Source organism: Lepidochelys kempii, chromosome 14 (assembly GCF_965140265.1).
Source record: "Lepidochelys kempii isolate rLepKem1 chromosome 14, rLepKem1.hap2, whole genome shotgun sequence".
In the NCBI taxonomy this organism is placed as follows: Eukaryota; Metazoa; Chordata; order Testudines; family Cheloniidae; genus Lepidochelys; species Lepidochelys kempii.
In genome coordinates, this window is record NC_133269.1 from 29465922 (window position 1) to 29538010 (window position 72089).

The following is a 72089-nucleotide window of genomic DNA, read 5'->3' on the forward strand; positions in this document are numbered from 1 at the left end:
TATTTGACAGATATATTTAATGTTGTCTAAGGCCTCAATTCAGCAGAGCATTTACATATATCTTCAACTTTAAGCACTGGAGTAAATCCATCCCTATTTAGCAAAGAACTTAAACACATGCTTAAAATTAAGCTCAGGCTCAGTGCTTTGCAGTATAGTGATGGACTTTTGTACTGAAGCTAAACATTTACATAAAGTTAAACATGTGCATAAGTGCTTAGCAGAAATGAGGCGCAAGACATTAGGACCTCCTATGATGTTAGCATCTATTTCATTAGAACATACAGATGGAAAAGACAAGGATCATATTTAGAGACCTATTTTGTTTTCATGTCATGATCCAGCAAAACTTTTTAGCACATGTTGAACTTCAAACATGTAAGTGGTTGCAGTGATTTCAATAGAACTACTCATATATGCTTTGTTGCATTGGGGCCGTATAAAAGTAATGGCAAGCATCTAAGCAACCAGGATGAAAAACACTTTAGGAAATAGTAAGTGAGGATTAAAGGGGCTTTATATGCAATGAAAAGTAGATATGATACTGACAACAAAAAAGCCCTGAATGTTCTCCATTCAATCGGAAAAAGAAAACCTCATTAGTAGCTCCATCCTCATATGCAAAGAAAGCCTTTGATTGGGTGGAGTGGAAATATTTAGTTCATACTTGGAAAATATGCAACCTAGTGTCTCGTACCTTGATTAGAGAAAAGGTATGTGTAAACACCCAAGATTTAATATATTTGGAGTGGATTTGCTTCAGAGGGATTTCCCTCCCTCCCCCATCTAGAGCCAGGGCTGTTCCCTCTTGCCTTCATTATTTGTCATCTCAGTTGCACTTTTCACATAAGCAGAGAGGATGAAAACATTGCAGGATTGAAAACAATGTCAGAGGATATAAAATAATGAAATATGCAGGTTACATATATATATTTCCAACAAATCCAGTTATTTTCCTCCCACATTGAATTAATGTATGCAATTTGTTTGGATAACTCTGGATTTTAAATGAACTATGGGAAGATTAAAGTATTGGGATTTCTATTCCACAGCCTCTTAAAAATTACTTAGAATTGTGCTTTTCATTTAAATAGGCAAACTTTTCTGAAAAGCACCCTGGTGTGTAATATATATCTCAATTAAACCTTATATCACTTTTGAATAATATTATAGGATGCAAGAATTACTAGAAGCCTCTGATTACAAAAAAATGAAATTAACATTTTGAAAATATTCTTGCAAACCTTAATTCTTTTTAAAATATTTCCTATAGTGGTGCCTGAGTCAACCTTCCCAAAGCTGCTACAATTTCCTACAAGGCTGGATTAGTGAATTATTAATATCTAACCAACCTCTACCAACCATATGAGAAAGTGACAATCTTTTAAATTTCTCTGTCCAAAATAAATTTTAGTCTAATATCTATGACTCTACAAACAAAATTCAGTCTGTACTTCATAGTTTATCCAGGCCATCTTCTCTATACAATTTCTCTAATTCTAATCTGTTAGTATAGATGTGGTGAAATTTGTGATTTTATAGCAGAAGTATCTGAACTACCCAATAATAAATTATTTCTGAATTCAAATATTCATCAGTGTTGTATAGTTTTCATTATCGCTTACTGCTGGCAAAGAGAGAGGACATTGATTCAGCAGAATCTCGATTAACACATCATTTGTAAAAGCCAGGGACATTCTAATTTAGAAATAACTTAAAAGCATATGCCACTGTGTTGCTATATGGAATCTCTTTGCTAACTATAGGAAGCATGCATATGATTAAGAGTTAAATTGTGGCATTTAGCCGTTGCCCCAAGTAGGAAAGGGTACAGAACTAAAGTGAGAGAGGGTGCGGAATCTTGGGAAGGCATTGTATATCACCACTGGGAGGAACAATTCCTCCCCAAACACTTCAGTGAGCAGGTGGTCTGCACCTTCCTTCAGTATTGTGCAGTTTGTTCCCAATGGTGTGGCTGGCCCACTCTTCCATAGCCTTACCTACTTATCACTCTGTGGGACCCTATGAGCTCCTGGGATGGACAAAGGGAGTGCTCCTTGCTCTTATGTAAGTGTAGGAACTGTTGTGACAGGCCCTTTATGCAAGCCTTTAATGGAGAGCCTGTCATAACACTTTATGGGACAGACAGTATGTTCCCCCTCCCCAATAAATTAGAATGCTGCAGTATTTAAGACAGGTATTTCTCGCTAAGGTCATCTACAGGATTATCTTTTTTTAAAAAAAGCTAAGCATTTGAAAGATAAAAAATGATGGGATAGTTTGTGCTAGGAGAGTAAAGTTTTCAACGACATCTGGCTCCTATGAATTTACACAGAAAGTGTTATGTTCTAGGTACATAACATTGTTTAGTTGGACTGGGCACTCCCCTCCTATTTACCATTAAGGTCATCAGGAGGGAATCAGAAAATTTTCCTTCCTAGTAGCAGCCGTGTTAGTCTGTATCCGCAAAAAGAAAAAGGAGGACTTGTGGTACCTTAGAGACTAACAAATTTGCCACAAGTCCTCCTTTTCTTTTTCCTTCCTAGTGTTCCAGAGAAAAATTTCTAACTGTTGCGCTGCTGGAGCATGCAATCCTCCAGAAAGAGTGATGGATACAGAATCTATACACACCTAAGATCTCTGAGCTCAATAATTACAAAACTGAGGTAAGATTTGCCTTAGAGAGAGAGGTTTTCGCACACCTCACATGGGGATTTTTGAGTTTCGATATTTTTGCTGTGTGTAGCTAGCTAACTAGAATAGATCAATATTCAACCCTCCCCACATTTACCCAAGAGCTCTATATCCACCTGTCTTTTAGTAGGGTTGTATATTCACTAGAATTTGAAGAGCATCTACATCAACATCCAGATTACATCTCCTCCCTGTGCAATGCAGGGAGAAGGCACAAATAATCTCTCTCCATCTTTAAACATCTGTGAAGGGCAGAACCTGAATCATAGAATATCAGGGTTGGAAGGGACCTCAGGAGGTCATTTAGTCCAACCCCCTGCTCAAAGCAGGACTGATCCCCAACTAAATCATCCCAGCCAGGGCTTTGTCAAGCCTGACCTTAAAAACTTGGAAGGAAGGAGATTCCACCACCTCCCTAGGTAACGCATTCCAGTGTTTCACCACGCTCCTAGTGAAAAAGTTTTTCCTAATATCCAACCTAAACCTCCCCCACTGCAAACTGAGACCATTACTCCTCATTCTGTCATCTGCTACCACTGAGAAAAGTCTAGATCCATCGTCTTTGGAACCCCTTTTCAGGTAGTTGAAAGCAGCTATCAAATCCCCCCTCATTCTTCTCTTCCGCAGACTAAACGATCCCAGTTCTCTCAGGCTCTCCTCATAAGTCATGTGTTCCAGTCCCCTAATTATTTTTGTTGCCCTCTGCTGGACATTTTCCAATTTTTCCACATCCTTCTTGTAGTGTGGGGCCCAAAACTAGACACAGTACTCCAGATGAGGCCTCACCACTGTCGAATGGAGGGGAATTATCACGTCCCTTGATCTGTTGGCAATGCACCTACTTATACATCTCAAAATGCCATTGGCCTTCTTGGCAACAAGGGCACACTATTGACTCATATCCAGCTTCTCATCCACTGTAACCCCTAGGTCCTTTTCTGCAGAATTGCTGCCTAGCCATTTGGTCCCTAGTCCGTAGCGGTGCATGGGATTCTTCCATCCTAAGTGCAGGACTCTGCACTTGTCCTTGTTGAACCTCATCAGATTTCTTTTGTCTCAGTCCTCTAATTTGTCTAGGTCCCTCTGTATCCTATCCCTACCCTCCAGCATATCTATGTCTCCTCCCACTTGAGTGTCATCTGCAAACTTGCTGAGGGTGCAATCTACACCATCCTCCAGATCATTAATGAAGATATTGAACAAAACCGGCCCGAGGACCGACCCTTGGGGCACTCCACTTGATACCGGCTGCCAACTAGACATGGAGCCATTGATCACTACCCGTTGAGCCCGACAATCTAGCCAGCTTTCTATCCACCTTATAGTCCATTCATCCAGCCCATACTTCTTTAACTTGCTGGCAAGAATACTGTGGGAGACTGTGTCAAAAGCTTTGCTAAAGTCAAGGAACAACACGTCCACTGCTTTCCCCTCATCCACAGAGCCAATTATCTTGTCATAAGAAAAGGAGTACTTGTGGCACCTTAGAGACTAACCAATTTATTTGAGCATGAGCTTTCGTGAGCTACAGCTCACTTCATCGAATGCATACCGTGGAAACTGCAGCAGACTTTATATGCACACAGAGATCATGAAACAATACCTCCTCCCACCCCACTGTCCTGCTGGTAATAGCTTATCTAAAGTGATCATCAAGTTGGGCCATTTCCAGCACAAATCCAGGTTTTCTCACCCTCCACCCCCCCACACACAAACTCATTCATGGCCCACCTTGATTACCATGCACATTGTAGGGAGAGTGGTCACTTTGGATGAGCTATTACCAGCAGGATAGTGAGTTTGTGTGTGTGGTTTTTGGAGGGGGGTGAGGGGGTGAGAGAACCTGGATTTGTGCAGGAAATGGCCCACCTTGATTATCATGCACAATGTGTAGAGAGTTGTCACTTTGGATGGGCTATTACCAGCAGGAGAGTGAGTTTGTGTGTGGGGGGGTGGAGGGTGAGAAAACCTGGATTTGTGCTGGAAATGGCCCAACTTGATGATCACTTTAGATAAGCTATTACCAGCAGGAGAGTGGGGTGGGAGGAGGTATTGTTTCATGATCTCTGTGTGTATATAAAGTCTGCTGCAGTTTCCACGGTATGCATCCGATGAAGGGAGCTGTAGCTCATGAAAGCTCATGCTCAAATAAATTGGTTTGTCTCTAAGGTGCCACAAGTCCTCCTTTTCTTTTTGCGAATACAGACTAACACGGCTGTTACTCTGAAACCTATCTTGTCATAGAAGGTAATTAGATTAGTCAGGCATGACTTTCCCTTGGTGAATCCATGCTGACTGTTCCTTATCACTTTCCTCTCCGCTAAGTGCTTCAGAATTGATTCCTTGAGGACCTGCTCTATGATTTTTCCAGGGACTGACATGAGGCTGACTGGCCTGTAGTTTCCAGGATCCTTCTTCTTCCCTTTTTTAAACACGGGCACTACATTAGCCTTTTTCCAGTTGTCCAGGACCTCCCCCGATCGCCACGAGTTTTCAAAGATAATGGCCAATTCTCTGCAATCACATCCGCCAACTCCTTTAGCACTCTCGGATGCAACGCATCTGGCCCCATGGACTTGTGCACGTCCAGTTTTTCTAAATAGTCCCCAACCACTTCTTTCTCCACAGGGGGCTGGTCACCTCCTCCCCATGCTGTGCTGCCCAGTGTAGTGGTCTGGGAGCTGACCTTGTTCGTGAAGACAGAGGCAAAAAAAGCATTGAGTACATTAGCTTTTTCCACATCCTCTGTCACTAGGTTGCCTCCCTCATTCAGTAAGGGGCCCACACTGGTTCTAATACACTTTGCATTTGAGCACTTCCCGATTCCCAAAACACATTATACTGTGCCTTGTAAAGCCACAATCGATCTAAGTGAAAGTCAAACAGTGTTTTGAGTGGCCCACAAAGGTTTATTGGCTAGAGGTAATGGTATGAGTGGAGCAGAGAAAAAATTAAACTGGGCATCTAGAAAATACATTCTAACAATGAGATCTACTAGTCTGTTAGACAGTCTCTACAGGGAGTTGAAGGCCCCCCAATATTTCAGTCATTATCAAACGAGACAAAAAAACTTGCATACATAGTGTAGGGAAAAATCTTATACTGTCGCAGTAGTGGCCAAGATAAACGAATTGGAATTTTCCATATCTACTTTCTGTGCTATTTTGGGTGAAATGAACAATTCGAATCTGTAGCATAAATTTTGGAACTCAAATTCTGCCACTTTTACTTATACGAACTATTCATGGTGCAAAGTACTACGCAAGGAGTAAACATGGTGGAATCAGGCCCTTGATATACAAAGCCCTCAAGATATATCTTTGTCCAGTATGCTGCAAATTGGAAGATATCAAGCCTAAGTATTCTAGTGGTGTTATTGCATATAGATTTCTACTAGAGGGTTTTTTTCCTTCTGCTTTCAGTACTTACTGAATGGCATAAGGAATAATGTAAATGCACACAAACTGGAATAAAAGAGTAGGTAATTCACTTTACTTAATCTAGTAAACAATGTGATATAAATAGAGGAAGAAAAGTCCTATGTACAAATAGCAAAATGTTAAAAGCGTTAAGATAGCAGGAATAATTGTAAGCTATTGAGTGCATTTAAAAAAAAATTATTGATTTGGTATGCCAATTCACAGAAGACATTCAATTTGACATAGCTGGATACATAATGGACATACACACTTTATCTGGCTGCGAACACTGCTCAACTGGGAAAATAAAACTGCCAGTGTCACTTACAATTAAGGTAGCAAAAGAACAACTTAATTGAATACAGAGCAATATACAAGCTTAGTTGTTCAAGACAATTTATTGTTAGAAGTGTAGGTCTGGAGCTGCTTTCGTTTGTGAACACAGCTAACAGGACCCTAGAGAATGCCTGAAACTTTATTGATGAACAACAGCAAATAAAAAGACAACTTCACTGACATGATTCAGCAATATTTCAATGTCTACATGGTGTGCAAAACCATCTCAGTGCTTCAGTCAAAGCAGAAGTCAGCCTCATGATTTAAACACACACAATACAACTCGGAACATTTTTTAATAGTACAGTGGGAACAGGTGCTAGAGCATTATATAACTGAGGTCCGGGGGCCATAACTTTCTTCCTTATGAAACTTCAATGCACACAAATTGCAATCAGTTACAGAAAGAAGTCAGCATTAATTCCCAGTTTAAGAGGCATCAAACAATGATTTACCAGAATTGATTGAATTAAAATGAGAATATCTTAAAAAATAAGGAGGACTTGTGGCACCTTAGAGACTAACCAATTTATTTGAGTATGAGCTTTCGTGAGCTACAGCTCACTTCATCGGATGCACACTGTGGAAACTGCAGCAGACTTTATATATACACAGAGAATATGAAACAATACCTCCTCCCACCCCACTGTCCTGCTGGTAATAGCTTATCTAAAGTGATCATCAGGTTGGGCCATTTCCAGCACAAATCCAGGTTTTCTCACCCTCCACCCCCCCACACAAATTCACTCTCCTGCTGGTGATAGCCCATCCAAAGTGACAACTCTTTACACAATGTGCATGATAATCAAGTTGGGCTATTTCCTGCACAAATCCAGGTTTTCTCACATCCCCCCCACCCCCATACACACACAAACTCACTCTCCTGCTGGTAATAGCTCATCCAGCTCATCTCCTTACAATGTGTATGATAATCAAGGTGGGCCATTTCCAACACAAATCCAGGGTTTAACAAGAACGTCGGGGGGGGGGGGGGATAGGAAAAAACAAGGGGAAATACTATTAATTTAATTTTATTATGATTGATGGCACTGGTAGGGAGGTGGTGGAATCTCCTTCCTTGGAAGTTTTTAAGGTCAGGCTTGACAAAGCCCTGGCTGGGATGATTTAATTGGGGACGGGTCCTGCTTTTGAGCAGGGGGTTGGACTAGATGACCTCCTGAGGTCCCTTCCAACCCTGATATTCTATGATTCTATGGTTGGCTTTGAACTTGCTTAAAATTATAAATATATCAATAAAATACTGTGTTTGATTTTATAAATATACTAATATATAATAAAATACTGTGTTTGATTATACATATGTATAATCAAACAGTATTTTATTATATATATAGTGGCTAGGGAAATTAAAGTTCAGAGTTACATTTGAATCACTGAAAAACATGGATTTTTTGGTTTTTTATTTGGAGAATTTTGGTTTTTTTTTTAAATCACGAAAAACTAGGATCGCTGGTTATAGCATTGTGAGACTGATTCCACAGTTAAGGCTGAATGGATCCTGGCCCTACTCGCGGTGAATAGCACCTTAGCAGGCCCATTGCTGTGACTCTTTGAATAAGTGAGCAAGGGTGGCAGAATCTTGCCCATCGTTTACATGAGTCTCTTTAGGGGAAAGAGAAACCAGGACCAATACTGTGTGAATCTGATTCAGGGCTCCATGTATGATGGTGTTTCCCCCACCCTTCCAGAACTTCTGTAACCTACCTGAAAAGCGAGCTGCAACCTGGAGTCCATGTAATTAACAACAGGACAAGTTTTGCAAAAACTCCACATATTAATAAGATGAATTCAAATGTCAAATAGTCTTGAAATAAACAGGTAAGACATCCAACCAGTTCTCCCTAATTACCCTAATATTTTAGAAGGGCACCTCCCTTTTGCTAAAAAGGTTTTGATTTACATCTTAGAATATATGTAAGGATACCCATTAAATAGAACACACAGATTATGGCCTCTCTACCCAACCAAACTATGTATGGAGAGAAAATATAGGCCAGGATATTGAAAAATCCAGTGCATTTTTCTATTTCTGCTCCCAGCCTACCAGGTAACTTGCATCCAAGATTATTATTATTTTTTTTTTTAAAGCTGGCCCAGGAGCTCAACGAACTGTACATTTTGATTTTTGTAAGTCTTGGAACAAAGACGACAGATAAATGCTGTGCCAATATTTTTAAAAGGTGAAGAGGAGGACCCAGGTAATTACAGACCCATCAGCCTGATGTTGATCCTCAGCAAGATAATGGAGCAGCTGATATGGGACTTGATAAATAAAGAAATAAAAGGAGGATTATGAAACTAACACCAACCAAACTAAGTTTATGGAAAATAGATTGTCCAACTTGATATTATCTTTTCATGGTATTACAAGTCTGTCTGATAAAGTTAACGGTGTTGATGAAATATATATTTTGAGTTCTGTGAGGCATTTGATGTGGCACGGTGCAACATTTGCTTGCTGAATGCTAGTGAATTGCATCTAATGTGGGACGAAACAAAAAAGAATTGGGGAAAATCGTTTTCAGGGTTCTGAGAAATGCTGAAGGTGAGATTAACACTGGTAACCTTTTCTGAGATCTTCCTAGTATCACCTTATAAGCAAAAACAAGGGGAAGACTGATACTCGAGACTAAATGATATAAGAATGAGTGTTTTCTGCTGTTCACAATGAGATTAGATGGCCTCCACTGAAACAGAAGAGGTACTAGCCTACTGGGTTGAAGATCATTAAGGCTTGACAGGTGAGCTTTATATTAATTAGGGAGGGAAGGAGAAGATCTGCGTCACTCAAACAGTCTAGCATGTACTTCCAACTTGCACAAGAACAAAAGATAATCATTCTGCAACATGGGATAAGAATAGAAAAAAAGGTTTAATGTATTTGTAATTGCAAATTGTATGAGTGATAAGCAAGAAGAAGATAGAAGCGATATGCAAATAGAGATTGTGACCCAACAGGCATAAGTGAAATCTCATGGGCTAATTCTTACAAATTGAGTGTCAAAAGCTGTATGTTTGCATAGCTGGTGTCACTTTGTCAAAAACAGGTGGCTGGGAAATTATACCCCCTTACCCCTCCCAATGAAAACAAAAAATCAGTGAAAACACTTTTCTGGGGTTGTTTGTTTTTTTTAAAATGTTCTCGGATTTTTTTGGGTTGTCATTGACAACCTGAAGACTAAATTTGTAGTTGATGAAAATATTTTGATTTGGGGATTTTTAATGAAAATCCCAAAAGCTTTCTACAAAAGTGAATTTTTTAACTAAAAATGGGTTTTTTTAAAAGAAAAAAAAAAGACATTTTCTGTCAATCTGTAAAAAAATTCAACCTGATGTGGCAAATACTTTTGACTGTAAGTATGAGAACATTTGTATAAGGGAAGTGATAAAAACTTTGGATAAGTATACAAAGAATGAATTACAAAAGGAAGAACCAGAGTGGACACCTGAGACAAATTCCAAGAAATTGAAATGAGCATGATCAATACCCGCCCTGTGCCCCCCGCAAAAAAAAAAAAAGCCCATTCCTGGATCAACTCTCCAGGAATTGAAAATGGAAAGATTCCGTATTTTTCATGGGGAAATTCACAAACGCAAATATTTGTGGGGTAGCACTTGCACATGTCTGTCCTGCAGAGAAGGACTGTTGATGTGAACTCGGACATAAGAAGAGCCTTGCACTCAGAGGGAGAAGGCTGTACAATGCCAATCATTGTGCAGGACAAATGTAAAAACTTTTAGGTCCTGAACAAGATACCGCTGTATTCAGGAGGAAGAGGAACGCTTTGCACAGAACCAAGAGAAGTTATTTAAATACAGTTAATCATTCTAGACTCCATTATCCAGAGACAAGCACAGGTACATTTCCATATGTGAGCATGTTTTCAGGACCATGGGTTACCTTACAAACCTAGCAAAGCAGACTGCTTGCTGTAGCAGGCAAAACCATGGCTAACTCCAGAACCAGAGCCAAAGAACAGATTTATTTCAGCATAGGCATAAAGTCCCAAACCACAGTGATCAGCTGAGGGTGACCAGCCAGTGAGCTGACCAAGTATTTACAGACAAGGATATATGCAGCAAAGGCAAAGACAAGTCTCAGTATGCTCTTTTATACCCAAGATACTACCAGACTTTTATCAACACCCCTTGCTTCTGACTTGTTACATAATAATGAATGCTCTGTGACCAAATATAAGATTTCACATTACACCCTAAATTATAAAACTTGTTTATCTACTTATTACAATGAAAAGAACTATCAATCTTAATATTTGACAGGGATTTTCTTGGTTTATTTTGATTATATTTGGCTGGGTCACCGTGACATTTCATTGTAACTTCATCCTTGTTCTGTACCGAAATATCAGGGACATTTAAAGAGTTGAACGACAGGATACATAGTAAGCCAAATGGCCATGTTTCACCAAATCACTGTCTCACCTCCTTACACTATATAAGAGGGTCCCTGTTGGAAACTTTCCTGCAAGAAATCTAGCCTGGATTTCATATGGAACCATTCTAGGCTGATAAATCTATGTTTTATTCTTGCACCAGTGTTCAGCTGACCTGACACTCCAACAGGCTGTCATTTGAGGACACTCTGAGTCTCTCATCCCACTCCAGTTCCCACTGGGGCTCTATAGGAGGGGAAAATGATGGTCATTTGGAAGTTTTGGTAACTTAATGTGTTTCTGAGGTTTGGAAAGCGAGGGCTACATTTCCTGTTTGATCCCTGAAAGAGGGGGTAGTCCAAACTCTGTCAGGGAGAGGGCTGATCATGAAATAACTTAGTGGGAGGCATTTAAAATGAGGTCTGATTTTAGAGAAATAATATATATAAACTATGCCTACTCAGTGGGATGATCTGGCCCCAGGCAGGGAGGCTAAACCAACCAGAGATTAAGGAGTCTGCTACAGCCTGGACCAACACAAGTGGGTCTTTTAGCTCAAGCAGAAGAGATTCATGTATTAAGATCCAGTGGACCCATGTTTGATCCCAGCTCCTGACAACCAACTCAGGGGTGCTGGTGACACTTCAGGATGACTTACGGAAATAAGTGTGTATTTTAAAAGTACTTTGCAAAATATCTACAGCACCTGCGTGTAAGCAGTGTCAGGATGAGCTCCACCCTGACATCTGGTGGTGAGGTGTGGCAAGTTGTGGAAAAGAACTTCAGGGGCCGATCTCATTTGCATAGGCACACCCACCACGCCTAGAATGAGACCATAGCTGCCCAAATGGTCACTTTGGCTGCTGTGGGATCCCCAGTGTCTCTGTTATTGGGGCAGGAAGAATAAATTGTTATTACCCTGATTATGGGAACTGTGCTTGGAACTGTACGTGGCCTTTTGTTATGATGGAGGGATTCACCATCAACTAAGTAGCACTCACTAGGCAAGGGTCATGGGTTCCAAAACTGTATGAATGGAGAGAGGCTGGGGACAAGTATTAATACTTGGTGGCATGGGCCCCTTGGTGAGGGCCTTACATGCTGATTGCACTTCCTCCTCTCTCCACTGTGGAATATCAGAGCTAATTTTGATTTCATTAGAAGTCTAGTTATAGGCTGCTGAGCTCACTTTGGGCTGACAGTGCACCAGCACTGGGGCTCCCCTATTATAAGCTGAATTCACCAAAGAGCTGAAATCACTGAGTGTTGTGTTAAGTAGTGGGGGAGCCTGAAGATATATTGTGGAGCAGTTTGCGGGACGGCTGGTGAAGCAGTTCGATGCAGCGCAGTGTGTGGATGGCAGGAGCTGCTTGTGGGCCGTGGAGCTGAGCGAAGGAGTTCGTGGGGCGGCTGGCGGAGCGGAGCGGAGCGGAGCGGAGCGCAGCTGAGCGGAGGAGTTCGTGGGGCGGCTGGCGGAGCGGAGCGGAGCGCAGCTGAGCGAAGGAGTTTGTGGGGCAGCTGGCGGAGCGGGGGGCGGCTGGCGGAGCGGAGCGCAGCTGAGCGAAGGAGTTTGTGGGGCGGCTGGCGGAGCGGAGCGCTGCTATGGAGCTATGGGGCGGTCAGCTTCAGATCACGTAAGGTGCCTCTTACCCCGTCCCATTTCCACCCAGGTTGGGAGGTAAAGCTCTGCAGATAAACTTTCGAACTCTGGGGCTGCCCTGACCAGGGACAGAGACTTTTGGGGCATTGGACTTTTGGGACTTTGGGTGATTTGGGGTTACTGGACTCAAGAACCAAAGGGAAAAGGGCATGCCCCAATTTGCCTGGGGTGGGTTTTTTTTGCTCATGGGTTGTGTTATGAATCCTGTTGGTGGTGTTTCCCCAACATAATGCCACATTGTTTCTCTCTGTTATTAAAAGACTTTTGCTACACTCAGACTATGTGCTTGCGAGAGGGGAAGTATTGCCTCTTGGAGGCGCCCAGCGGGGGTGGTATATATTGGTCCCAGGTCACTGGGTGGGGGCTCGAGCCGGTTTGCATTGTGTTATTGGAATGGAACCCCTAGATATTGAACCCGGCCCTTGTTGCTGCCAACTCTGACGGGCAGAAGGGTTACATGCGTAAGGAGGGAGACAGGCAACACAGTGGTGCAGGAAGAGGAGAGTTTTGACCAAAGACAATAGCAAAACTGGCTCTTATCAATTACCATGGAATCTTTGGGGTCTGATTATCATTTGCACTAAAGGTTCTTTATACTGTAAAGGAGATACATAAAGTGGGTGTAAGTGTACACTAGTATAAATGAGAATTAGGCCCTTTGATGGCTACTCAGAGCAGACTGGACTTTTACTGGGGCATAGGGGGATGCATTTCCCCTCAAGAATAAGTCACATAGAACTCAGTTAATCTCCTTCAGCAGGAAGAATGAAGGGCAACAAAATTAATGAGGGGTATGTAACAGCTTCCCTATAAGGGTAGATTAAAAAGACTGGGATTGTTCAGCTTGGAAAAGAAACAACTAATCACCAGCGATGTGGAGAAAGTGAATAAGGCAGTGTTATTTACACCTTCACATAATACAAGAACTGGGAATCGCCCAATGAAATTAATAGGCTACAGGTTTAAAACAAACAAAAGAAGTACTTCTTCGCACAGTGAACCTGCAGAAGTTATTACCTGGGGATGTTGTGAAGGCCAAAAGTATAATTGGGCTAAAAAAAAAAAGTGTTAAATAAGTTCATGGAGGATAGGTCCATGAATGGCAATTAGCAAAGATGGTCAGTGATGCAACACCATGCTCTGGATGTCCCTAAGCCTCTAATTGCCAGATGCTGGGACTGGACAACAGGGGAAGGATCACTAGATAATTGCCCTGTTCTGTTCATTCCCTCTCAAGCATCTGACATTGGCCACTGTCGGAAGACAGGATACTGGGTTTGATGGACCACTGGTCTGACCCAGTATGGCCGTTCTTAAGTTCTAAGTCTAGAGTTTATCATAAGGTGGGATTTAAGCCAATGGCACCAGGTGTTTCCAACCTGAGGTTTAAATAACTGTAAGCCATCCTCCAACTATGAGATGGCTCCCTTCATGTGGTGGGAATGGAGCACAGAACCTCATTTTTTTGGGCTGCAGTCTAAGAAACAGTCCAATCAATTTTATTACGCACAGCCAATTCACTTCTAGTGTGGGAACCTGCTTGACAACTTTTGGCCTGATGTGAATAAAAATGGCAGCATTATAAAAAAAAAAAACCCTCAAAAAGGCATTTCTTAATAGTAATGCTGAAAGAACTTAGGACACTTAAATATAACTACCCTGTTGGGCACCATTATTAAGAGTGAGATAAAACAGACCTTTAGAAAAAAAAGTAGGACGTAAAAGCGTCTTTATAGGAAATTATTATTACCAAATACACACAGAATGTAACCTAAGAGATTTTGGAACACAAAATCCTATTTATTTTTCTTCTTCAAGGGTTCAAAGAAAGGCACCGGAAGATGGCAATTGAAAAGCTCTCCCCAGGAGTTAAAATAAACAGCACAGCTATTGTTCTGAGGCAGATTATATACTTGAACTGCCTATGACTTTCTTCAAAAGTAAACTCCATTGTGTGTTGTTGTGGAAACTGTTCAGCTTCCGATGGGGCAGAGTGGTAAGGTATCAGGCAGCTGCAGCTTTCAGTATAGCACAATTCCAATTGAAATAAAAGCTGCTTTGTCTTACTTTGATCATTAAAAATTAAGATTAATGCATTCCCTCGCTGATCAGTGACAGACACATTTTGAACATAAATGCAAAAATAAAAATGTTCTACCAGTTTATCCAGAGCACAAAATTAAGACAGGAAGATTCACTGGAGGCTCAGAAATAGAGGTATTTCAAACTTGTTTTAAAAAAATATGTATTTCCCAAATGACATGCTTCTACAAGATTAACGTTGGTATAAAGTGGCTGTGTGTGTATTATTGCTATAATTAATTACCATTAATTAAGTATGGTTTATTTATTTATAATGTGTGTATATATACAGAGTGTAGGTAAAAAGAAAAGGAGGACTTGTGGCACCTTAGAGACTAACCAATTTATTTGAGCATAAGCTTTCGTGAGCTACCGCTCACTTCCACAGTATGCATCCGATGAAGTGAGCTGTAGCTCACGAAAGCTTATGCTCAAATAAATTGGTTAGTCTCTAAGGTGCCACAAGTACTCCTTTTCTTTTTGAAAATACAGACTAACACGGCTGTTACTCTGAAACCTGTCAAAGCGTAGGTAGCAGCTAGTGCTAAGGCTGCATAATGGTTTCAATTATATGCCCCTGTTTTCACAGACTGGTAAGTTATTAAAATAATTTACCTATTCAGAATGTACTTTTCATACTTGGTCTCTGTCCAAACACTATATTTTCTGGAAAGTCTCAGCAAAATCCTTTCATTGTCTTTTTAAATTAGGTGAGGAGGAAAACAAATATACCATCCTCATTTAAAGAAAATGGACTACACCAAATACTTTGAAACCTGAAGCATGGCATTAAGGTGGCTTTTTGGTAGGTTTGGGAAAAAAATGAATGATCAAAGTTATGATAATTTGAAATAGGCATCCTGAGCATACAGAGTATTAAACTGTGTTAGTCCTAGAGGTGTTAGATTACAGCCTCTTGAACCACCAGCTTGATGCCAAGGAGCTATAACCTAACCTATAAAACCTGGCCTATCTGAAAATGCTCTGCATAGGGGTACTCCATTCTGGCACTTAGGCACAACAGACAGGCCCTGAGCCTCCATCCCCTCCTCTGCTGGCCTAGGGAGCTTGTTAGAAGCTGGGAGCGGATGAGCCCATTAAGGAACCTGTATCAGTGGCATAAGTTAGCAGTGCCTGGAAACAGCTCTAAGTGGCTTTGCAGCCAGAGCCCCGACAAGCAGGAACTGGGTCCCTGACACCCACCTCTCTCATACTGAAATATTGCTCAGCCATGGGAGAGAACCAAGCCCATACACTCGCACTGTCAGACAGGTACACTTTTCAGTGTAGGTCAATATCCTGTTTAAGGTATCTGTCCTGCTGTCCATTTCTACGCCCTGCAAGTCCACTTGTGCCTGTACCCTCCAATCAAAAATTGTCTATTTGAATATGTCAGCAGCATGTTACATATTCAATTGTAATTTCCCCAGCTATAGGGCTTTGAACCACAGGAAGCATGGGTGTCTCCAGGACAACTGTTGTTCTACACCTATGGTGGGACAAAAGTAAAATCTTTATGTTAATTTTTAGATCTGTCAGCCACCTTTGACCTCAAGGTTTAGTTGAATCAGCTACATTCCCTATTAGGGGCAGATAGGTTCAGTTTTAAGGGGGTTCCACTTTTCCCTTTCAGACAGGTCCCAGAAGATGGAATTATTCATCAGTCCAAAGGGCACTCGTGTGTGGAGTTCTGTAGGGGGCCTCTTCTGTCCCCATCTTATTGTCTGCTGGGGGGGAACTACAACTTGGATAGTAATACCATCAGAACGTTTGGTACACAACTCTCTCTTCTTACATTAAACATGAGTGACAGTGTCTCTGATTTCCTTGTACTTGTCTGAGAATGAATTGAATGAAGCTCAGTCTGGACATAATTGAGGGAATGCTGGTGGTGAATGCTCTAGTTAAAGCTGAGATGTTGTTTCCCATCTATCGGCTTCTTCTCTTCTTCCCCCGCCCCAAATGTAGCAATCCGCATCTCATCCATAGAATATTGGTCCCAATTTAGCTTTCTAACTAAAAATAAATAAAGGGACAAAAACTGAGTGGTTCCAGTTGCAACATCCTCATTAACATTGCATTATATTTTCCCCTTGAACAGCCTCAGAGAGCACAATCAGTAGGGCTGGTCACAGGACAAGGTACCACTCAACCTGAGAAAAGCCAGTACAAACTGGGCCTGTGTTACTAACATATCTGTTTAGCTATGATGTTTCTATGCAGCTGCATGGATGATATCCTCCATGGACGTCCTCTCCTTATTGATTCTTCTTGATGAAGCCAAGATGTGGGTCAGAAAGTAACATTACTGTCACTGCCTCCTGAGACAAAGATGTATTAAGGGACAGAAATGTCCTCTTCTTGCCAACAAATAAGCAAACAACAAAATAAAACTTTAACCATGGAAATAATTGAATTGAAACAGAATAATTGAAACAGAAGATGTTTGAGGTGAAGTGCGTGGAATGGCTGACTGATATAGTTGGTGCCCATATATCAATAATCAGACTTCCTTCAGATTAACATTCATGTAAAAAAAAAAAAAGCCAAACATAAAATGGCTTTGTCCAGCCTAAACTTAAATAGAAGTAAAATACTAAGGCCAGCTTGCCTTAACCAAGCTCTCACTGGATTCTCTATGTTTTGAATCTAATTACCCTGTAAGGTATCTACCATCCTGATTTTATAGAGGGGATTTCTTTACTTCTATTTACTCCTATTTCTATTAAAAGTCTTCTTGTAAGAAAACTGAATGCTTTTTCATTGTTCTCAGATCCCTGGGTTTGGGTCTGTGGTCACCTATGAAATTGGTGAGGCTTTTTATCCAACATTTCCCAGGAAAGAGGGGGTGCAAGTGTTGGGAGGATTGTTCATTGTTCTTAAAATCCAAGGGTCGGGGTCTGTAGTCACTTAGGCAAATTGGTGAGGCTTTTTACCAAACCTTGTCCAGGAAGTGGGGTGCAAGGTTTTGGGAAGTATTTGGGGGGAAAGATGTTTCCAAACAGCTCTTCCCCAGTAACCAGTATTTGTTTGGTGGTGGTAGCAGCCAATCCAAGGACAAAGGGTGGAATATTTTGTACCTTGGGGAAGTTTTGACCTAAGCTGGTAAAGATAAGCTTAGGAGGTTTTCATGCAGGTCCCCACATCTGTACCCTAGCATTCAGAGTGGGTGAGGAACCTTGACACAGCCTAATTTCAATTACTGGAAAGATAGTGGAACAAGTTATTAAGAAATCAATTTATAAGCACCTGGAGGATAATAGAGTGATAAGGAATAGCTAGCATTGATTTGTCAAGAACAAATCATGCCAACCCAACTCAATTTCTTTCTTGGACAGAGTTACTGGCCTAGAGGAAAGGGGGAAGCTTTAGACATGATACATCTTGATTTTAGTAAAGTTTTTGATACAGTCCCACATGACATTCTCATAAACAAACTCGGACAATGTGGTCTAGATGAAATTATTAAAAAGTGGCTGTATAACTGGTTGAAAGACTGTACTCAAAGAGTAGTTACCAACGGTTTGCTGTCAAATTGTGGGGACATATATAGTTTGGTCTGTCCTGGGTCTGGTACTATTCAATATTTTCATTAATCACTTTGGATAATAGAGTGGAGAGTATGCTTATAAAATTTCCAGATTACACCAAGTTGAAAGGTGTTGCAAGCATTTAGGAGGACAGGATTAGAATACAAAATGACTTTGGAGAATTGGTCTGAAAATGAACAAGATGAAATTCAATAAAGACAAGTGCAAAGTAGTTCACTTAGAAAGGAAAAATCAGATGCACTACTACAAAATGAGGAATATCTGGCAAGGCAGTGGTACAGCTAATAAGGGTCTGGGAGTTATAGTGGATCACAAATTGAATATGAGTTAGCAATGTGATGCAGTTGTGAAAAAGGTTAATAATCTGGGATGTATTAACAGGAGCGTCATATGCAAGTGATATGTCCGGTTCTCACACTGTAAGAAAGATGTGGACAAACCGAAGAGAGTCAGAGGAAAACAACAAAAATGATAAAAGGTTTAGAAAATCTGAGCTATGAGGAAAGGTAAAAAAAAACTGGGCACGTTTAGTCTTGAGAAAAGACAACTGAGGGGGAAATCTCCTTCACTGGAGGTTTTTAAAAACAGGTTAGACAAACACCTGTGAGGAATGGTCTAGGTTTACTTGGTCCTGCCTCAGCACAGGGGGGCTGGACTAGATGACCTCTTGATTGGATAGGTGGAATTTTCTATGGGGTAGTTCTACTGTACTGAAATTGGTCTCAGATCCACAACTTAGTTTTCTTTTACAACTATTCCCTTTGGAAGATAGGTTGTTTATATTTTCTAAAGCATTTGCATGAAAAAATGTCACAAAGTTAAGTGCTAAAAACAAACAAGGAGGGTTTCAAATTCCTAATCTCACAAAATAATAAATGGATTTCAACCTGATGTAGACAAATTCCTGGTAATAACAGTGCCATGGATAGGGATGCAAAAGCACACCAGCCGTTCTGTCGAACATAGAAGATAGTTGCTATTCTCTACAAGAGCCATTAAAATGAAGATTCCCGTTATCAAGCACACACAAAGGATGTGTGCCAGGTGCACAGATTGATGGATTCTAAAGTGAAGCTAAAACTGAAGGTCGTGGATGGCATATAGTAAATTAGATATTAAAACAGATGGTGTATTGCTAGTCCACCTGGATTGAAAAGGGCATTTACTAGAATTATGCAATAATGCTACTCGTTCCTCCCCCCCCCCCCCAAAAAAAGACAAAATTATACTTATTTGAAATTTTCCACATGCTTGGTGTAGGTTATTTGCATTTATGACATTTTGCTTTTCTCTGAAATATTCAGTAGCCTGGCCATTTCTTGTGCAAAAGCATAAAAACAAAAGACAAAGAAAAAACTACTTGAGTGAAATGTCATATTTAAGCAGTATTGTGGGGTTAATTACAAAGAAATAGAAAATATGGACAGTCACATGCACACACAGATAAAACTAAAATTACTGATAGGGTGCAGGGGGGCAAACAGGTAAGGAAGATGACAGGCATAGGAGAGGACCAGGGAGAGGTGGTAGTGATATGAAATAGAATAGAAATATTATAATGGCATTTCATACATCATTGGTCTGATCTTACCTAAGTTGTGTCTTACCTATATTCAAGTTGTGGTCACCTATGTCAAAAAGTATACAGCAAATTGTAGGTCCAGATGTTAAGATTAATCTTTGTTATATTTATATATTAGAATATATATATTTTTTAATATGCACATGCATAATGTGCATAATTATTGTGATCCTGGGTATACATGATACATACAGGAGCAGAAAGCTGGTTAGATGTCTACCTTCCCAGCATGGGTAACATGAATTGTCATAATTGTTGGCACAAATTGTGTGTATTTTTAAATATCCAGGCCTTAAGCATGATCTTGCCCATCAGTATAAGCAATGAAAAGCCAATCCAATTAAAGTTAAAATCCAAGCTCTTATTGGCTGTGTACAATTCCATTCCACTCTCAGAGCCACATTTGAAAAATCTAAGTAAATTTAATTATTCTTTTCCCACTTTGTGGTAAGTGAGGTATTCTGCTGTTTGTAAAAGCATAGTGCAGAAGGAGGTAGTGAGGGTACATCACATTGTAGTACAACATTGCACTACTATAATGTCTTTTATGTGATGAACTCAAAGAGCTTTGTGAGCATGATTCACCTCAGCCTGACTCTCTGATGTCTCCTCTCGGATATCTCATTAGCCATTTAACATGGCAAAAACCAAATTGCTGATCCTTTCCCCAGAACCTCCTCTCTCTCCATTCTTGGTCAGTGATACCATCCACCCGCCTGCGGTGATTCATGACTGTAACCTGGGAAGCAGGGAGGCTCCTTCCTCTCCCTAGTCCACCACATCCCAGCCACCTCCAAGCCCTATAATTTCTTCCTTCCTGGTATCTAAGATCTGACCTTTCTTTCACGACAAGACAGCTGAAATACTTCCCCTATCTCAGTTACGATAACCTCCTCCTCTCTGGTCTTCCATACACAACATCGTTGCTAAAGTAATGTTCCTGCTGCATCAATCTAATCATTTCTTTGACTGCTTCCGTTGGCTCCCCCAGTTTCACTGCATCAACATCCAGTTTCTTCTTGTCACCTTCAAGGCCCTGCATAACTTTGCCCCTTAACTGCACTTGTCTTTCTCTCACCTCTGCTAAAGATGTTACCCTATTTGTCTACTTGTCCCTCAACTATCGCTTTGTTTTCAGCACTCCCTTCCTGAGCTGGTCCTCAAAGCTATGACCCCTTCTCTTTCAAGTTCCTCCTAAACCTGGCTTCTGCTGCAACTCCAACAGAAAGTTAGCCAGCTAAGACTTCTTATTTCTTTTACCAAGAAATCACTCCACTATGTTGTGCCCTTGCTGAGTAAATATATTCTCTTAATGATGTAACCCTTGGCCTTCCTTCCTCAACTGCAACCTCACTCTCATGTTAATATCATCTGTGATGTTAGTTTGTAAGATTTCTGGGGCATGGACCGTGGCTTGTGTGTTGGGAGACACCTAGCACTATTGAATGCTATATGAAATAATTCCCCAGATGAAAAATACCTAAAACCAGAGTTAAGGGTGAGTATTTCTTGGTAATTTAAGAACAAAAACATTACAGGAACATTGTAATTATCTCAAAAATCAAGCTTTAGAAACCTAGCATTTCAGATTTAAGGTAAAACTTAAAAGATATCCAAGGTATGAAAATGCACAGTTAAGGCACTCAGTAACGTTAACTTTGCCTCTCTGCCTATAGTGATGCTATGGAACTACCATACAGTTATAATCAGTACATAATAGTGTTTGTTGTTCCAGATTAGATTAGGCTGACTTTTAAAGACATTAGATTTTTTTCATTTTTGGTTTCCTCTCCAAAACAACTAACCCTCACAACTTTTCCTCTGAGAGAGGTAACTATTGTCTCCATTTCATGGAGGGGCGACACTGAAGTACAGAGATGGTAAATGATTTGCTGAAGGTCACACAGCAAGTCAGTGGCAGGGCTGAAACTAAATCTCAGATCGCCTTACTTCCAGTTGCTCTGAGCAGTAGGTCTCTATAGGATGTAGTTCAACACAGGTCACTGGAAGCAGCCTTACACTTCTGCTAGCAGTAGTGCGACCATACCAATACAGAAGAGCCCATAAAAGAAGAGTAGGGAAAGGGGAAGTGAAGTAAAAAGGGGCTAGATCCTATTTTAATTTTCTTTACCATATATAACCTTCCAAAAGTAGTCTGGTGTTTCTAGGTAGTATAAGACAGTTTGGATAAATGCTTAGTTTAGGTGATAAGAGGTCTAGGGTATAATCTATTTTTTTCTAATTGCTTAAACTCCTACACGGGCCTTTTTTTTTTCTGTGTTGAGCGAAAATGAAGGTTTCCATTTGCCATTAAGAAGATGACATATTAAAATGGAGGTTTGATAAAACATACAAATAATATTAAAAATGAGAAACATTTGAGTGAGTAAAATATAAAAAGAAGGTTACGAGGTGGCATAACCTGTTTTGGCAAATACTTCATTTCAGCATAAAAATGCACACGAAGGAAACTGATTTCGATGCAGTAGATTTGATTTCAACCCATCAGTCCTCAAACACTGTAATTTAAAGTAATACAAACAAAATAATTCATTACTTAAGTCAGAATACTTGGGTGCTGAAAAAATGCCTTTTTAAATTACTTTTCTACAACCTATTTCCTATGAATTATTCATTTAGTTTATGGGAAGACAGTGTTTACCACACATTTCCTGCCAAATTGTGCTTTTCTCTCAATGTTTAAAAACTTCAGGGAGCTCTACATTGCATATAATGGTGCAGTGGGCGGCCTTAAAAAGGAAGCCTTTTCCATACTGCATTTTGTGTTGAACTGCAGGAGAGCTTGTTAAGCTCCATTCAGCAAATGCTATTTGGGATTGTGTAGTAATCGATAGGTTGTGCTCATATGAATATCCCAGTATTGCCGCTGTGTGTGGTGTTGGGTGGGTTATACAGGACCCTAAGATACAAACTAGGATGGTGTTGCCATGCCGACTGGCTCGGATTACTGAGGTGGAGCTAGCTGCTATGTGCTCTTACTACATTTTGGGCATCTACTGAATACAGACAATCTCTGAAATGAAGTATTTTTTCCATGTAACACTGTCTCTTTCAAGTAAGTGTTAAGAATTCCACCAGGCAGATGGGTTTATTTTATACTTCTGAACTGAGAAGTTGTGCAGAAAATGATGAAGGAATGTGCAATGCAAGTAGGGAATAAGCAGATTGGCATGTTTAAGCATTTCCTTGCTTTTCCTTGGCGGGCTGTGTTAGAAGTTGAACGGAGCACAATGAATCAAAAACGCCTTCCGTGCTTCAAATTGCTAACAGAGGGTGCTTAATGCCAACTCATCAGAGGCCCCAAGATCATCCCTCCAAGTGGATTAATAAAACTCACTTGAATCTAAACACAGCATCTTATCTTCCTTTGTTACCTGGGAGTAAGCAGTGCAGACCCCAAATGCATCGGTGCCAATCAGTCATAATCTGAAGTCCAAGAAACAGCTGGAAGTACAGTACATCCAGCTATCCTCCTTCCACCATTTTGCTTATCTGAGTTAAAAAACACAATTGCTGTCTTAGACTGATTGGAGCTTGGTTCTGAGACTATGTCTAAACTGCACACTCTGCTTAGGTCTTTGGGACCAGGGCATGTGGACTCAGTGTTTCCAAGCTCCTGCTTGAGTGTCCACACTGCACTGCAAACCCAGGTTTACAATTCCTGAACCCAGGTCTCACTGCAATGCTAACGCATCCATTCTGCACTATGCAGCCCTTCTGATTTGGATCTGTGGCTTGACCAGCATCCACACCGTAAAATGCCAGGGCTTGGACCTGAGTGAGATTCAGGTTTTAACCCACACCCCCTAGCAGAGTACCAGGACCTGCATGCTTGCTGACCCAAGTCAGACTGATTTCTGTGTGGATGGGAGAAAGGGGTGTCTGGGGTATGGATGCATCAGAGGTGAAGCTGCTGGCACTAGGGTGGTCAGGTGCCTGGCTTTTGACTGGAAAGTCCGGTCAAAAAGGGGACCTGATCTGAAACCCAAAGTCCAGTCACTGCAGGTGGGAGAGGTAGGGAGATGCCAAGTCACCACCTGCACCAGCCCCTACTCAGCCAGGACCACCTCGGATACTGGTAAGTATCCGAGTCTGTGTTTGTTTGCTTGCTGAGGAAGTATCCGAGCGTGTGTTTGCTGGGGGGGCAGTGTGAGAGCCTGAGTGAGTGTCTGATTGGCTGCTAGCCTGCAGGGGGCGGGCAGTAGGGTGTCTGTTTGTTTGCGACAGGGAAGCCTGGCTGTTTAAAAATAGCCAGAGCTTCGCAAACCAGCTGAGCGGCGGAGAACCAGCTGAGCAGCGGGGACAGCAGAGCAGCACACAGCAGGAGTTTGCCTGGGAGTTCGCCTGGAGGGAGCCCAGTGAGGCTTACGTCTTGCAAACTGCTCTGAGGAAGCTCATAGTAGGAAGGTGATATGGAAGGGGGGGGTTCAGCTGTTGTGACCTGCACTGGATGTGCCATGTTTGTCTTTCTTCCACAGGACAGAAGCGACTTTGTCTGTACAAAGTGCAAGCTGGTCTCCATATTGGAAGAGAAGATTGAAGGTCTGGAGCAACAGATAACAACCCTGCGTTGCATACGGGAAACTGAGGATTTCCTGGACGAAACTCAGGATAGGCTTCTAGGGGCACAAAGCTCTACAGATATAGAGCAGGTTGCACAGAGGAGCCAAGAGACCAGTGAAGAAGCTTGGCAACATGTGACCTCCAGAAGAGGTAAGCGGAATGTCCGGGTTCCAGCAACACAGACACAGGTAACTAACCGCTTTCATGTTCTCTCCACAGGTATCGTTGCGGAGAGTGGACCAGATGATATGTCTGGGGCGAGAAAGCAGAAGGAGACTCCGCTGGTTGGAAGGCATGAGATGCGCTGTCCTGAGGTTGGGGGTTCCACGACCACCACCCCCAAGAGGAGAAGGCGGGTGGTGGTGGTCGGGGACTCTCTCCTCCGGGGGACTGAGTCATCTATCTGCCGCCCTGACCGGGAAAACAGAGAAGTCTGCTGCTTGCCAGGGGCTAAGATTCGTGATGTGACGGAGAGACTGCCGAGACTCATCAAGCCCTCGGATCGCTACCCCTTCCTGCTTCTCCACGTGGGCACCAATGATACTGCCAAGAATGACCTTGAGCGGATCACTGCGGACTATGTGGCTCTAGGAAGAAGAATAAAGGAGTTGGAGGCGCAAGTGGTGTTCTCGTCCATCCTCCCCGTGGAAGGAAAAGGCCTAGGTAGGGAGCGTCGAATCGTGGAAGTTAACGAATGGCTACGCAGATGGTGTCGGAGAGAAGGCTTTGGTTTCTTTGACCATGGGATGGTGTTCCATGAAGGAGGAGTGCTGGGTAGAGACGGGCTCCATCTTACGAAGAGAGGGAAGAGCATCTTTGCCAGCAGGCTGGCTAACCTAGTGAGGAGGGCTTTAAACTAGGTTCACCGGGGGAAGGAGACCAAAGCCCTGAGGTAAGTGGGAAAGCGGGATACCGGGAGGAAGCACAGGCAGGAATGTCTGTGAGGGGAGGGCTCCTGCCTCATACTGGCAATGAGGGGCGATCAACAGGTTATCTCAAGTGCTTATATACAAATGCACAAAGCCTTGGAAACAAGCAGGGAGAACTGGAGGTCCTGGTGATGTCAAGGAACTATGACGTGATCGGAATAACAGAGACTTGGTGGGATAACTCATATGACTGGAGTACTGTCATGGATGGATATAAACTGTTCAGGAAGGACAGGCAGGGCAGAAAAGGTGGGGGAGTAGCACTGTATGTAAGGGAGCAGTATGACTGCTCAGAGCTCCGGTACGAAACTGCAGAAAAACCTGAGTGTCTCTGGATTAAGTTTAGAAGTGTGTGCAACAAGAGTGATGTAGTGGTGGGAGTCTGCTATAGACCACCGGACCAGGGGGATGAGGTGGATGAGGCTTTCTTCCGGCAGCTCACGGAAGCTACTAGATCGCATGCCCTGATTCTCATGGGTGACTTTAATTTTCCTGATATCTGCTGGGAGAGCAATACAGCGGTGCATAGACAATCCAGGAAGTTTTTGGAAAGCGTAGGGGACAATTTCCTGGCGCAAGTGCTAGAGGAGCCAACTAGGGGGGGTGCTTTTCTTGACCTGCTGCTCACAAACCGGGTAGAATTAGTGGGGGAAGCAAAAGTGGATGGGAATCTGGGAGGCAGTGACCATGAGTTGGTTGAGTTCAGGATCCTGACGCAGGGAACAAAGGTAAGCAGCAGGATACGGACCCTGGACTTCAGGAAAGCAGACTTCGACTCCCTCAGGGAACGGATGGCCAGGATCCCCTGGGGGACTAACTTGAAGGGGAAAGGAGTCCAGGAGAGCTGGCTGTATTTCAAGGAATCCCTGTTGAGGTTACAGGGACAAACCATCCCAATGAGTCGAAAGAATAGTAAATATGGCAGGCGACCAACTTGGCTTAATGGTGAAATCCTAGCGGATCTTAGACATAAAAAAGAAGCTTACAAGAAGTGGAAGGTTGGACATATGACCAGGGAAGAGTATAAAAATATTGCTCGGGCATGTAGGAATGTTATCAGGAGGGCCAAATCGCACCTGGAGCTGCAGCTAGCCAGAGATGTCAAGAGTAACAAGAAGGGTTTCTTCAGGTATGTTGGCAACAAGAAGAAAGCCAAGGAATGTGTGGGCCCCTTACTGAATGAGGGAGGCAACCTAGTGACAGAGGATGTGGAAAAAGCTAATGTACTCAATGCTTTTTTTGCCTCTGTTTTCACTAACAAGGTCAGCTCCCAGACTGCTGCGCTGGGCATCACAAAATGCGGAAGAGATGGCCAGCCCTCTGTGGAGATAGAGGCGGTTAGGGACTATTTAGAAAAGCTGGACGTGCACAAGTCCATGGGGCCGGACGAGTTGCATCCGAGAGTGCTGAAGGAATTGGCGGCTGTGATTGCAGAGCCACTGGCCATTATCTTTGAAAACTCGTGGCGAACCGGGGAAGTCCCGGATGACTGGAAAAAGGCTAATGTAGTGCCAATCTTTAAAAAAGGGAAGAAGGAAGATCCTGGGAACTACAGGCCAGTCAGCCTCACCTCAGTCCCTGGAAAAATCATGGAGCAGGTCCTCAAAGAATCAATCCTGAAGCACTTGCATGAGAGGAAAGTGATCAGGAACAGCCAGCATGGATTCACCAAGGGAAGGTCATGCCTGACTAATCTAATCGCCTTTTATGATGAGATTACTGGTTCTGTGGATGAAGGGAAAGCAGTGGATGTATTGTTTCTTGACTTTAGCAAAGCTTTTGACACGGTCTCCCATAGTATTCTTGTCAGCAAGTTAAGGAAGTATGGGCTGGATGAATGCACTATAAGGTGGGTAGAAAGCTGGCTAAATTGTCGGGCTCAACGGGTAGTGATCAATGGCTCCATGTCTAGTTGGCAGCCGGTATCAAGTGGAGTGCCCCAAGGGTCGGTCCTGGGGCCGGTTTTATTCAATATCTTCATAAATGATCTGGAGGATGGTGTGGATTGCACTCTCAGCAAATTTGCGGATGATACTAAACTGGGAGGAGTGGTAGATACGCTGGAGGGGAGGGATAGGATACAGAAGGACCTAGACCAATTGGAAGATTGGGCCAAAAGGAATCTGATGAGGTTCAATAAGGATAAGTGCAGGGTCCTGCACTTAGGACGGAAGAACCCAATGCACAGCTACAGACTAGGGACCGAATGGCTAGGCAGCAGTTCTGCAGAAAAGGACCTAGGGGTGACAGTGGACGAGAAGCTGGATATGAGTCAGCAATGTGCCCTTGTTGCCAAGAAGGCCAATGGCATTTTGGGATGTATAAGTAGGGGCATAGCGAGCAGATCGAGGGACGTGATCGTTCCCCTCTATTCGACATTGGTGAGGCCTCATCTGGAGTACTGTGTCCAGTTTTGGGCCGCACACTTCAAGAAGGATGTGGATAAATTGGAGAGAGTCCAGCGAAGGGCAACAAAAATGATTAGGGGACTGGAACACATGAGTTATGAGGAGAGGCTGAGGGAGCTGGGATTGTTTAGCCTGCAGAAGAGAAGAATGAGGGGGGATTTGATAGCTGCTTTCAACTACCTGAAAGGGGGTTCCAAAGAGGATGGCTCTAGACTGTTCTCAATGGTAGCAGATGACAGAACGAGGAGTAATGGTCTCAAGTTGCAGTGGGGGAGGTTTAGATTGGATATTAGGAAAAACTTTTTCACTAAGAGGGTGGTGAAACACTGGAATGCGTTACCTAGGGAGGTGGTAGAATCTCCTTCCTTAGAGGTTTTTAAGGTCAGGCTTGACAAAGCCCTGGCTGGGATGATTTAACTGGGAATTGGTCCTGCTTTGAGCAGGGGGTTGGACTAGATGACCTTCTGGGGTCCCTTCCAACCCTGATATTCTATGATTCTATGATTCTATGATTCTATGACCTCCTACCTGCATCGGGCAGCTGCAGCTCCCAGCCCCCACTCTGCAGGTGAGTCCCTCCCAACCTATGTAGGGAATGACAGAGGGAAGGGGAAAGAGGAGCAAATGGGGGGGAGGGGCCTCAGGGGGCAGGGCAGGGGCGGGGCCTCAGCAGGAAAGAGGCAGGGAGGGGGGGGTTCCAGCACTCCTGCTTGAGTGTCCAGTTTGTAAATATTACGAAGTTGTCAATCCTAGCTGGCACAGGCCTTGGCACAACACTGCCCGCACCTGCACTCGGCATTGGTGCTTGTCTGAGTACCACTGGATGGGTGTGGATTTGGCAGCGCATATTTGCCAGAGCTACCAGGTGTGAGCCAGGAACACAATATGGATAGTGAGTCTGATTCCTTCAGAAAATCCACCCAGCTTTTGGTTTTGTTTGACCCCAAAACATTAGGTTTTTGCTGTTTCTAAGCAAACCATGTCTAAAATAAATCAGACAGTCATTATCATTGCTACAGCTTGCCAAATGTGAAACCTGAAGGCCATCTCAAGGCTCATGTGATCCAAGGAACGTTGGCCTCTGTGGCCAATCCCTGATCAGTTCCTATCGAGGAGGTTCATAACACAGCTATTTGGAGTTCTCTGCACACCTTGACAAAGCATTTCTTGGGCTCATCCTTAGGAGAGGGGGTCAATGCAGTGGTGTAAATAGTGGCATTCATTGGATATAAAGGTGTAAATTGGTCAGAAAACAGTTGCAAATAATAAATGAATGTAACTTGCACTGGTCTGGCTTTCATGAGTTATGTAAAATGAATAATTTACACCCTGCAGGAGGCAGGAAAAAACAACTAACACTTAGCAGGAGGGTGCAAAAGACGGTAGCCAAGGCTTACTTTATCTTTCATCCCCTGTTAGTACCTGTCTTGTTGCTTCTCTCTTTCTGCCCCCTTGATGTTTGATTTTTGAATATCAACGCCAACCAATTGCATAACCAATGCAAGTTTTACCTATTTTCTAACCAGCTTACACTCAGCAGATAATCGTTTGTCAGCATACAACCATCCATTCATGGCAGGATTCAGGAAATAGGAGTAATTCAACTTTTCCTCTCCTGTCATTTTCAATAGGGGATAGGACATAGCTTTATTTTACTCTGTGTTTGTATTGTTTTTGAGGCTCTCTTTCTTTCAGTGAAGACATTAAAACCTCATTGAAAATCATATTATCTCTTTCCATATAAAAGTGAGATATTGACACTATGTGGAAGGTGTGTTTTTACATTCTATTACCTCCTGTTGCTGCTTACAGTACCTCTTGTAATGTTGCATTTTTATTGTTTCAAAGACTTCTCTGGAATATTTTAGTACCCAAGACTGGGTATCTGTTCTGGCAGGATGTCTCTGGACAAGAGACAAATTACTGGTAACTGTTATTTGGAGAATATATACACACCTCAACAGATCGTCACTCACTAACCTGCCTCCAGAGTTGTGTCTGTTTCCTTTAGTCTGATTTTATAATATCTAATATTTTTCTCTTTCCTTCTCCCTCCCTCCCTCCACCCCTCTTCCAACTCCTTCCTTGTGCTCTGTGGTTTCCTCACAATAACTTTTACAACTCCTAAACAGTCATTATTATAAACCAGCCTCTCAAAATTAAATAACTTCTATCCTGGGAGTTGTACTCATGCAGAATGAAAGGGAAAATGTGTTCCACATTTTGTAGTGAGGACTCTCATTTTTCTTGTATTTCATAATCCTTTTCTGTTCTTTTTCACGCTTTTACTCGTCCTTTTCATTCTACTGTCTGTAGTTATCATCACACTTCATTGTGATTAATATAGTCTCAAAACTCTAGTGTTATTGCGTCTGAACACTTGGTAACTTCTTTGATGAGAACATGTCGCTGATTCGTTTGTACACTGGCATACTTTCCTGGCATGAGTTTTTTGTGCTCTCTAGAAAGTTAAAAAACAATGTTGTTTTTAATTTGCAAAAATTGAAAAATAGAGTTCAACTGACTGATTTTAAAAGCATTATTTGAGCTCAGAATAGGCAGCAGTGATCACCATATTCCTAAACCCCAGAGTAACTTTGGGAAATATGAACATCGAGGAAAGATATTTAAGATTAAATGTGAGTGTATAGGGAGGGGCAAGAGAAGGCAGCATGGTACAGGGAAGAGTGTGAAGTATTGGGATTCAAGATTCTCGACTCTGCCACTGGGGTGACCTCGGGCAAGTCACTTCGCTCCTCTGTGCTTCCATCTGGCAGCGGGGGTTTGTCAGCCCTGGCAGGCAGGGAACCCAGGAGAAGGAACCCTGATTTCAAACAACCTCAGGCCTGGCTCACCAGTTTGTAAAAGTTATGCCAATCACACATGCTCTGTGGGTCTGCACTGACGCTGCCAGCTAATAGGACAAGGAGAAGCAAGCATTTAAGATAAAATGGACTATGCAGCATTGTGTTTTTGCTATCTGTGAAGCTCAACAAACATATTACAAATATGGGGCATATAACGTAGTAATCTTAACCTCTTTGCTAAATTGATATTTTGCAAAAGAGCTGGTTTCCACCCCCCCCCCACTTAATCTGGGAAACTATCTGAATAATTATTTCGCATAAAGTACAGACATCTGCAAGTGGTTTAGTTGACTTGCTTTTAATCAATAAACTGTCCAGCTGGGATCTCAATATGTATACTCCTTGAATGGCAAGGAATTATCCCTGGGTGGGGGTTCGTTAGTGGGTTAATAATGTAAGCATTTGTAATTTTGTAAATATAATATAATTTTAGGTGTGTGCCTCATGCCTCAACAGATGCAAAGTATGCTAATATTGGTTGAGCAAAAGTACATTCCAGAATGTGCCATTGCATTCATAGCATGTTTTACTGCAAAAAGAATACAAGTGATTTCTGACTGTTGATAATGAATTTATGGATTGTTAATCCACCAAAAATCTCAATCAAATGGTAGGTAAAATATCATCATACCAAAAGTGTGTAAATAAAAATCAGGGAGTGATTCACTGCTGTGTTAGTTCAGTTTTATGCAGGACTCCATTGAAGTCAGCGGAGTTACTTCAGTGTAAAGCTGGTGTAACTCAGGAATTTAGTTTATACTTTCAGGGATTACTATATAGGGCCAGGTATGCTTCAGCTTGAACAAGCAGCTCCAGTGAGGCAAAGCAGCCAAGCGATCTAGGGAATCTAGCCCACTGTCTGTAACCAGGTAGGGACCACGTGAAAATGCTTCATGTTTGTGAGGCAATTGTAAATGACAATTCTAAAAAATACTTCCCCACCCATTTCTCTCCTCTCCGTTTCCCCCATCTCTTCCTCCTCTCTCTGGTGGTCTCCTCCCTCATATTTTTCTCTCCCTCCTCGCTTCTTTCATCCTGCAGTGGCTTGAGCAGAACTTCAGAATAGCCACCAGTGCCAACCCCACTCCTTTCAACTGAAGAGAGTCAGAGCTCCACAGAACAAGCAACTCAGGCTGCTGGTGCTGGCCCCATCCTGTGCTGGTCAGCACAGCGACAGCAGGGCTTGAAAGAAAATCTGCTGGCATCACTTGGCATTAGCCTGGCTTCAGAGAAAATTCCATCCCTCCGTTGATTGTGTAGCGGAGCTTCAAAGCAGAGTAGGCTTAGTGTTGAGCTACATTTCCTTCGAAGCTTGATCAACTGAGCAGAGCAGAGTGGGACTAACAGCATTTAAGAGGCTTGTATAATTTCATAACCTTTAATAACCTTTACATCTATGCAGTGAACACTAGCATGAGAGAAAGGGGTTAAATCAGAGCAATCTCTACCTAGGGGAGCTTCCCTAGAACTGTGGAGAAGCAAAGAGTAATAATTATTATGAAGACCACCCATGGATCATGCTTTGTGGATCCAAAGGAGATGTTATGGTGATAGGCACTTACATGCTGGAGTTACAGGTGCTACAGACAAATTGTAGAGGAGTTAAAAATAATAATTAATCTTCTATTTCAGGGTGAAATATGGAGGTCCAATGAATTCTGCCCCTTCCTATGCATCACATTGCATAACTGAAAAGGTGCATTTCTCCCTGCAATTCCTAGACCTCTGATGCAGTGAGTATTGGCCTCAGCTGGAAGCAGGGTGATGCACTAGATATAGCAATTTCTGTGTTCCCATGAGATAGTTCTGTTTTGGATTCTACTGCTATTTGATTGCATTCAAAGAAGAATTTGTAGTTGAACTGATATAGAAAGAAAACTGGCATAGAACACACAATAACTCACTCTGTCAAGGATTTGGCATAGCATTCAAGGGAAACCAACTATGATTTACGTCAATACAGAACAGATAATTTCCTATTGATTGACTGCCAGATCCTTGATAAAATAATGAGTTAGGCTCAATGCCAGTCATTCCTGGGCAGTGGCAGGCCAATGTTTCTATTACGCATGCCCTTGACAAGGGTTCTCTCAAAATTTGCAAGTAATTTGAGTTTATAAATTCTCTTTTCAAATACAAACTCAAGTAAACTAAAGTAGAGATTACTTGTACTTGAATTTAATTTTTGTTTTAATATGTGCACTCGTATAAGCGTTTGTGTCCAGTTCTGATAGTGAACATGCACATCAGAGTTTTTATGTTTGTTTTTGATCCAAGTGATTCTGCTTGGTAGGGTTTCCTCAGAGGAGATAGGGGAACATCCCATATTCATTTTAGTTTTCAAAGGAACTTAACTCATGGGGTCAGATTCTGAGAGTCTAGCAGTAAGTGGCACATCTGACTTTGTTCCCAAATCCTTCGTCCCAGTAGCTGGGCTGGATGCTAGCTAGCTCCATGGCAGACTGGGCAGGGCCGGCTCTAAAGTTTTTGCTGCCGCAAGCACTGAAAAAAACTGCTGCCACAGATGGCAAAGGGAAGAAGCTGCCGCCAAATTGCCACTGCAGACGGCGGGACTGAGGAGCTGCTGCCGAATAGCCGCCGCGGCGGAAACTCTGCCGCCCCAAGCACCAGCTTGGAACCCTGGTGCCTGGAGCTGGCCCTGAGACTGGGGCAAAAGAGTTTTCCATACTCAGGCTATGAAGTAGCTGCTGGACCTTTCTATTATTGCAGCTCTGAAAACGCACTAGCCACAGTGGTCCAAAAACACTTCATTCCTCCGAGGGTGGCTGTGAAGAACATGGACATTATATATTCTAATTTTTTGAATGTTTTGTATCTCTGTCTAGCTCTGTGAGTTTGTTGATAATCCTGCAGGAACACAACACTAGTAGATAGAATTCAATTTCCTGGTGTTCAGAGGGCCCATACCAGCAATCCATTCTGTGAAGAGCACCTCCAGTACCCTCTGGAGACATGCGTAAGTGAATTTGGTGCCCTGCTCAAAACCCCAGGAGATCTTAAGTCAGAAACATGAAGCAAAGAGACTTTAGAATGGTTAAAAAGACAACCTGAGACTTAAGAGGGAAGAGATGCCGTCTGGGATGTCCAAGGAGCAGTAGTTACAGGGGAACGCATCTCACCCAGCCCAGTGACGGGGTTAAGTGGAACCTACTTAAACCGTCAAGGAAAGGCTAAGCTAGGTAAAGCGAAATGCATATAGGCTTTTTGTGATTTTTAAACCCTGTTCTCCCATTGCTATGTACCTTTGGATTAATGAACAAATGTGTTTGTTTGGAAGAAGCTTGAATCAGACACTGATGACAAGCTCCCAAAGGGATAGTTATTGAAGGTTCAAAATACATCTGGATGTGTGGAATTATCATGGTTGGGAAACAAGGGGACTGCAGTAAGAAACCCAGTCTAATAGCAGAGTGAACTGCAGAATTCTACCCTGAGAAAAAGACAGGCTTAGATCTGTCACTTGAAGGGGTGTACTCAAGAGATACTGCAAAGGCATCTAAAGCATAGCTCGCCCTCTGAGTGTGACAGTGGGGAACAGAAGGATCCACATAAAAGAGGATCCTCAGGCACACCCTTAGCCCACTGCTTCTTTTCCCTTTTTGTGGATTTGACCCTCTAGGGATTATGCTGTTGACTTCAGTGGGAGCAGGACTCAATCCTAGAGCATCATTAATGGTTGCCTGAATTTCACACGCCAGCAACATAACTGTTTGCAAAACTGTCTGCTCTATACATAAGCTGGTGAAGCACGAACCTGCAAAACCCACATAAAAATCATAGCCAGGACCACTACTTCATTGCCACATAAAACCATGCTGAGAGGCCAGAAAACAGGAAATGTACTCTAATTCACTCACTCCTGCACAGAGACATCGCCTGTTAGGCTTACAACTCTGGGTGCATATATAAACAATGTACAAAAATACAACTGGCCTGGTTCCCATATCAGAACTGTTCTCCCCCCGCTGCCCCACTAGGCCCATAATCCCATTTATGAGAAGCCTGGGATATGAGATAAGCTTTGCACCATGCCCCACAGCTCAATGCATTCAGCCTCTGTTGGACTAAGGAATAGATTAAGTCCCTTCACTGATGGTCCCGCCAATGAAAATTCTCTTTCATCAGCACCCCAGTGCTAAACCTGTGGTGTTGTTATCTCAAAGGCCTCAGCAGATCTCACCTATGGTTGTATCACACAGAATGAGAGGTAGTCTCAAAGCACCAATATTAAAACCATCAGAGATATATAGGTTAAACCCAACAGCTTCCAGCAGATAACCATGAGCATTATTACAAATGCACTTGCTATTGGAGATACCACTAAGGCTCATGCACAGACAATCCAGGAAGTTTTTGGAAAGTGTAGGGGACAATTTCCTGGTGCAAGTGCTGGAGGAACCAACTAGGGGCACAGCTCTTCTTGACCTTATGCTCACAAACCAGGAAGAATTAGTAGGGGAAGCACAAGTGGATGGGAACCTGGGAGGCAGTGACCATGAGATGGTTGAGTTCGGGATCCTGACACAAGGAAGAAAGGAGAGCAGCAGAATACGGACCCTGGACTTCAGAAAAGAAGACTTTGATTCCCTCAGGGAACTGATGGGCAGGATCCCCTGGGAGAATAACATGAAGGAGAAAGGAGTCTAGGAGAGCTGGCTGTATTTTAAAGTATCCTTATTGAGGTTGAAGAACAAACCACCCCGATGTGTAGAAAGAATAGTAAATACGGCAGGTGATCAGCTTGGCTTAACAGTGAAATCCTTGCTGATCTTAAACACAAAAAAAGAAGCTTACAAGAAGTGGAAGTTTGGACAAATGACCAGAGAGGAGTATAAAAATATTGCTCGGGCATGCAGGAGTGAAATCAGGAAGGCTTAATCACACTTGGAGTTGCAGCTAGCAAGAGATGTTAAGAATAACAAGAAGGGTTTCTTCAGGTATGTTAGCAACAAGAAAAAGATCAAGGAAAGTGTGGGCCCCTTACTGAATAAGGAAGGCAACCTAGTGACAGAGGATGTGGAAAAAGCTAATGTACTCAATGCCTTTTTTCCCTCTGTCTTCACGAACAAGGTCAGCAGCCAGATTACTGCACTGGGTAGCACAGCATGGAGAGGAGGTGACAAGCCCTCTGTGGAGAAAGAAGAGGTTCAGGACTATTTAGAAAAGCTGGATGAGCACAAGTCCCTGGGGCCGGATGCACTGCATCTGAGGGTGCTAAAGGAGTTGGCGGATGTGATTGCAGAGAATTGGCCATTATCTTTAAAAACTCATGGTGATTGTGGGAGGTCCCAGATAACTGGAAAAAGGCTAATGTAGTGCCCATCTTTAAAAAAGGGAAGAAGGATGATCTGGGGAACCACAGGCCAGTCAGCCTCACCTCAGTCCCTGGAAAAATCATGGAGCAGGTCCTCGAGGAATCAAATCTGAAGCACTTAGAGGAGAGGAAAGTGATCAGGAACCGTCAACATGGATTCACCAAGGGCAAGTCATGCCTGACTAACCTAATTGCCTTCTATGACGAGATAACTGGTTCTGTGGATGAGGGGACAGCAGGGAACGTGTTATTCCTTGACTTTAACAAAGCTTTTGATACCGTCTTCCCAGTATTCTTGCCAGCAAGTTAAAGAAGTATGGGCTGGATGAATGGACTGTAAGGTGGATAGAAAGCTGGCTAGACCATTTGGCTCAATGGGTAGTGATCAATGGCTCCATGTCTAGCCGGTAGCCGGTATCAAGCAGAGTGCCCCAAGAGTCAATCCTGGGGCCGGTTTTGTTCAATATCTTCGTTAATGATCTGGAGAATGGCATGGATTGTACCCTCAGCAAGTTTGCAGATGACACTAAACTGGGAGGAATGATAGATATTCTAGAGGGTAGGGATAGGATACAGAGGGACCTAGACAAATTAGAGGATTGGGCCAAAAGAAATCTGATGAGAATCAACAAGGACAAGTGCAGAATCCTGCACTTAGGACGGAAGAATCCCATGCACTGCTACAGACTAGGGACCAAGTGGCTAGGCAGCAGTTCTGCAGAAAAGGATCTAGGGGTTACAGTGGATGAGAAGCTGGATAAGAGTCAACAGTGTGCCCTTGTTGCCAGGAAGGCTAACGGCATTTTGGTCTGTATAAGTGGGAGCATTGCCAGCAGATTGAGGGATGTGATCATTCCCCTCTATTTGGCATTGTTGCGGCCTCATCTGGAGTATTGTGTCCAGTTTTGGGCCCCACACTAAAAGGCTATGGAAAAATTGGAAAGAGTCCAGCAGAGGACAACAAAAATGATTAGGGGGCTGGAGCACATGACTTATGAGGCGAGGCTGAGGGAACTGGGATTATTTAGTCTGTGGAAGAGAAGAATGAGGGGGGATTTGACAGGTACTTTCAACTACCTGAAAGGTGGTTCCAAAGAGGATGGATCTAGACTGTTCTCAGTGGTAGCAGATGACAGAACAAGGAGTAATGGTCTCAAGTTGCAGAGGGGGAGGTTTAGGTTGGATGTTAGGAAAACCTTTTTCACTAGGAGCGTGGTGAAGCACTGGAATGGGTTACCTAGGGAGGTGGTGGAATCTCCTTCCTGAGAGTTTTTTAAGGTCAGGCTTGACAAAGCCCTGGCTGGGATGATTTAGTTGGGGATTGGTCCTGCTTCGAGCAGGGGGTTGGACTAGATGACCTCCTGAGGTCCCTTCCAACCCTGATAGTCTATGATTCCAGAAGCAAAACCAACTGGAGTTTTGCAGCAGTCTTCAAGTGCAGCTGCACACAGAGAGAATTGGAATAATCCAATTTGAACATAATGGGCTGCAAACTCTACTTAGGGCTGGCATCTTTTCACCACTCAGGAGTTACAAAGAGGCTGGAAAATGGCTCTGTTGGAGGGGAATTGCCTGTAAGTGAAAATGTGTTGGATCCAGGTCCTGCACCTGCTGATTCATTAGAAAGGGCCATGTCAAAGCAATCCTGCACTGGTATGGGGTCCATTAAGGATGGTGCATCAGTGGTGCAACTAAGAGCTGCCTAGAAGTGGCTCCAACTCTTTTTGGGGCTACAGATGGCCTTGAGATTCAGAGAGCTTGAGCCATCTCCTTGATACCTCCTCCTTCTTCCAGCTTCAGGAGAGAATCCAGCTCAATTACCTCAACTGATGTAGCATATATAGAATACTTCTGAAAACTGCCATTAAAAAGACATGGACATATGTCTGTGTGGTGGTCTTTTTGAGTGTTGCTGTTTTCTTAAGCTCCCTCAGTCTCCTATAAGCTATCAGTTGGCCTCTGTGGCCTCAGGCTTCTAGCTGGCTCACACTGTCCAACCCCTTCTAGGGTACAACAAATTCCAATAGAAAGAGTTCCTTGCCCTTCAGGATTAATTATAACAAAAATGGCTTCTTACCCACCTGCGACTTAACTCCCTTTGTGGAATTAACTCAGCAGGGTTCCTTCCACACTCCTACTCTCATTGGTGACCAGAAACAGATCTAGGCTAGGCTAGGCTAGGCTAGGCTAGGCTCGGCCCGGCCCGGTTCCTTTAGCTGTGGCATAGGGAACATCCCACCTTGCTCCATTGGCTCCAGCCAGGAACCATATTGCTAAACCCAGGCAGCTCCTTTTATTTTGGCCTGCTGAGCCTTGATTGTTTGTAACTGGTCCCCAGCCTTTCTAGCTGCTGGAGGACCAGCTCTCAATGGTTCCTAAAATGGCTGCTCTCTGGATGTCTCTTTAGGCAACGCTGGAAGTTTAACACTTGCTGCTCTTTTCCTCTCAGAGAACTGCTCCGGAGGCTGGGTGCAGCAGAGCAGAGGAGCCTCCAGAAGGGAGCCACAAAGACCTGGTACACCCTGCCCACAGTCTGTTTTTCTTTTTAACATTTTAAATAATTCATAGAGAAGTATTACATTTTTAAAAGTAATGTATGGTTAGTGACATGACAGTCTCTCACACTGTATTCAAGCACATTTCTCTGGTGCATTGTGACTGCTAAAGTGGTCTAGTTTGAAAGCAAAGTAGTTTGGGAAGCGGCCAATTTTCTCCCATAGCAATAGCGTGAACATCTAGCTTATTTCCCCATTGCCAATTCATAGAGGAAGAATTTCTTTCACTAAATGTATGAATGGCCAGCTCATTACAAAGTAGATATTCCATAACTTTGTTCAGGCTGACAGCAAAATCCATTTGAGGGATCCAAGTTATGGCATCAGAGTATGAAAGCATCTGTACCTCCATGAAACTGTTTGATTGGACTGGGAATGAGACTATTTGAAAATCAAGCTACTGTTTTTCTATGCTTTTTAAAAATATATATTTCTAGTACATTTTAATACCGTCTGGATGTAACAGTTCACAGGTCCTCCTGCACTAGATCCACAGCATAGTCTTTTATTTGGACAGGAAGTTGTCCATTAGTCCATGACCTTCCTTTGTCTTACAATGTGTTGTAAATTTAAGGGAAGCTCAGATGAAGTGAGGTTGGTGTTCAGACTGGCGGTTTTCCTAAAAGCATTGAATAAATCAATATGATAAATCACTCTCCTAGTCATCAAGTTTTAGGTTAGGCATGAATTGGACAGTTAAAGTGCTAAAAAAAGAATTCCATTGTTGTTTTGTTTTCCAGTATCACCTAGTCCACAGATAAAGAAGCTGTTTCATTCTCTGTTGCTGATAAGCAGACATTTTGTAAGCTAATCTCTTGATAAAAAAGAGAGGTTTTGTGTATCCATGGAAAAGTGTTCCATGTTTCTCTGTACTGCTTTGTTAATTTTAGAACTTGCTTTATCATAATGTGCATCCTTTGCTGTGATGAACATTATCATACTTGTTTACTTCACCCTATTGTGAATTAATGGGGACATAGTTCCATATCAGTTCTTGTCTTGCTGGGTCTAAGAGAAATGTATTAGAGTAATAAAAGAATGAATGATCAGATTGTAATTTGAGCTTGTTTTGTTTTACTCATGTAACTCGTGTAACCCACTGGTGACTGTGTACTGTATCACAGTTGCCCTTGTGTGCCCAATCAGAAGATAGAAGTCTGTAACAGAAATCTGGCTCTTTAGCTCAAGCTGTAGTTGCTCATGCTTTTAGCTCACGGTAGTTCTCAAAGTATTTACCATTGTGGGCCACATATGCAACTCTCTCTGTGTTAGGTGGGCTGCATCCACACTATATATTACCTGTATGGCCCGGAGGATATCACATGGGCTGCAGCCATGTGTTGATTGGGCTGCAAGCAGCTGGCAGCCCGAGAACCACCTCTAGAGGCTCCTGATTCAATTCCTAGTGTGTTGGCCAAGTTGCCAGGCATCACACTTGTACTCCTTAGTTGCTTGAGGACATACATACAGGGCAGTCCATGTACTCCCCAAACAAACTTGTGAATGGGGTGTATTCTGAAGCTTTAAATAAACTGATAAGGTCGAGAAGGAAAAGGCTTAATGCAGCAGTTCTCATTTACTCCATCTCACTGTTGTTTCAGGATTGTTCCCTATTGTACATTTGCTTACATTTTGGCTGGTTTATTTTTAAATGTTCCAAGACTTTCACCTCATCCTTTAGGCTGGTATTCCACCATCAGCAAGTTTTTCCTGATATTCTGCCTTAATTTTTCTTTGTCAACATCTTCCCCATTATGAACTCCTATAAAATCGAATAGAAAATTTTTACCTCTCTCCAGGTTTGTTTGAATCATCCTATGAAATTTAATATAATTTAATAGAAATTTAATAGCTATGAAATGCTACAGGATGGTTAAATAAATTCTAGATAGATCTTTTTATTAACTTAATTTCTCACCCTCCTGGGGATTATTTTGGGGGTTACCCAGAGATATCTGTCATCAGTCGGAACATGTGGGGCTACAGGGCTTAGAACTACTTGTGTTATACCCTCATGTTATTCACGGTTTGATATTGTTCAGTGTAACCCCTTTAATTGAAGTACCCTGCATCCTAACTAACCTGTATCTTTTGCCGTGTCTCAGCCAGATTGGGAATAAAGGTGCCTTAAAATTTGTGATCCCTGATTGTGAGCGTCATTTTTGGGTCAGTCCATTGAGTGTTAGATGGACATGACTGACACATGGCTCTAACCATTGGAATACCTACAGCAAGGGTCTTCAGGCTTGTCGCATGGTTGCTACAACTGCCCGCATTACTAAATGTCCATCCAATGGTGTTTACATGGGGTCAGGTTCAGGCTTGTCCAAGGTGAGAGTGACGTCTGTTACAATACCCTAAAGGGAAGCCTGATTTAACATGAATGGACTTGATCAAAGTGCAGTGGAGAAAAAGTGAGTAGAGCCCTGCAAATCCACGGGTATCCGCTTTTTATCCATGGACCATTTGAGCATGGATGCGGATACAAATTTTGTATCCGTGCAGGGCTTTGATGGTAAGAGCAGACGGGCAGCTGTGAGCTGCCCTGGGCGGTGCCTGGGGGGCCGGGACAGGGGCCAGCGACTGTTCGGGCCCCATGCCCAGGGCAGGTAGAGGGTCTGCCGCAGCTCCACACAGCTGTCCGCCTGGCTCTTACCATGGCCGGGCCGGAACCGGGTCAGGGAGAGCAGCGCTGGCAGCTGAGGGGAGCCTGGGTCCCTCCACCTGCCCTGGGTCGGGGGCTGGGACACTGGGCGGGGGGCTGCTCAGGATCCACTGCGGCTCCCCACAACTGCCAGGGCGTCTCTCCTTAACCGGGCTCCAGAGGGGAGCGTGTGCCCCGGCGCCTGAGTCCGGCCCCCGGTGTACAGCCCTGAAAATCCCCAGATATCCGCAGATAATTTTTGCAGATCGCGGCTCAGAGGCGGATACACATTTGCGTACCCGCCCAGGGCTCTAAAAGTGAGTAAACTGCTCTTTGCTATAGTACTAGATAGTCACCCACTTGTGCATGTGGATTGCTAATGTTCATCAGGTAGCCTCATGATACAAACAGATAACACAGAGAATTTGGTGTCAGAATTTCATGAGGCTTTTAAGGAAATAGGATGTTCTCCAGGGACCAAAAATAAAGCTGGACTGTAATGCCCAGGCAGTGGTGCCATGCTGCCAGAAAAGTAACTGGAACTAGACAGGTGAAAACAGAAATGATCCAGAAAGTGGAAGAACCTGCCAAGTGAATCTTGTTGCTTATGACTGTAAAGACAAAATAATAATAATAATAAAAGAATGGCGACTTTACCTGTGCTTCCCAAAGCACTGAATGAACAGATTTGCAGGGAACATTATCATTTACCTACAAGACATGAGCGATGTCAGAGGCATAAAGTATTTCAACAGATTGGCTGGTTCTGCTGCATTTTGGCCGTGCATGTTTAACATGTTTTTTTGGGAGATGCTGCTTCATACAAAGCCTTATGGCATGTGGCAGAATAGGTACGTAAGTGGGCATGCCCTACTCTCCATTCTCATGGCTGATGACAGGGAAGAAAATGGGGGAGGGGGAAACACTGAGGAAAAGTTGGAGCTTCTAATGAAGAGGGGCGTGGAGTAAATGTCATCGCTGTTTGGATCAGTTCAAACCACAGTTGCCAACTTTCATGTAGTAAATAAGCACCCCAACTTTCACAATAAGCCAAAAATCAAGCTAATCCCATTTTAAAACAAGGTCAAAACAAGCCATTTTTTAAGAACCCCAACTCTCTATGTGATTAGATCCCCCGAACATGCAGTCTGGGACTGTGGTGGGCCCGCTGTCCACGACTCTCTTCCCCTCCTTGCCGCTGATTGCCAGGAGCTGATTTAAAAAAAAAAAAAAAGTAACAGGCAACAAGCTACAAGCTAAAACCTAGCCAACAAGCAACTCACAAGCCAATTAAGCCAAAAACAAGCCCAATTTCTGTGTTTTTTTCCAGGGGTTTGGCATGTTTGGTTCAAACATTGCTTTACACATTCATCTTTTCTCACCACTTCTGCACGTGAAGGTTTTCATAAGACAATACCATAGTTCCTCTAAGAGAAACAGCCGCTGTCTCCCAAGACAATACAGCAGTATTTTTCAATTTGTACTATATAGGCCCAAATTCTGCTCTCACTTACACTGGTGTAAATTTGGATAGCGATCAATGAGTTATTTTGGATTCACTCCCATATAATGGGGAGCAGAATTTGATTTGATGTGTTACTTTGGGGAATGACTAAGAGGAAGCATGATTTAAAAGTGTTTGTGCAAAAGGGCTTCAACTAAACAGGAAAAATGTTTGTTTGAAAAACAGGAGTGGAAACAACAGGAGACAGGGCCCTCCCATCCCGGGAAAGGGGGACACAGCCCCCCCCCCGCCGGGAAAAGGGGGGAAGGGGGAAACAGGGCCCCCCCAGCCCGAGAAAGGGGGAGAAGAGAGACACAGGGCCCCCCTCCCCAGCCTGGGAAAGGGGGGGAAGGGAAAGGGGGGACAGAGCCCCCCCCAGCCCGTGAAAGGGAAAGGGAGGACACAGGGCCCCCCCAGCCTGGGAAAGGGTAGGAAGGGAGAGGGCGGACACAGGGCCCCCCCAGCCCGGGAAAGCGGGGGAAGGGGGACAGAGGGCACCCCCAGCCCGGGAAAGGGGGGAAAGGGGAAAGAGGGCCCCCAGCCCAGAAAAGGGGGGAAGGGGGAAACAGGGCCCCCCCAGCCCGAGAAAGGGGGAGAAGGGAGACACAGGGCCCCCCTCCCCAGCCCGGGAAAGGGGGGGAAGGGAAAGGGGGGACAGAGGGCCCCCCCAGCCCGTGAAAGGGAGAGGGAGGACACAGGGCCCCCCCAGCCTGGGAAAGGGTAGGAAGGGAGAGGGGGGACACAGGGCCCCCCCCAGCCCGGGAAAGCGGGGGAAGGGGGACAGAGGGCACCCCCAGCCCGGGAAAAGGGGGAAAGGGGAAAGAGGGCCCCCAGCCCAGAAAAGGGGGGAAGGGGTACACAGGGCCCCCCCCAGCCGGGGAAAGGAAGAGCGGGGACACAGCCCCCCCAAGCCCAGGAAAGGGGGGCAAGGGGTACACAGGGCCCCCCCAGCCGGGGAAAGGGAGAGCGGGGACACAGCCTCCCCCAGCCCGGGAATGGGGGGCAGGTAAAGGGGAGACAGAGGGCCCCCCAGCCCGCGAAAGGGGGGGGACGGGGCACACAGAGCCTCCCCCCAGCCAGGGAAAGGGGGGGAAGGGGAACAGGGGGCCCCCCCGCCCAGGAAAAGGGGGGAAGGGAGAGGGGGGACAGAGGGCACCGCCCCAGCCAGGGAAAGGGGGGGAATGGAGAGGGGGGACACAGGGCCCCCCCCAGCCCGGTAAATGGGGGAAGGGGACAGAGGGCCCCCCCAAGCCCCTGAAAGGGGGGAAGGGAAAGGGGGGACAGAGGGCCCCCCCAGCCCAGGAAAGGGGGGAAGGGAGGGGGGATACAGGGCCCCCCATCCCGGGAAACGGGGGCAGGTAAAGGGGAGACAGAGGGCCCCCCCATCCTGGGAAAGGGGGGGAAGGGGCACACAGGGCCCTCCACAGCCTGGGAAAGGGGGGGAAGGGAGATGGGGGACAGAGGCCCCCCCCAGCCCGGGAAAGGGGGGAAAGGGAAAGGGTTGACAGAGGGCCCCCCCAGCCTGGGAAAGGGGAGGAAGGGGGGGACACAGTGCCCCCCCATCCCAGGAAAGGGAGGCAGGTAAAGGGGAGACAGAGGGCCCCCCCTCATCCTGGGAAAGGGGGGGAAGGGGCACACAGGGCCCTCCACAGCCTGGGAAAGGGGGGGAAGGGAGAGGGGGGACACAGCCCCCCCCAGCCCATTAAAGGGGGAGAAGGGAGAAGGGAGGACACAGGGCCCCCGCCCAGCCCGAGAAAGCTGGGAAAGGGAGAGGGGGTCACGGGGCCCCTCCCCAGCCCGGGAAAGCGGGGGAAGGGAGAGGGTTGACAGAGTGCCCCCCCCAGCCTGGGAAAGGGGGGAAGGGAGAGGGGGAACAGAGGACCCCTCCCCTCCAGCCCGGGAAAGACTATTAAAATCTCGTGACCATGAAATTTACCAAACTGGATGGGTGAATTTGGTAGGGCCCTACCCAGGAGACTAAACAGGGGGTACTTCACATTACAGATACACAAATGTGGATCCTCAGTTGCACTGTTTCTATCACGGCCGCTTCTTTCTGGCAGATCCATTTGAGCTCTGCGGCACACGTCTCAGACAGAACCTGGCTGCCGTTTATCCACCCGCAGCTGTTCCCAGCAGCAGAGCCTGAGAAGCTGCAGAGTGAGAGAGAGTCCGTGTCACTGTGGGTCCCTGTAACAAGGAAAGGCCCAGGGGTGAGTCTTTCCTCCCCCTCCCGCTAATGGGAAGCTGGGCTCTGGTGTTGTCCTTCATCTCCAACTTCACTGTGGAGCGTCAGTCGAGAAGACGTCCCAGGCTGTGAGGTGAGTTAGGGCAGTGGCTCTCAACCTTTCCAAACCACTACACCCCTTTCAGGAGTCTGATTTGTCTTGCGTACCCCAAGTTTCTCCTGACTTAAAAACGACTTGCTTCGAAAATCAGACCTAAAAATACAAATGTTGCCACAGCCACTATTGCTGAAAAATTGCTGACTCTCATTTGTACCATACAATTATAAAATAAACCCTTTGGAAATAAGTATTGTACTTACATGTCCGTGTGTGGCGTACAGAACAATATAAACAAGTCAGTGTCTGTCTGAAATTTTAGTTTGCACTGACTTCGCTAGTGCTTTTTATGTAGCCCTTTGGAAAACTAGGCCAGTATCTAGATGAGTTGACCTACTCCTCGGAAGAGCTCTGTGTACCCCAGGGATACCTGTACCCCTGCTTGAGACCCACAGAGTTAGGGGGTCTGGAGCAAGGACCATACGAGGCTGAATCCCATGGGGTGGGTGACCTGGTACTTGTTCACTGGAAGCGCCACCTTGATCTCCTGCATCTCAGCTTTCCTTTAAAAACGAAGTCTGATGGGTGAGAGGAAACCTGCACCGTGTGACCTGGGTAACGGGACAGCTGCAGGGAGCTGAGGACTTGTCCCGATGAACGGTTAGGGCTGGATTCCCAAAGGGACTTAAGAGGCTAATGGCCACTTCAGGCACCTCTGTCTCTTGGAGTGGGAAGTTCCTTGGAGAATTCCACTGGGTGGGAGACTCAGCTGTGAAGTGGGGGGGGGGGGCGGGCAGGAGCATCTCATAAACCCAAGATTGGAATAACTGAAGTAATGTTCCTTTTTCACAGAGCCTCAGCTCTTTGGAACCTCTGCAAATGCTTTAGCCACATGTTTAACTCCATCCGTAGGAGTAGCCTTGGATGGCAGTGGGAGGGCTCAGGTGCGTACGTGTTTGCAGGATGGGTGCTCAGGGCAGTCCCTGACACCAGGGCAAAGTGGATGTGAAGTGCCACTGTCTGGATTTGGGAGCCTGCCTGCACACCGCACTCACTAGGCGCTGGGTGCATGACTGCAAGGCGCTGGGCCGGGGAAAATCAGCCCTGGGTGGTTATTTTGATTAGAAAACCAGAGCCACTTCTGGGGTCTTTCAGCTTCTAATGCCCTTTCTCTTCTGCAGCTGGATTTCAGCGTATGATAAAATCCCTCTCAATGCCAAGTCAGTGCCATAAATCACTGGACTGGGTGCAGGAATCAGTAGGCAACGTTCTCTGGCATGGGTTATGCCAGGGCTCAGTCTAAATTATTCTTCCCAAAACTTTTAAAAGCTGAGCCCCCTCCTCAAGGCAAAGAAACCGATCGTGCCCCTCACCCGCCAGCAATGTGTTAGCGACCCCACCCCCCCATTTTCATGTACTCGTCTTCAAACCCCACTCTTCCCACCATGGCTAGCCCTTCCCCACGCTTCAGGAGACGCTGGAGTACATGATCATAACCTTCCCCTCTAACCTTAAGACCTGAGGGACCCCATCCTGGAGCATCTTAAAAATCACGGTTCCCAGACTCTGGAACAGGGGCTGCTTTGCCGGGCTCACCTTTCTCCCTCCGTCACGTTGGCCGATGGGGATAATGAGCCTGGAGATCTCATTCCCGCTGCTCTGAGTGGTGACCATGTGCACACGACTCAACTCAGCTCTTACTGTATCCCAGGAATGTCTTCATCTTCTGGGATCCTCATGGCAGCAGTGGGATGATTTAACGGACTCCCTTAGTCATGGGGCCTTTCTCTCTCTTTTTTTTCAGAGCCAGCGTCCTGGAATCATCTCATGGTGCGCGGAGTGGTGGGGGTGCAGGTCTCACTCTACCTATGTGGGTTTTGGAAAGGTAGAGGGAAAGTGTTTGCCTACCTGCGACTCGTCTTCAGGAAGCTGCTGACTCATCCCTCCCAGCAGCCTGGAAGTCTGCAGGATTCACAGGAATCTGAGCTCACCGCAGTGTGTGACAGGGACGGGGACTAGGCCCAGGGAATTTGAAACAGGAATCGAGACCCAGCCCTGGAGAATGGGGAAGGAGACCTGCTAATGGTGGACAGACGCTTGACCCAGGAACCCAGAGGAAGGGATCCATTAGGTGGGGACACGGGTGTGGCCCAGGAAACTGGAGTATCATTGCCAATTCTCCAGGATGACCGGGAGTCTGCAGGAATTAAAGATTAATTTTTCATTAAAGATTATGTCGTGATAAAATCTTCAGGAATAGGTCCAATTAAAATTGGCAACCCTAAACTGGAGTGGGGGGGAGGGACCCATTAAATGGAGACAGACTTGGACTGGGAAACCAGCTAGAAGAGCTGATCCCTCCTACGATGCCCCTCAATGGTGGGGACTAAACTGGGCAAAACTTTCATCTAAACCTATTTTAGATTCAGCAGTTTGCTGAATTGTTCACGTCCAGCCCCTCCCCTCAGTTGTTAAAAAGTCAAAGCATTTCGTTTAGACACTTTCCAAACAATCCATTTTGATTTTTCAGTTTGAAACAATTTTTTGTTTAAAAATGTCCTTTAGTTTTTTTTTTAAAAATTCAAAAAGTTACCACCCTGGAAATGTTCCTGGGTCTTTTTGTTTTTGTTTTTTAAAGCTTTTACATTCATCAAAAATTTGGAAAAACGTTACTTTTGTTCAACCTGAAACCAGTTTTTTTCCATCTTTTTTTTTTGGAATTGTCAGCGACCAAAAAATTCTGTTTGCCCAGCTCTAGGGATGGGTGAGGATTTTAGCGGTTATATTGTGGGTCTTTGAGTCTCCTTGTTGCTCAAAGTTTTCTTACTGTAACAAATTGATTTGAGATGAGGGCAAGATGGGCAAAAGCTTCCTAAAAGGGGGAGGGGGGCTGCTGTCACCCAAACTGTGGCCCAGCCCCTGTGCCACCCCTTCTCCTCGAGGTCCGGCCCCCTCAAACCGCCCCTTTCCGAGGCCACCCGAATGCCGCCTTTCTCTCTGAGCTGCCACTTCATGCACCCCCTTGCCCCCAAAACACTGCCCCCCCCGGCTCCCATCTGTCCCCCCTCATCCAGTCGCTCACACTTATGGCCAGTAAAAAGTGGTGGGCCCTGGTCTCCCCTGTTCCGGCTCCCCTGGCTGAGAGTGGGAGAGGATGAAGAACTCCTTGCAAATATAACTCCCCCCCGCCCCCCACCTCAAAAAAGCACAATTTGCCAGCAACAGCAAAACATGCACCTCACCAACCCGGGCCACTCACGCTGTGTTGTGTGTGACATTCCCATCCTAGGGGGTTTATGTCTTTGTGAATGTGAACCCCGCAGGCCTGGGTGTTTCTCTGCGTAATGTGACCTCAGGGCTCCTGATGAGAGCCGTTGTTTGTAAATGTTTCAGAAGCAGACATATTTATCATTCATGGACAGACAGACATTTATTCATAATTAGAACTGGTCAAAAATAGCGGGGGTGGAGACGGTCATGAAAATTGAAGAAGAAACCACTTCCCGCCCCACCCCGATATTCTTCTAACTTATCTGCAAATGTTTTTAATGATCAAATTTCTGTTTAGTTTTGGTGGGAAAAACTCCACATTCTCTCTCAAGTGGGCAGAGAAATCCAAAATGTTTTTTTTTAAAAAGGGAACTTTTTTCAAATGATCAATGTAATCCAAAGTGGCATTTCTAATTAAAAGGTTGCATTGTGAGTGTAAAACCATTTTGAACCAGCTCTATTACTGTATAACAAGAGGAGTTTATTTGTCATGATGCATTGTTTGGGCCAGGTTGCAAGTGGTATTTCAGTTTTTGCACAGCTCTTCTCTTCTTGCATCAGCTCCTCTCCTACGCTGTGGCCTTAATCTCGGCCCTGGAAACCCTTACATGCAAGTTTCACTTTAATGACTGCTGTGATAATTCCATTTCAATGGGACAACTCTGAGGTCGGGTTTACGCTACGGCCCTATATTGGTGTAACTACGTCATTTATTTAATTTTCTTTCTTTTATAGATGAAAGTTATTGAGAGGTTAAAGCAGGTAAAATACATGAACAGGTTCGGACAGTCCAAGTTTGTCAGTGTAAAGTGACAGCAGAGATGAGGTATCTGCTAGTTTTCCATAAGTCTCTCAGGGTTACCCAGGATAACTTTGGGGATCTCTGTCTTGCACCTGGAATGTTCCCTGAAAGTGTCCAAACAGCTCAGAGATACAGAACCATTCCCTGGATCCATTCTTATAGCTGTCTTCCCCAGAAAGCAGTCTGGCAAGTGGTCCTGTCAGCTCTTTGCTAAGTTATCTGCCAAAACACTAGAGTTTTCAGGAGCCTAAGTAGCCCTTTGAATCATGGTAAAATTATCCTCCCAGCCACCACCAAAATTGGAAATGGTGCCCCTGAGTGCACAGTACCCTACCGTGCTTCCCCCATAGGAGCTGCATTAACAGGCAACTCTGCAAGTTCTCTGCATGCCTCTGCAAGTGACCCCCATGCCTCTCCATTTCCTTGGCCACATGTATCCCGTCCCCATGCTGGCGGCTAATCCAGAAAAAGAGGGAAAGAGCTCACCACTGCGACCAAGTGAGGGATGTGTTGGGGTGAGATCAGCTGGTCAAAGCAGGCAATAGGGACAGAATCGGAGACTTGAAGCTCCTAGAGTGACCTCTGACCTTTCCAGACCTGCCCTTCAATCAGACACAGCGATTGTAAAGTTGAATGTGATAGTAACTAGACCCATTTTAAACCCTTCACCACACAAGACAAAGCCCGTAGGATTCATCATGAACTATTTATTACTCCTCCCCTGGATTCCTGCAGCCACCAGCCACCTTGGAGCTTTCCCTCGTCTTCCAGGCTGTGCTCACTTGATGGCAGGAGCTCAGCGGAGGGTCCAGCTTTGCTCTTTCGCTTCCATTCTTCACGCCTTTGGGTGGCTGCATTTGCAGCTGAGCAGCCTGATGGAAACACTGAGTCCTCTGTCTCGGCAGGCAGGCCCAGCCGCGAAAGCCAAAGACTCCCTGAGAACAGGGGGAGGTTCGCCTGAACTCTCAGGAGTGGAGGCTTGGCCCATAGGGTAGGGTTACCATATTTGAACTTTCAAAAAAGAGGACACTGCGGCGGGGGGGGAGTTGTAGTCCTGCCCCCTATCTACTCCCTCCCACTTCCTGCCCCCTGACTGCCCCCCCCAGAACAGCCAACCCATCCAACCCCCGCGGCTCCTTGTCCCCTGATCACCCCCTCCCAGGACCCTGCCCTCTATCTAAGCCTTCCTTCTCCCTGTCTCCAACTGCCCCCTCCTTAGACCCCCCCACCCTAACTGCCCCCCTAGAACTTCCCCCCCTACCTGTCCCCTGACTGCCCTGCCCCGTATCCGCAACCCCACCCCCTGACAGAACCCCGGGTCTCCCACACCTATCCAACCACTCCCTGTCCCCCGACTGCCCCCAGAGAACCCCCAACCCATCTAACCCCCCCTGCTCCCTGTCCCTTGACTCCTCTGACCCCTCTCCATATGCCCACCCCCTAACAGGCTCCCCCCAGAACCCCTGACCCATCCAATCCCTCCTGCTCCCTATCCCCTGACTGTCCCTTGGGACCCCATGCCCCTTCTCCAGCCCCACGGCCCCCGTACCCTGCTGCTCAGAGCAGTGTGTCTGGGGTGCGGAGCCAGACACAGTGCCGTGCTCCCCCGCAGAGCATGCAGCTCCCCCCCCAGCCCCCAGAGTGGGCAATTGAAAACCCAAAAAGCCGGACATGTCCGGGAAAATCTGGACGCATGGTAACCCGACCACAGGGACTCCAGGATCTGCAGCTGCTGCCACCTCTATGGTGATTCCTCCGACTCATCACCAACCAGTTCTTCCCCATTCTGCCAGCCGGCCCCGCAGTCTGACCGTGCAGGAGAACAGAAACCCTTTGGGACAGCAGGAGAGTCTCCTCAATGCCGCACACTTTGCATGGCTTCCCGCGGTCACTGGGAAACACGACTACCTTGCTCCCAGGAGTCTCTCAAGGAGCTGCCGGCACAGCACCCACTCGTAATGGTCTCGGGCAGTGGCATTGCAGAGGGAGCTGAGCAGACCGTCCCTTCCGTGACTTCCTGAATTGCTGCCAGGACGGATACTCTTCTGCGCTAGGGAGCGTCCCCGAGGAAAAGCAGCTGTGGTAGGGGAGGGGGCAAGACAAGCTCTCCCCCTGAGCCCTTGACTAGCAGGCAAGCAGGACTCTGGGAGCCAGGGATCGGTGTGTCTTGCTGGGAGAGCAGAGCTGGAGAGCAGAAAAGGGCACTGGAGGAATTGTAGAAAAGTCAGTGTCACGGCCGGGTCATGGGCAGCCAGACCTAGTGGTCAGAGGCAGAGTCCACACTCATGAGACAGGAGTCGAGAGTCAGCTGGGTCAGGACACTGGAAGAGCAGAAGCAAAAGACCAAATTGTGTTCAGCACCTCAAGTCAGATGAGTCACCCCGAGTCAGGATGCCAGGAAATCAAGCCTGAGGAGTGGGAGCAGGAACAGCCAACACATGGTCCAGAGGGGGCGGGTGGGAGCTCGGGTGTTCAGACAGCTTCTTGTTCCTGCTGCTGGTTTAAGGAGGTCCTGGGGGCCGATTAGCTGCTCTGGGACTCTGCCAATAGGAGCCTCAAACTGGGTCTGGACTTCATCAGTCCTAGCTAAGCAGTTTTTCGTAGACTTCCAGGTGGCGTCCTGGAGGGTGGCTGCTCCCAGGAAACCTGCACACCCGGGTTAATGAGCCATGGGTCATGACAGTGAGTGATTTCTCCCTGCTCAAACCTCCTGCACGAAACAGTCTCCAGGGTCCCGGACGCATCCTCTGAGAATAAGAAAACACAGTCAGGATGACACATAGGCTATGGAACAGGAGTCCCCTCTTTCTTGCAACAGCCCCAAGTGCCCAGAAGAGTGGACGGTTCTTACCTCCAGGACATGCCTGGGATCTTCCATCTAAGCCTCACTGGGACCCCTGTTTCTTGGTCTGACAGGATGAGATCATCTGTCCCCACTGCTCCCTGCGCCGGGCTGGCTGCAGCACACATCTGTGTTAGAGGCTGGGCCAGAGAGATGTTACAGTCAGGGTCCAGGCAGCCCAGAAGGAGAACAGAGGGTCTGAAACCAGAAGACGAAGCAATCAAATCCGCGGATTCGACAGAGAGGTTTTGCATCCTACAGGGACTTCAAAGAAGGTCTGTTAGTAAAGCTGAGATGTTAGTCTGGAAACTGCTAAGGCAAAGATTGTGACTTGTTAAGGTTCAGTTTACGTCACTACAAAGTGTGGTTTGTTTGAAATTTGTCTCTTTCTCTTGCTTAGTTTCACTTAAATCTCTTCTTTGTTACTGTGCTTCCCAAAGCACCTCAGCGTTGTGTGTTCGAGTGAAGTGTGAGTCTCCAGCCTACCCAACAGGCTGAGCTGTGCCCTGTCTCTCTGAAGGTAGCGAATAATTTCTGAGCGGTGCTGGGCACAGAGTCCAAGGGCAGTTCACCAGACATCTCCTGTGAAGCCCAAAGAGACCAAAGGAGCAGGAGAGATTCAGGCCCCACGGATCCATGGGAACTTCCCACAGAAGAGGCTACACAGGGCTCCAGACACAGCCAGCAGGATCCCTCCCACAAGCTGGGCCATGTCCTTCCCCTCCCAGCCCCACAGCTTCCTCCCCACCCCAGCCTCAGGAACCCCTCCCACCTCCCTGTTCTCCCCACCCATTCTCCAATACTAGGCTGTTTCCAGAATGGAAGCAGGTGCGTACCAGAGTTCACTCACCGCTAGATGCTGGCCAGGCCTCGTCTCACCGCTTTCTAGCTGGGCTAGCAACCCTGCTGATACTCACTCTTGCAATTTGTTGGCTGAGAACTCAGCCCTCCAACCTGGTGACTGGCCTTTACTCCACTCCTTCCTGTGTCGTGCTCCTTCCAAACAAAGTCCAAAAATGTCTTGAACAGAAACAAGGCCTTCCACCCTCGTGGGGAGTTCTTCCTCTGCCTGATTTTGGCTCGGCCTGCCCTTCTTGGGTTTATATGGTCTTCTGTGTCCCCTTCCTTAGGGATGGTGAGAGAACCCAGTCCTACCCTGGACTCCAGGTTTTGGCCCAAGGCCGTCGACTGAACAGCTCGCTCTGCTTAGAATCATAGAATTGATGGACTTTTGCTGCTGTTTTCCCTTGTTTCCTCTAAGATGGGGCTCACTTGGTCATCAATTTGGCCTAGCCCCAGGCTAGGCAGCCATAGGCCAAGCCACCCTGTTAGATACCCTCCTCCTTCAAATCCGGTCCAGCCCGGCTGACAGGTTTGCTGCAGGGATCATGAAACCCCATTGCTGATCAGAAGGAGGTCAGAGTCTGTTCTCTAGGAGCTGAAGGTCCGTTTGTCCTGCTGCGGGAAGTGGAGCTGGAGAGCGGAGAAGTTAGGTGAAAGAGACTGCATGATGAAGTTGGAGCCTGAGGGATGGGAGCCTCCTCCCAGAAATGCTCCCAGGAGAACAGGTTTGAGGAGTTCTCTGGGGAGTCGCTTGCTAGGAAAAAAACAAGGGTGGCACATTGATGGAGATGTCTCTGTCCCAGGGATGGGGGAAGCTCCCAGCCAGGCTATGCAGCAGGGATCCCATTTCTCCCCCAAGAAACCCAGATGCCCAAAGAAGTCAATGGCTCTTACCTCCATGAGGGAACGGGGTCTTCCCTCTCAGCCTCTTTGAGAACTACCACTGCTTGGTTTCCTCGGACAAGGGACCTGCCCCCACTGCTCCCTGAGGTGGTTCAGCTTCTGACTGCAGCCATCTGGGAGGCTGTCACACACCCCAGGGCCTAGAAGACATGGGGGGAGGAGGCTCCTCTTCATGTCAGACTCTGAGAGCCCAAAGAAGAATAAAGGGCAGGAGATGAAGCTAGCCCTGAGCCTCTGTCCCATCCTCACCTCCTCAAATGTGGAGCTTCCTGAGCTTTAGTTGGGCAGACAGTCTGTAGCCCTGACACAAAGGTCCTTCTGCACCATATGGGGCAGGAAGATCTCTGCCTGGGAGCACGGGCAATGGGATGGGGGTGAGATCAAGCAAAGAGGGGAGGGGTATGGGTGGGAGGGAAAGAGCTCCTGCCCCAGATGGAGGAATTTGCGGGGCCAAGGGAAGGACCCGGCTCCACAGAGAGGGCAGAGAATTTCTGTGAGTGCCAGGGGCCTCCATTTCCGCTTCCACTAGCCCCGCATTTACAGTGAGACAGAGCAGTACCTGCAGCAGGGAGCGGGACTTGCTGAACAGGGAGGGGAACCTTTAAGAGCATCAGACGAGCCACAGCCCTTGCAGCACCTCGGGCATCTGGTGCAAGTGCCTGATGATGTGAAGCTGGCCCATGACCTTGGCTGTGACATCCTCGTGCTGCAGGGGAAAGAGAACATGTCAGAGACGGAGACACTCCCCAGGAATCAGGGAGGATTAAGTGCACCTGGAACTAGCACCATCATTTCCACCCAGCAGCTGCTCATGTCTGAGTGGTGGATTCACCCTCCTGATGCCCAGGATGGAGGCTTGCTGTCCTCTCTAGTGACCTCCAGTGCCAACCCCCCTCCTTGTCGGGTGAGCTCCTGCCACCTCCCCATCACTGCCCCTGACAGCTGTTCCACATCCAACCCACCTGGGGACACCGCTCAAGTTCGTAGAACCCTCTCCTCCACCCCTACCTCCATCCCCACCCAGGTAGGGCAGAGAGGGGGCTCTAGCAGGGTGGCGGGGGGCAGGAGGGATTCTGGCAGCAGTGAAGTGGGATGGGGAGAGGTTGAGACCTTTCCCCAAGTCACCCCAGTGACAAAAGCTGAAGCCACAGGATGGCAGCCCTGGTGAATGAGGCAGGTCAGCAGCCCCTGCTGACTGAATCCTCCCAATCTCTTGAGAGCGGGTCCAGCCCTACCAGCAGCAACACCAGCTTCCCACGCCCATGTGCCTCAGCCCTTCCTGCTCAGTTGCCATCACCAGTCAGTCCTTGGCCTCCCAGGCTGCCGGGGAAGGGAGCAACTCTCGATGGTGGCTCAGGTGACATGGACACTAGGCTATGGGGAAATGGGTGCAGCTCTGTGGGGCAGGAAAGTTTCCCAGAGGGCTCTTAGGGGACTCTCCTGTCCTTTCCAGGAGTGATAGCAGAGCACCATATCCTAAGAAGAGAAGTCCATGAAGTCCAGAAGTCCCCACTAGGCTCCTTGCCACCAGGCCAGCGAATGGCGATAGGATGGGAATGAGGCCCTGGCCCCCACCCCAAGCTCCTGAGTCGATTGCAGCTGCTTACCGTGACCCCCATCAGTTGCTGGGCTTCCCCCAGGAGGGAGTAGACGAGCACCAGCCCAGCCTGGCTGACACGCAGCACGGGGTCGTGGATAGCCAGCACTGCTGTCTGAAGGAAGGATCTTTTCTGACTGATGGAGAAGAATTTTCCAAATACCTAAAACCAAGAGGACATGAGGCTTGAGCAGATTGGCCAGAGCCAGCCTCCAAGTCCTGGCAGTACAATGGCGTCTAGTGCCCCAAAGGGCGGGGAAGAGAGCTGCTGTGGCCAAGGCAGTTCATTCCCCAGGAGGCTTTCAGGGTCCCAGGGCTCAGGGAAGCCCCTTTATTAAAAGGTGGCAGATGCTGAGGGACCAAAGCCTCCAGTGGCTCTTTCGGGAGGGCAATTTCTGGCAGGGGCTAGGATGGGCTGGAAATGGATCTCTAATGTGTGTGAGCAGGCCCACTCTGCTGTGCAGGGCACCGAGATGACAGGGGACCCTGTGTTGCTTCCAGCAGAGAGATCTCCTGCACCTCAGCGGCTAGAGGAGTGTGTGTGTGTGTTGTGTGGGGCGAGGGGGTTGGAGCTGACAGACCAAAGGTCTCTTCACCCCAGCTTAGTGATTTCTCTCATTGCTGGGAATGGCCTCTGCATCTCCTTGGTTTCTTCAAGGAGAATCCAACCTGCAGCCTGACAAGGACAAGGAGACTCATGGCCCAGTCCCCATCCCAGACGCTCCTCAGAGACTTTTCTTCCACGGCAGCAATTCAGCTTGTGGGAGGCGGGACAACCTCACACAGTCTCTCTCACGGGGCGTCTGTGGAGCAGCGTTCTGTCGATGCCCTTGTCGATCCAGGAGCCACGCCAGGGCCTCCTCTGTGATGTTGTGGCAATCACCCATTTCACCTTTGACTCCAGGCTGGGGGCACTGTGTTACGGTGTGTTCGAAGGTTTGGATATTCTCACCACAGTTGTGAGACGGGGGCAGGGGGGTGTCTTTGATTTTCTACTTGTGCAGCAAGAAGCCGCAACTTGGGTCAGTGACAATGTGCTTCTTTGGAACAGTGGCTGAGGTCCAGATACTCTGCCATTCCCTGGCCAGGGCTGGAGACATGAGGGGGGGCATGTGGTCCATATTGGCTCTGGAGCTCACTATGTCCCCTACCCAGTTCCCAGGTTGGGGCATTCTGCTTCCTGACCTGCAATGGAATTGGGCAAAGCCCACCTCCTTTCTCTGCTTCTACAGGGTGCAGGGAATTAAACAAGGGTCTGATCAAGCAATTGTGACTGACTGACTCAGGGCTCTCCTCTCAGACACTTGGGGATCAGCCAGGGGGACAAGGAGCAGAGAGACACCCAGAGCCATAATCCTATATTAATTCACCCACCCGGGGATCCTCCTTATGCCACAGAGCAATGCAGCCATGTAAGACACTCAAATCACGGCAACTAGCGAGGTTCCAATGGGGGACCTTTAGCACCAGCCTGTCTCACTGGTTGCTGGATGAGGAATTCTGAGCTGGAAATAAGGAGTGGGCTCTTTTCCTGTCTCCAGGAGGCATCCACTGCAGGGAACCCAGCCAGCCACACTCCCTGAGCTGTGTCATGCCCTGGCACAGTGCCCTTACCTCCCCCACTCTGGCTGTATTCTTGTAGCCCAACAGCCTTCTGTCCTGGTGCCAGTCATAGCACCAGAGATCTTCTGCATCATGTATGGTCAGGCCTGGAAGAGAGAGAGAGAGAGAGACTTTTCTCCTCATTCTGGTTGCAGTTTCTGTGTCCTTCCAATCCCATTGGTGGCTCCACAGTGGAGTGGAGAAGAACAGAGGCAGAGAGAGACTTGTCCTCCAGCTGGGGTCAGTCTGAGAGAAATGGTCTGGGGTCCCATTATCCACCTGTGGTCACTCTCAGTCCCCTATTGGGTTCCGTGTCCCAGCTGGGTTCCTTACCCCTCTGTTGGAGCAGCAGTTGGTAGAGCCGGTAAGTCCCCTCCCTGGCCTGCCGGCTGATGTCCTTGTCTGGATCGCTGACAAATAGAGCCAGCTGGGCCACATGGTGACCCATCCTAGGGAACTCGGCTGAGATCTAATGGAAGGGAGAGGAGAGGGGACTCCATCAGCATTTTCCTGTCAGCTCCCCTGGGCCAGAGGGCTCCTTCCCCTTAGCTCCTCTGCAGGAGATGCTGGGGGAGAGGAGCTTGAGATCGACCCTTCATTTGCTCTGCTGCCAAGGGAGCCCGGAGCTGCTTTGGGTTGCCAAGCAGGGGTGGAGCATGGGCCCCTTAAAGGCCCAGGGACAACACTGAACCAGGACAAGAAGAACTTGACTCAAGCTAGCTCAGTCCCTGCTCTGACTCTGCCTCCCCATGAAGAACCCTCCTAAGCCACAGCCCCGGCAGCAGCAAATCCTGCAGCCCGCTGGAGCCAGCCCGCCTCCACCTGGAGCCAGCAAGCTGGGCTCGGAGGTCACTTACGTCAAACTCAGGGAGGGAGACTGTATATCTCAGCAGGGCTGTGCTGCTCCTGATGGCCCTGGCTCGCTCCTGCGACACCCTGGACACGACCCACAAGTTGATATCCTGTGGGGAAAGGAGGCAGGTCAGACTCAGTGGCCAGGTGCACCTGCTTTGCAAATGAGCCCCCCATGCCCCCAGCCCCAGGGGCCTGAGACATTCTGCGCAGGGGGGAATATCTGAGGCCTTGATGGCAGAGCTTTAGAAGGGGATTCTTTCCCCCAGGACACAGCTTGTACTCTGCAGGTCACAACTTGTCAGTGTCTTTCTCGATTGGGACAATGTTCGGGGTCGGGGCTGGTCCCATCCTCCCAGAACTCCTGATTCCTGAACAGTTCACCAGAAAGGAGACTGAACCCTCGGCCCTTCCCTGCTACGAAAATCCTTGGGGGGATGTAGGGAGTGACTGAGAACACAATCCCCCCAGGAATTTCAGAGCAGATCAGAGGGAAGGGCTGATTCCCTGGGCTCCTCCTGTTTCTCTAGGAAGGAGCGTGTGCCTCTTCTCTGAGAACCATCTCCCAAATCTCATGGGGTGTGTGTGTTGGAGGGGCGGGGGAAGGGTGGGTTTTCAGACTCTCACTCCCCAAGACAGCCAGGAGCCCTGTGGTTAGTGCTCAGCAGAACCAAGCAGAGCTGTGGCTTGAAATCCGAGCTCTTTCCTCTGTCCCTCAAGAAGGAAGGACCTGACACTGCATTGCACTGACCTCCCCAACCAAGGACGGCCCACTGGGGAGCCAGCTAGGAGGACAGAGTAGAAAATGGATCTTCCAGTCTCTCCTTACCAGTCCCCCAAAGAGTTCAGGTGAAATGGGCCTCACCTCCAAGATGAAATGGAGCCTGTCTGTGTCTGGGGACTCTGCCAGCAGGTTCCCCAGCATGGCATCCAGGACCTCTGGGATGTCTTTGTGCAGAGCCTGCAAAGCATGGGTCAGAGTTAGGGAACCTGGGCCTACACTTGCCACAGGATAGGAAGAGGGGTCTCTGGGAAGCACTGGGGAGACTCCAAACACATCTCCTGGCCTCTCTCCTTCACATCCCACGGCAGGCAATTCGCAAGAATTGATGACCCCTGGACCTTTGATCCATGAGCTTAGCAGGTCTCTGCAGAGGACCTTGTAGGCAGAAGAGTATGAAACAGTCAAGTTGCTATGGATGGAAGCTGGGCTTCTGGATAAAACATGGCTTATGAAAGAAAGAAAGAAAGAAAGAAAGAAAGAAAGAAAGAAAGAAAGAAAGAAAGAAAGAAAGAAAGAAAGAAAGAAAGAAAGAAAGAAATCCCCCAGGGAGGGGTAATATCTTCCCTGCTGGAGGGAAGAATCCAACCCTGCAGCTTGTTCCATCTCCGCTACCCCACCCCTAAATCTGGAGCTCCAGCGAATCAAGGGAGCAGGACCAAGGACTACTCTGGAAGAGGAGGAGGATGGAGGAGGAGGATGTACCTGGATGTCGGTGGTGTCCTTCTCCGTGCCCAGGGTGAAGACGGAGTGAAGGGCAGCTCGCAAGAGGTGGGTCTCTAGGGCTGGCTCCAGGGCAGGTTTCATGGTGCTGGCAAGAGAGAGGAGCTGGTATTAGACTGTGCAGTACGGGGGTGGGACTGTCGCCAACACGGACACCAAGCCACAGGGATAGAGGCACAGGCTGGCGAGAATGGAAACTGGGGCACTTAGCTAGGGAATGACAAGGCCACGGCATCCCACACAGACAGTGGCAGGACAGGAATAACTCCTGTTCCCTGGAGCCTACTGCCCCTCCTGTATCTGAGCCTGGGAGTGAGCCCCTCCCCAAGGCCCCTGTCATGTTATGGGAGTGAAAAGAAGAGCCCTGCCAGGAGAGAGTGACCCTTCCCACCCCACCATCTCTGCCAGAGGCGCCACTCCTGGGAGGTGACCTGGGAGGGACAGTGACGGTGACTCCCAGCCTTGGGCCTGAGCAGCACTGGGGTGAGGGAGCCGGCGGGGTGTGGGGGTGGGGCTGTCTTGGTACCAGAGGATGCCCACTGCAGCCAGGGAGTGGGCGAGGACGGCGCTGGGTGACGAGTCATCGGGAAGCTCCTCGATGAGCTCCTGTGAGACGCGAAGGAGACAAAGGAGCATGTGAGATTCAGGCCCGACTGACACCTCCCAGTGAGGAGATGACACAGCCAGTGCCCCACATGGCCAGCAGGATCCCTCACAACCTCCCGCTCCCCCGATTCCTTCCTGCCCATCCGACTTGTCCCCCTTCCCGGATTCCTGCCCAGCTCACTCCCAATCCCCTTCTCTCCTCCTCCCTGTCAACTTCCCCCATTTAGCCCCATCCCGATGACCGATCTGGGACCATGTGATTCCTTGTCCCCCACTCTCAGCTGCCCTCCAGCCCCACAATTCCCCCCCTGCCCACTACCCACCAATCTCAGAATTTCTCCCTTCTCTTCTCCCAAGTCTTCAGCGACAGCAATCCCTGCCCTCTGTTGCCCCCTCCAACAGTACCCAGCCCCCACCCATTAGCCTGTCCATACCCTTGCCAATCCCATGTCTCTCTCCTCTTGCCAGCTGCCGTATGGCGTGTCTCACTCACCACGATCCTCTTCACCACAGCCGCCTTGCAACAGCGCGGCTCCAGCGTGTCCTCCCCTCTCTCCCGTGCAGCCAGACATGCGGGATAGATGGCCTGAAGGAACAGGAGCTGCTGCCCCTCATCCTGGACCCACTAGGAGTGGGGTATAATGAGAGAGAACCTGTTAGCTAGGGACCTTCCTGCTCCACCCAAACCAGCTGCAGGGCTCAGGCCTCAATGGGAGATTGTGGGGACCCGCCGATTGTCCAAATCCCTCACCACTCCTATGCAAGCAGGATCAGGAAGTGGGACAGTGCCTGTCGGGGGAGACAACCTCGGCTGTTGTGGGACAAACACCCCCATCTGGGGGTCCCACATCATGGATGTAAAAGGGCCCCATTAGGGGTGGTGGATCAGGAGGGATAAGACCCTCGGCAGGGGGTGGGGATGCTGGGAAGGGACAGGGCAATCTTGGTTCCAGCCCAGGTGGGGAACATTTGTACCTTATCTCTGCACTGGAGCTGCTCTCGGATGAGCTTGAGAGCAGCTTCATCTTTGGCCACATCCACCCCTTCCTCCTGCTCCGAATCCAGGGGGGTCCCTGCACCAGGGAGGGAAGGACAGGGGCGTGGTGGGCAGAGCAGGATTCAAGACCCCCCTTCCCACCTCAGGCTCCCAGGGCAGATCGGGCCCCAAACCTCCCTCTCAGGGATGCCTTCGGTCCCCAACAGCTGCCGAAGCCCAGAGCAGAGCCCCCCTCCCCTGCCCAGGACTCCAGGGCAGGTGCCTGTTCTCCCAGCCCCGGAGCAGCAAGGACCAGAGTGGCAGCAGCTCTTCACGCCCCCACCCCCAGGTCCCCGTGCGGAAGGGGCAGCTGTGTGACGGCTGCTGCTGTCCATGGGGTTCGCGGGGCTCAGGCCAGACACCTGGGCTGGGGACCCCCCCCCATATCCCTGGGAGAGCGTCTGGGCCCAGGGTGTTCACATCCCGTCCTCAGCCCTCCCGGAGCCCAGCCTGGCTCCTCACCTGGAACAAAGCAGTGGCGCCCGTCGGCCTGGCTGCTGCCAGAGGCCCAGGTGCTGCCGCTGTCCCAGGCTGAGCTGCCGGTGCTGGGACAGGGACCTTCCCCCTCCTGGCCGGCGGGGGCTGGAAGGGCCTCAGAGACCGGGCAGGGCGAGGCCTCCTGATGGGAAGGAGGGCTGGGCTCCTGGGGCCGCTGCTGCCCACACAACCAGCCCCAGAGCCACCCTGCCCGGCGCCCCTCCTGGGCTGGGTCCTGTCTGCCAAACCGCAGCCTGGGCCAGCTCCACTGGGGCCTGGTCGGGGCCTCTCCCAGCTCGGCGCCTGCGCCGGGAGCCAGGGTCCTTTTCCAGAAGGCCGGGCACTTCCGCCGTCTGGCCTGGACGGGAGCTGCTTCCCCGCCAGCGGGGACGCAGGGGTTGCTCTGCCCCTTGGGAAGACGGCAGCTGCTTCCCTCAGGCTCTGGGGCCACCTGCAGAGCCTTCCTCCGCAACATCCGCAGGAGCCTGGCCATCCTGGAACCGAGCGGGGAGCAGGGGTGAGTCTGGGCTCAAGGCAGCCTTTCACTCCTGGGCCTTTTCCATCCCTCCTCCTCCCTGCTCCAACCACAGCCGCCCCCTCTGCCCCCACAGGACTGCAGGGAGTGCCATCTACACACACGGGCAGGAGTTCATTGCATGATCTGCTCCCAACGTTCCCCCTCGTAATCCCTGCTGCTGCAATATCCAGGAAGTCTCATCCTTTTCCAGCAATGGGGTCAGTCCCAAAGACCATCGGTTACTCTGGACAAGCAGCCCCCTCCTGTCGTCCCAGGCCACTCTCCCGCCCAGGCTAGAGAAGGAACAGAACCCAGGAGCCCGGACTTCTCCTGCGAAACTATTCCCCATGTCAAAGTCACAGAGACCCTAGGCACAGGAAGACCAGGGCCCTCCTCATTCTCCATTGATTTCCAGGCTCAGCAGCTCACAGGGTCTGGCCCAGCTCAGAGATTCTCAGACTGGGGACCAGTGTCCCACAAGGGAAGGGCTGGGAGCCCCATTGCTGGAACCTTTCCAAACACACTGGAGACAGCTCTGGAGAAGCCCCTGCCTGGCCTAAGAGTGAGGGGCTCTTGGGGGCTGTTTGCAAATGAAATCCCCCTTTGGAGATAGTCTCTCCCCCTGTTTCTCCTCTCCCCACACAGACAGCGGAAGATACGGAGGAACCCGAATGCCACTCACTTGCTCTCAGTGATGGTCCGATGGATGGCGGATGTTCAGGGTCAGCAGACGTCCCTCGCCCTCCTCCTCACTCTCCAAGCCCAAGGGAGGCTGGAGAGGGTGGTGACCTCAGGAGTTACCCTGCCCAGCCAGCAGGCAGGGTGATGACACGAGGGCGATTGGCTGTGAAAAGAAGAGTCTGTCTTATTGCCAAGGGACGGAGAATCTCAGCGAGGAGCAGGGGGGGTGCAGAACACTGCCCTAGGGCAGAGGTGACAGCACCTCCAGGATCCTGACATCCCAGCACTTTACACACCTTCCTGGAGTCTCCCAACCCCGCTGGGCTGTAGCGATGGGACCCCAACCCTACTGATAGCAAACGGGCCTCAGCTACCAGCTCAGGGTCACACTGAGTGTCAGAGCCATGGATGGACCCCTTCACTAACCACTGCCGCACACTCCCTCCCACAGCTGGCAATTGCAACCAGGCCCTAATGGCTGGTCCCCCTGCCTTTGAGAGGGAGGGTCACTCCTGCTTCCATTGCTGCCTCTTGATCTGTGGGACTTTGAGCAAGTTGTTCCCCCTCTCTATGGCTCTCTGGGACTCCCATCCCTGAATGGGCTTTAAAAAAGACAATGGTTAAAGTTTGGCCCCAACTAATTCTTGTTTCCCGAGTCTAGCCATTTTAGCAAAGTTTATCTCACCCAGGCTCCCTGCTGCCTGGAGTTAGAGAATTGACCCTGTTCCCATTGGACCTACCCAAGGTGTCACACAGCAAAGCAGTTGACGGAGCCAGAAAGAGAAGACAACAGTCCTGACTCCTGTTCTAACAGACAACAACCCCCCCGGAGGCAGGGATAAAGCCCAGGAAATAAGGTGTGAACATTTGCATGGAAACCGTTTTCTCTCAGAAAATCCATTCAGACGAAACCACTTTGTTTCTTGAAATCGTAACAAGTAGGATGAAAATTCTTTGCAAAAATATTTGTTTGCAAAACAAGAGCATCTCCTGTCCATCACAGCGCATTAAACTGTCTCATCGTACACAAAGGGGAGACACTATGCTCTAGAAAATTAGATGAGATGCTTCAGTCTGAGCTAAGTAGTTGCTGCTCTTCACAATTTCAAAACAATAAAATACAAATGAGATTGACTATTAGGTCATAATCTGCTATGGCTCAGTGTGAGAGGACACCCCTTAGTCTGCACTGCTCCGAGTGACACTCTTCAGTGGATCCCCAGCATCCACCCATGGCGAGGTAGGTGGGAGAGGATTGTTATTTGTACTTGACAGAAGGAGAAACGAAGGCTGAGAAAGGAGCAGTGACTTGTGTTAGCTGATGCAGCCAGTCAGTAGCAGAGTTGCTCTAAAATGAGCTACAGACCAACAATTGTTCCTAGTAATTATTCAGCAATTATTTCAGAAGAATTGGAATGTTCGAGAGGATCATGAACTGCTTTGAGACAATGAATGGAGAGCAGCGTCAACATTGGTCACACGTATAACTGGTTGTGACTTATTTGCTTGGTCATAAAAGAGAACAACAAAGACCAGAGTTTCCTCCCTGTTAATACCCCCCCTCAGTCAATCAAGGTTGGGACTTTGAGGGGTGGGAGGCTAAGAGTTCACATCAAATGGCCCAAAGAATGGCCCTGGTCACCACCGAGGGGATCACTCTTGGAGCACTAGTCCAGTCTCACCTCTCTGTGAGGGCCTGCCACAACCCCCCCCCCCCCCCGGCCCCCGCTCCACACACAGAGCTCCTGGTGGTGGGAGGAGAGCAGAGGAAAAGGACAAAGGAAGCAAGAAGAGAAAGGTAGGAGGGACAGAGGAAAAGGGAAAACAAAAAGGAGAAACCCCAATGTCCCCAGTAATTCTAAGGGACAAAGTCCTAGGTCGGAAATAAAATGCTGCCCCCACAATCTAATGTTTTCCTTTCCTAAAAATCAGCCAGCACCTCATGGATCAGACTGAACAGGTTCCAAACCTCTCCGAGGCTCTTACCTTCTATACAGGGATGTCTGTTTTCGAGCAAAACCACTAAAAAAAAAGGAGAAAACTCCGAAGAGGGTCCTCCTTGCGCTCACTTACGTGCAAGTGAATGCTCTCTCAGTCTTCTAGGAGAGACCTCGAGAAGGAGACGTGCTGAAGCAAAGCCACAGGGATCTCCGAGGTTGCCCCTATCCTGCACCCCTGTCCTGCCTGGCTGATGTCAAGATCTCTCTGTGAGGTCATCGCCTCCCCACCACCTTTGTCCAATAGGCTGAGGTCCTGCCAAAGGCCCTTGTGATGTCACTGCCACACCCACCCCTCCCCTGCAGTGCTGATGTCCTGCCGCTGTCCAGCTACATTGGATGTTTGAGCTGCTTCCCCTGCATCACCCCACTCAATGACTCTTCCTTGTGGGGATGACACCGACTACACAGTAGAACACAGAGGTTCTTCCCCAGGCCGCAATTAGGTTTCACAAGTTAGTCGACTTTATGGCCAGAAGGAACCGTTCGAGCATTTAATCTGATCCCCTGCGTATCCTAAGGCCTCCTGTATGTCAGAAGAGCTGGGCTTTTCTTTTACTCAAACATTTTCCAAAAAGGCAGCTAGTCTTTATTCGAAGAGATCAACAGATGGAGAAGCCATCATTTCTCTTGGTTCTTTGTGCCAATGATGAACCACCCTCTTACAAATCTGGGTCTTACTGTCATTATACTTTTTCTGATTTCTGCTTCCATCCATTGGGTCTTGTCATACCTTTCTCTTCGACATAAAAGAGCCCTTTTATACTCAACATTTTCTCTCCATGAAGTCAAGCAACTCACTTCTCATTCTTCTCTTGTATATACTAAACAGATTGATCTTTTTCAATGTCTCATTATAGGGCATCATCCCCATCACTCAGTTATGAATCTTTTCTGCACCCTCTCCAATTGTTTTAACATAATATTCAAAATGTGGACACAAGAACTGGATTCAACATTCCAACATCAGTCTCACCAATGCTGTTTCAATTCCCTTTCCATCCTCACTACTCTATCCATCCAAGAATGGCTTTAACCTTTTTTAACACAGTTTCACATTGACAGATCACATTGAGCAGCTCGTCCACTATGGCCCTAAAATCCTTTTCAGGGTCACTGCTTTCCAGCGGATTGTCCCCAATTCTGTAGGGTGCCGCCTGACTCCTTTGTTACTGGAGGTATGGGGTTGCATTTGGCTTTATTAAAACCTAATTATTTAGTAAGTATTTTAGAAGAACTAGCCCATTAGAAAGAGAATCGTGAATTACTCAAAGACAATGAATGGAGAAAAGCGGCAAGAGCAATCAAATACATGTTTGGTTATGGCCTATTTCCTTGGTCTTAAAAGAGGGTAACAAGGACCTGAGTCTCCTCCCTCACAATAGCCCCAAGCTCCCCCAATCAGCATTGAGACTCTGAGAAGCAGAAAGTTGAGAGTTCTCACCAGATGTCCCAGGTCACCACCGGAGGGAGTCACTCTTAGAGCACCATTCCAGCCACATGTCTTTGGGAGGGCCTCCCGCAATGAGAGTTGGAGTGCAACACCCCCCGCCCCGCCCCCGCCCGCCCTCCGTCCGCAACTCCACACGCACAGACAGGTCCTGGTGGTGAAAGGAAAGCAGGGGAAAAGGACAAAGATGCAAGAGAAGAGAGAAAGGAGGGAGAGACAGGAAAAGGGAAAACAAAAAGGAGAAACCCCAATGTCCCCAGTAATTCTAAGGGACAAAGTCCTAGGTCGGAAATAAAATACTGCCCCCACAATCTAATGTTTTACTTTCCTAAAAATCAGCCAGCACCTCATGGATCAGACTGAACAGGTTCCAAACCTCTCCGAGGCTCTTACCTTCTATACAGGGACGTCTGTTTTCGAGCGAAACCACTAAAAGAAAAGGAGAAAACTCCGAAGAGGGTGCTCCTTGCGCTCACGAATGTGAAAGTGAATGCTCTCTCAGTCCTCCAGGAGAGACCTCGAGAAGGAGACGTGCTGAAGCAAAGCCACAGGGATCTCCGAGGTTGCCCCTGTCCTGCAGCCCTGTCCTGCCTGGCTGATGTCAAGATCTCTCTGTGAGGTCATCGCCTCCCCACCACCTTTGTCCAATAGGCTGAGGTCCTGCCAAAGGCCCTTGTGATGTCATTGCCACACCCACCCCTCCCCTGCAGTGCTGATCTCCTGCCTCTGTCCAACTACATTGGATGTTTGACCTGCTTCCCCTGGATCACCCCTCTCAATGAGCGTTCATTGTGGGCTCAAGCCGAACACAGTAAAACATAGAAGCTTCTCCCCATGCTATGCTCAGTTTTTCATAAATTAGCAGACTTTGTGGACAGAAAAGACAATTAGAGCATGTCATCTGACCCCCTGCATATCACATGCTTTCTGTAGAGCATAGGAGCTAGTTTTTGACTACACATGTTCCAGAAAGGCATCTAGTCTTCATTAGAAGACATCAAGAGATGGGGAATTCCCACCACTTCCCTTTCTAGTTTGTTCCTTTGGTGATTCATCCTCACGGTTGAATATGTGTGTCCTCTTTCGAATACGAATTGGTCTCTTTTGAGTTTCCAGCCACTGGGTCTTGTTATGCTTTTCTCTGCTAGATTCATGAGCCCTTTAATACCTGATATTTTCTCTCCATGAAGTCACTTCAGCACTTCAATGATGTCATCTCCCAATCTTTTTAATCATCTAAACAGGCTGAGCTCTTTCAATAGCTCACTCGCAGGCATTTTTCTCCAACCCTCAAAACGTTTCATTGCTTTTTGCTGCCCCATCTCCAATATTTCAAAATCTTTTTTCAAAGGTGAACGCCAAAATTGGATGCAGTATTCCATGATCAGTCTTCCTCATGTTGTGTCACCTCCCTATGCGCCTCACTGCTCTTTTCATACATCTAATGATGGCTTTAGTCCCGTTCACCACAGCATCACCCTGGGTGCTCATGTTGAATGGCTTGCCCAGCATGGCCTCGAAATCCTCTTCACATTCAGTGCTTTCCTGGATACACTTCCCCATTCTGTAGGTGTGGCCTGCATGCTTTGTTGCTAGCTATAGGACCCTTCCTTTGGTTATTTTCAAACTTGTTTTCTTTGAATGGGTCCAGCTTCTCAAGGGATCCGATTGCTCTGTGTCACTGCCCTGTCCTCATCATTAATTACCATGCTGCTACTATTTTATCACCCACCAATGTTAACAGCAGTGATTTTTTATTTGGGTTGCAGTTCATTGATATTTATTTTCAAGAATTAGTCCTTGAGAACCTCTTCATATCCCCAGTGCCCAGAACCTGCTCCACACAGCACAGCGAGAAAAGGCCGCCCAGCCCAGCTGTGCCATAGGGGCTAAGCACAGAACAACCTTAGGAGCTTGTGTCATCCATAGCTTCTGAACAACATGTGGGGGTCATCAGCTTACAAATACACTCTAGATTGGTAGCTTAGACAGGCCCCAAATGTATCTAAGTGTCCTGCCTTGAAAAACAGGAGAGAAAAAAACATAACCTTGATTAGCTTTATTTCATCGTCATGGAAACTGAGGCACACAGAAGCAAAGAGATTCACTCATGGTCAAAAAGCCAAAAATAGAAAATTTCCATCCCACCATCAACCTCAGCCTGGACCAGTCCACACAAGAGATCCACTTCCTGGACACTACGCTGCTAATAAGTGATGGTCACTTAAACACTTAAACACCAAATTTGTTAGTCTCTAAGGTGCCACAAGCCCTCCTTTTCTTTTTGCGGATACAGACTAACACGGCTGCTACTCTGAAACCTGTCATTAATTTCATTTGGTGACCCTTAGTTCTTGTGTTATGAGATGGAATAAATAACACTTCCTTATTTACTTTCTCCACACGTGTCATGATTTTATACACCTCTATCTTATCCCCCATTAGTTGTCTCTTTTCCAAGCTGAAAAGTCCCAGTCTTATTAATCTCTCCTCACAAGAAAGCTGTTCCATACCCCTAATCATTTTTGTTGCCCTTTTCTGAACCTTTTCCAATTCCAATATCTCTTTTTTGAGTTGGGGAGACCACATCTGCATGCAGTACTCAAGATGTGGGCGTACCATGGATTTCTATAGAGGCTGTGGTCTCAACACCCCAGTAACCTAACCAGTGTCAAGTTGGTTTCAGATTTCTCAGCACAGGAGAGGTTTTGAGGGGCAATTTGAAAGAGGGCAATGCGAAGGCTTTGCAAATGTTGATGAGGAGCTCCTCCTAAGGGTGATAGAGAATGAGAGAGGCCAGGTAGGGTGTGGATTGTGAAGAGAAGGCTATACATTGATCTATGGCACTTATGTCCCCCGCACCCCATCACTGTAGTATGGGAGCATCTCACAATCTTTGGATGGATTTATCTTCCCAATGTCCCTGTGTATCTAATCTGAATTCTCCCCTAAGGAAAAACTCCACCTGATCCGGCTGGAGAACAGCCAGATGTTCCGCCTCCAAACTGCACCAGAGAACATCTGTACCCTCTCATGTTCACCCCACCCATGTCCTCGCCCTCGCGTCCTGCTTCAACAGCGGATGGCAGGGCCTGCTGCCACCTGAGAGCGTGAGGAACCCTGGGGGGCCAGTACCGCTGTCTGGCCCCACGGCCAGCCGAGGATACTAGTTGGTGGCTCCTCCCTGGAGCCAAAGCAGGGGTGTGTACCTGGCACAGCTCCCCAGCTCCCCCGGTGCCTCTCCCTTTTGTGGAGACAGAGACCCAGGCACATGGCACTTTTGCTGCAGCCCCTCTTCCGGCTCCTCCAGAACCTCTCTGCATTTCTCCCTGCACCTCCTGAGCTGCACACATGGCCCGGCTGCCCCACAAAGCCTCCCCACCTCCTGGTGCTGGCCTGACGGCCATCTGTCACTCCAGGATCAGAAAGCTGGATGGGGTTTGCCCTGCGACTGTGGCCTATTTCCAGTCCCTTGTCCGCTCCTGTCTCCGGGCAGAGTTCCTCTGGGCCCACTGACTCCTGGATGCCTTGGAGGAGCGGTGGGGGCTGTCGGGGGTTCTCTGCTCAGCGTCCCCCTCCGGTTCCCTGATTTTCTGCCTGAGACCAAGCTCCCGTTCCTGTTTTCTCCTTTGTTGTCCCCCACCATCAACTGGAGCCTGGACTTAGTGGTTCCTCCCCCTTTGTCAAGGGACAGGGCCTTTAGTTTTGGGCAGGCCCAGCCCGGCCTGTCCTAATACTTCCCACAGCATAAGAACCCACAGGGAGTGACTCACCCTGGCATCGGCTCCCTTTACCCTGCCCAGGAGAGCGAGAGGCAGCTCTTCTGTGCTGCCTTTTCTTGGCCCCCCCTAAAAGGGGATGGACCCCATAGGGAAGGAGTTGAATTCCCCAGAGGTTTCATACTTTGATTCCCCCGGGGTGGCCATAGTTTTGTACCACCAGGCAGAAGCAAACCCCCATCGTTTGCTCCTCTCCCCCCTCCCTCATGGACTTGGAGTTGCCCCCTCCCCAAAATCTGAAATCGTGCCCCTGGATCCTCCCCACCACAGTGAGCCTCTCCCTCATGGCCTTGAACATGCCCCTCCCCATTAGCCTCTCCCTCCTCCCCCCTCCATTCGGACTTTCTGTTCATCATGCAGACCACCAGTTTCCCGCTCTTCAGGCTGGCGATCCCCCCTGCACAATAAAAAATGCCCCAACGCCGTGAGGTTTCCTGTCCAAGTCAGAGTAAACCTTGTGTCAGTGCTACCAACGCCAGGAGCCTGCAACCCGGCTACAGCGACGACATCGGATCTCGCCAACGCCCCAGGGTTTGGCCACCCCAGTTTCACCCTGGAAATTGTCTTTTCTTCGCCTAAGATTGTAATAAAATTTGCAACACCTCATGCCCACACCCCCTCCCTCCCCTCTAGACTCCACCCATGGCGGTGGGGGGGGGGGGGGCAGGTGTCCTGTCAAAAAACTGCTCCCTGTCAGAATTTGCTGCTTAGATTGTCTTGAGCATGCTCGGTAACATCTGCTGAAGCCGCAGTCCTCAGCCTGCCCTTACTTGGAATCAGATTCTTCTGCCTGCTCTTTACAGGGGCTACAAGGGGGCAAAGGGCAGCGGGGCTCGATCCGGTTTTATAGTGGGGGGTGCTGAAAGCCAGCTCATGCAACTGTGTGTTCAAAAGCAATGTGGAAAGGTGCAATTCCCGTTCCCACCGCATGGGTGAGCACAGCTCTGGAATTCGAAATAATGCCAGCTTCCTTCTCACAGCCCCAGCAAACATTTCACAGAGAAAGCTGGGGGCAGGGATTGCCCTACCCCCCCCCCCGAATTTTCCCAACCCCCCCCCCCCCCCGTTTTGTGAACTAGTTACCTGCAGCGTTGCCACTTTAGTGATTGTTTGGAAATTTGAATTGAAATTGAAACGTTAATACCCACTCTAAAAGCATATAGAGTGTATGAGAAAATACGTGTATCTGAAAAAAATATAATAGATTTGAAAAGTATGAACATAGACTAGCTTCCTCATACAGCTGTTGTTTTTGTGGCGATGTCAGTGCATTCATTTCAATGAGGTTGGCCAACCTAGTAATTTCAAATGATGATTTGTAAGCAAAGTCTAAATGAGCTCTCCCTGAGAGCTAGTGATGAGCTGGGGACTGGGGGGAAAGGCTTCAGGACTAGATTGTATTTACATTCACACCTAATCTACCTCGGTATCCAGCAAACAGAGCTCTGTTGCCCAAGTGATAGATTTTGGCTGGGGCTGGGTTACAAATCACTTGAATGCGTTTGGGGGGGGGGGGGGATGAAAGGTTGTTGTTCTTATTGCATGAGTAAAGGGCAGCAGAACTGTACTTAGCCTGTGCTGATTGAGGGCATCAAAAGAGAGGGTGGGGACCTGTCCCTCTCCACTGTTTAAAGACAGAGCAGATTAGGCTCCATAGAGAGTCTTTTGTTCTGTTCAGTGACCACTGCAGCTGAAATCTCTGATAATCAGGTCTAAGTGCTCAGACCTGCTGTGGGACAGTGTTTCTGTGGAAGACATTTTGGCCCAGCCTGCACTAGCAGGGAGGTTCCCCGACTGAGAGCTGGGTGGGAACCGCGAGAGACCAGCTCACAGAGGTCCCAGTGGCAGGTGGCAGCAGAAGGTGACAGCACAGGGCTATTAGGGCAGAGCAATAGAGTGAACGGTGGCCTGACAAACAACAGCAGCCAGAGCACTGGACTATGTTTTAGTGACTTTTCTCCAGAAGCTAGATTTGTGACTGGGAAACTTACATAAATATATGTTCCCTAGTAGGCCAAGATTTTTAAAATGCGTTATTTGCCAATGTCATTATCTTGTTCTTGTGTTAAGTGAAGGGGTAATAGCACTTCTTCATTCATTTTCTCCACACCAGTCAAGATTTTATAAGACTCTATCATATCCACGCTTAGTTGTCTCTTTTCCAAGCTGAAAAGGCCCAGTCTTCTCTCCTCATATGGAATCTGTTCCATATCCCTAATCATTTTTGTTCCCCTTCTCTGTACCTTTTCCAATTCCAATATATCTTTTTTTAGATGGGGTGACCAGAACTACATGCAGTATTTAAGATGTGGGCATGTCATGGATTTATATAGTAGAAGTGGAAGAGCTTGGTTTGCCAGACTGATCAGCTAAGCCAATGCTGACAACCGACATGAAAAGCTGCCTCTGGACTGCGTTGACATGCAGAAAGCCTTCTAAGCCAGTCACTGTCAAAGCCAATTTTAGAAGAACTTAAGGAGG